The 66,886-nt window shown below is 40.3% G+C and overlaps 1 protein-coding gene and 1 non-coding gene across 3 annotated transcripts; both read right to left on the bottom strand.

The window, feature by feature from the left end:
• Positions 1-9,566: 9,566 nt before the first annotated feature.
• On the bottom strand, positions 9,567-66,054 carry CCDC81 (coiled-coil domain containing 81). 2 transcript variants are annotated; one of them, XM_066360710.1, is made up of 15 exons: positions 65,976-66,054; positions 60,408-60,469; positions 58,486-58,642; positions 38,902-39,158; positions 36,478-36,557; positions 34,561-34,682; positions 32,377-32,503; positions 29,019-29,112; positions 28,467-28,613; positions 26,718-26,822; positions 22,859-23,031; positions 21,298-21,376; positions 20,861-21,081; positions 12,315-12,440; positions 9,567-9,724 (listed from the first exon to the last, which is right to left on the bottom strand). In XM_066360710.1, the coding sequence occupies exons 1-15, from the start codon at positions 66,052-66,054 to the stop codon at positions 9,583-9,585; spliced, it is 1,971 nt and encodes a 656-aa protein (XP_066216807.1). In that variant the 3' UTR covers positions 9,567-9,582. The 2 variants fall into 2 exon arrangements, with proteins under 2 accessions (XP_066216807.1, XP_066216808.1); XM_066360711.1 differs by lacking the exon at positions 38,902-39,158 and having other exon boundaries at positions 58,499-58,642.
• On the bottom strand, positions 31,146-31,252 carry LOC136390238 (U6 spliceosomal RNA). Its single transcript, XR_010748669.1, has one exon. It is a non-coding gene; the product is annotated as a U6 spliceosomal RNA (small nuclear RNA).
• Positions 66,055-66,886: the final 832 nt, after the last annotated feature.

Genomic DNA, 66,886 nt, shown 5'->3' with positions numbered 1-66,886 from the left:
CAATATACAAAATAGGGAAGTCTCTAATACAAAGTCACTTTTCTGGGGCATGATGGGATTGTACCACCCCACATCAAAAAGGGTGGGAAAGGCTTAGTCCGAAAACCAAGCCCCAGGCTACAAGCATCTTGCCTGCCCACAGCCCGTCCCCAACACACATTAATATCACCTGGGTGATGGGCTTCCATGTGGGCAGCACCATCTTTAACAGAGTGAGCATAATATATTTTATCTGCCCAACAGGTGGAGTGCTAAGTGAGAAGCCAGTTTGTGCAGAGTCTGTGCAAGAAGAAGGAAGGAGATGGGGAACAGCGGTGAATAAGTGGTGAGCTAGAAACCTTTGATTCTAGGAAACTTGTATAAGTCAGTAGCTTTGTGAGCACTGAATGAGTGGGTTTTGGAGCCCAGTGTGTGTTTTTACTTGCCCGCCGGGTGCAAGCTAGGATTAAAGATGATGTCTCACCAGTTTTTGACTCTGTTGTTTCTTTACCAACTGTCCGAATTCAATGCGAACCTGAATGGCCAGGCAGCTGTAGTGGTGGCCGTGGATACTGGCTTTACACTCAACATATAAAAAAAATGAAAATAAAAATCAACAAAAAAGAGAACAAATACTAACCCAAGATGACCTTGTGTCATGGAGACAGTGACTACTCAGAGACCACATGGAGTATGCCAAGGGATCTAGGGGAGACTGCCTCACAATCCCTTATACACGTTTCATGAGACAGCCCTGACCCCCAGTCCTTACAGATATTTATTGATACACACAAATAGAAGCAGGGACAAGAATAAAGAAGTCAGGAAGGGGAACTTCTTTAGAGCAGATTAAAGGGCAAGTGAGGTAGCTCAAATGTCCCCACCTACTGATTAATCAGAATTGCTAATTCTATTCCTATTGTGCTTCTTTCAGCACAGTACTGTGTTCAGCACTTTCGTTAGGAAAGCCACTGTGGCTCTGCCTCAGAGCCCTGAACTCTGTCCCAGTTCTATGTTCCTATTCAGGGCCTCTACAACCTTAACATTAGAATTCTCAGATAAAGACCTTAAAGCAAATAGAATAACCATACAGCTAGTGCTCAACTTACGACCACAATTGGTTCTGACAGACTGGTCGTAACACGATTTGGTCGTAAGTTGAGTAGGCTATATGTACAGTACTGTGAAATGATGTTATAAAAATCTTTAAGTCATATTTTATCATAATTTTCTTTTATTATTGTTATATATCATAATTTTCTTTGTTCATTTTATGCCATTTGTATCATCTCTACACCATTTTGTTTCTTATTTTTACATTTGTCAGGTTTAAGTAAAACACTGCATTACCAGTACAACTGGTTTAATATTGGCAAAACATACAAAATTACAAAATACAGGTGCATACAAAAATACAAAATACAGGTGTAAAAATACCATAGGAAACATTTTCTCAATTGCAAAACATATCAAAGTATATAAACATGTCCGAAACATTTTATTGGCCGCTGGTGTTTGGCTGTGGATTGTTGATATCGTCATCTGAGGCAGTAGTTGGGGTTACTGGAGTTGGTTTTTTCATAAACATGTGCAATCACATTCACATTCTTTCCTCCTTTGTACTTGTTCATTGATTGCTTTTTCATATGTGCCTTGACCAGGGGGTTACAGCAGAGTGAGTGATCCTTTTCTCCATGATCTATGCTCTGTTATTCAACTCACCCAATAAATTTTGAAAAAATTTTATTTTTTCAGTTCTAAAATTTTCATTTACTTTGTTGATCAAGCCAGTGACCTTGGGCGCAAACCAGCGACCATGGGGTCATGTCTATGATCCCATGCTTAAGCCAGCACCCCTGCACTCAAGCTGGTGAACCCATGCTCAAGTCAGATGAGCCTGCACTCATTTTCATGTCAAGATCGATGGCCTTTCTTTCCTTCTTGGCAGGCTGAGGCATAGACAAAGACAATTTCCTCTTGGTAGACATCTTGGGAAGGATTTGATGAAAAATACCCAAGACACAAAACACAAATTGCTGTACTGAGTCTGGGATAACAGTTGAAATGGTGCACGCGGAGATGGTAGTGCTGCCGGAAGCTGGTCCACACTGTCATACGCCCAGCTGGGCAACGCTTGCGCTGCCAGATGCGGAGCAGTTGTAGCTAGTGATTGCGGTCATAAAGTGGAATGGTCATAAGTTGCAAAGGTCATAAGTAGATCAATATCTGTATTCCACAGGGTAAAAGTAAACTATTAAATGAATTACAAGATAGACATTCTCAGAAGAGAAATAGAAACTATTAAAACAAAGTAAATGAAAATTTTAGAACTGAAAAAATAAAATTTTTTCAAAATTTATTGGATGAGTTGAATAACAGAGCATAGATCATGGAGAAAAGGATCAGTATATTTGAAAATAGATAACAAAAATTATCTTATCTGAAAAACGAAGAAAAAAGGTGAATATAATAATGAATAAAGCCTCAGAGATCTGTGGGACTATGTCAAAAGATTTAACATGCATTTTATTGGAGTCCCAAAAGGAGAGGAGAAAGATATTTTTGCAGAACAAATATTTGAATAATGGCCAAAATCTTCTCAAATTTGATGAAACACATAAATTTAAAGATTCAAGAAATGCAGTAAACCCTAAAAATAATAAGCCAAAACAAACCACACTAAAGATACATCATATTCAAACTGCTGAAAACTAAAAATAAGAAGTAAATCTTGAAAGCAGCCAGATAAAACCAGTACATTACATATAGGGAAACTTTGTTTCAAATGACTGAATTTTTTTACCAGAAACTGTGGAACCAGAAAAATAAAACTAAACAAAACCAAAAGAGAAAGCATGGAACCAGAAACAATGAAATAATACCTTTAAAGTGCTAAGAGATAAGAACTGTCCATTCAGAATGCTATTTCCAGTAAAAAATGCCTTTCAAGAATAAAAGCAAAATAGACATCCTCGGATAAATGAATACTGAAAAGGATTATGTTGCCGCTATTATGGGCCAAATTGTGGCTTCCTCAAAATTCAGATGTTGCAGTCCTAAACCCCAATACCTAAAAGTATGACTAAAGGTCTTTAAAGAAGTACTGAAGTTAAAATAAGGTCATATGATGGGTCCTAATCCAATATAAATGGTGTCTTTATAAAAGAAGGAAATTAGGACACAGACATAAACTTCAAGCAAAAGAAAAATAATAAAATCAATCACATTGAGGGGAAAAAAGAATAGGAAAAAAATAACCAAAAGCTGGTTCTTTGAAAAGACCAGTAAGTATTTTTTAAATGTCTAGCCAGACACAAGAGAAAAAAGAAAACAAAAATTACTAATATTGAGAATCAAAGAGGGGATTTCACTGTGACCCCACAGACATTGAAGGGATAAAAAGGGAAGTTCTGGCCCAGTAGCTCAGTTGGTTAGAGCATTGTGCTGATATATGAAGGTTGCAGGTTTGATCCTTGGTCAGGGCAGATACAAGAATCAACCAATGAACGCACAAGCAAGTAGAACAACAAATCCATGTTTCTCTCTTTCTCTCTCCCTTCCTCTCTAAAATCAATAAATTAAAAAATGTTTTTAAAAGAATAAAAAAGGAATACTACTAACAACTGTAGGCCCATAAATTCAACAGTAGCTGAAATTCCTTAATACAACCTACCAAAATTGAATCTATCCTTTGAAACCTCCCAACAAAGAGGACTCCAGGCATATTCAGGAAGGAACTAATAACAATTCTCCACAATCACTTCCAAACAATGGAAAAAAGGGAATGTTTCTCATTTTATGAGGCCTTGATGAGCGCCTACAAAAAATAACATTGCAAAACATCTCAAGAACATCACAAGAAAATCATAATAAGGCTCTAATACTTGAATTGTCAAATGTCCTTCCTTTTCCGCCTCATATCTCTCCATAACCCTGAAAAATAAACCCCTGTTGGTCAAATAAGTTTGCAAATATGATATATATGTTTGCTTGCTTATAGTTTGCATTGGGTGTGGGGGACAGGCTGTAAGCAGGCAGGGTCATTATAGCCTAAGACTTAGTTTTAAGACTAAGCCTTTCCCACCCTAAGTGACTTTGTATCAGAGACTTCCTTGTTTGTGTATTGGATTAAAGGTTTTGATTTCTACACTATAAAATGGGGCAGACCGGGAGCTTGCTCTCTCTTGGTTCCTGAGATTAGCATTAGAGAGGAGATCAGAGAAAGGCCACGTGGAGGATATTAGAAGCAGCCAAGATGGCAAAGTGCTGAAGGAGATGGGGAACAGAGGTGAATAGGGCTGGTGAGCTAGAAACCTTTGATCCTAGGAAACTCAGATAAGTCAGTGGTTTGGGGAGCCCTGAATTGGAAAGAGAAGTGTTTTCCCACTCTGTGTATTTCTTGCCCGCCGGGTGCAAGCTAGGATTAAAGCTAATGGTCCACCAGTTCTTGGCTCCATTGTTTCATTACTGTCTCTCCGAATCAAATGCAAACCTGCATGGGCCAGGTGGCTGTGATGATGGCCGTGGCTACTGGCTTTACAACCCCCTTCCACAAACACGCGTATACACACAAGGGCACGTGCCCTCAGAGACATGTATGCCATTGAGATCCAAAGGAACAAAGCCAGCAGCTTCAGGTCTCACATTATATGCCCTCTGAAGCAGGGCCTGATGACTGGAGTAGAGCATGGGCTGAATTTTAGATTCTGTTCACTCTATGGTTGCTGAATTATAGTCCAGATCCTAATCCCTAGATCCTGTGAATGTTATCTTATATCATAAATAGTATTCTGCAAATGTGATTAAGGATCTTGAGATGAGAAAGTGATCCTGGAGTACCCAGTAGCCCTTGAAGGAAATTACAACTGATCTTATAAAAGAGAGGCAAAGGGAGATTTGATTGGAATAGAAGAGAAGGAAGATTAACAACAGAAGCAGAAAGAGGTTTGAAGATGCTACCCTGCTAGCTTTATGATAGAGGAAGGGGCCATGAGTCAAAGAATATAAAGAATGGCTCTAGTCTGACCTGTGGGGGTGTAGTGGATAAAATGTTGACCTGGAACACTGAGGTCTCTGATTTGAAACCTGGGCTTGCCTGGTCAAGGCACATATGGGTGTTAATGTTTCCTGCTCCTTCCCCTTTCTCAATCTCTCTCTCTTTCTCTCTCTCTCTTGCTCCCTCCTTTCCCTCTAAAAAATGAATAAATAAAGTCTTTTAAAAATAAAAAAGAATGGCTGTAGATGCTGGGAAAGACAAAGAAAGGGATTCTTCCCTCAGAGACTTCAGAAGAAACCCATCCTGTCAACAGCTTGACTTTAGTTGGTCAAATTTCAGATTTCTGTCAAGAACTATAAGAAAGCCTGACCAGGTGGTGGCGCAGTGAATAGAGCGTCGGACTGGGATGCAGAGGACCCAGGTTCGAGATCCCGAGGTCACCAGCTTGAGCGCAGGCTCATCTGGGTTGAGCAAAGCTCACCAGCTTGGACCCAAGGTCGCTGGCTTGAGCAAGGGGTTACTCGGTCTGCTGTAGCCCCCACGGTCAAGGCACATATGTGAACAACTAAAGTGTCACAACGAAAAAAAAAAAAGAACTGTAAGAAAATTAATTCATTTTGTTTTAAGCAGCTATAGATGTGCAGTAATTTATTACAGAAGCAATAGGAAACTGGGAGCTGGGAGCCTCTGTACAGGGCCGATCTGCACAGTGTTCTCGAGGGCCCTGCATATAATCCACTTCTTCCTCTGCTACCCACAACGAAGAAGTTACGACAGAGGCTGCACCTACTTAGTATTTCTTCTTTGGATTTCCAAGGCTTCTTCCAGCCTGCAGCCTCAGCATTTGGGCATATGTTTTCACCTGTTCTATCTCTGGCTCTTTTCTGTCAGGTCCTCACATGAACTGGAAGAAGTTCTGGGACTTAGTTGTGGGAGTTGCTTTTCTTGGGGTACCTTAAAAGGAGGAGGTCTGGTTATAACAAGGCAGGCACTTGTCAGTTGCTTAGCTGAATACCATGACAATATAATCTTAACCTCTAATGAATTCCAGCAAACTACAAATGAGAGTTTAGCAGAGGGGAGAGTAAAATTATATTTCTAAACCTGAAAATTATCTACTTACATTTGTGGCTTATTAATTTTGTTCAGTCTAATCTCAATTTTTAATGAAATAAAATAAAATAGGAATATCAGAATGCGCTACATATGGATGAATAAATATGAATGCAATTCTTTTTCTCAATTATATGTGTGGGCTCTGTGTTACAATATAAAATATATTTCTTTTACTGAGTCTTTAAAAAGATTGAAAAATACCGGAGTATATTCTTTAATAGCCATTCCAATTCTCATCTGACTACCCTAACGAAGATTCAAAGGGGAAAGCAAAATGGATATAGCTCTCCAGAACTGAAAAGGTATTTTCAAAAGCAAAGTCATTGATTTTGCTCACTTTTGATAACTTAAGCTTGTAATGTAGTAAAGGAAATCTACATAAAGCAAGCATTCTTAGCCTGGGCCCAGAGTAGTCTAGTATACTTCTATTTGCTTGTAAAATGTTGCATACCAAAACATATTTTTAGAAAGGGCCTATATTTTTCATCAAATTCCCCAAAGAGCCCAGGACTGTCCAAAACATTAAAAACCACTGACATAGAAAATTTTTTGACATATTAAGCCGGTCTGCAGTGCTATAGTTCTGGGAATGACAGACTTGATAATTCAGATTGATTTAGAAAAAGACATTCTAATTTGAGTCTGGCTTAATAATAATGTTAGTAGAGACTAATCCAACATTAGCAGTTATCAGTTAAGATCAGTGAAGAAGCCTGACCAGGTGGTGGCACAGTGGATACAGCACCAACCTGGGATGCTGAGGACCCAAGGTTCCAAGCCCTGAGGTCATCAGTTTGAGTTCAGGCTCACCAGCTTGTGCGTGGGGTTGCTGGCTTGAGTGTGGGATCATAGACATGACCCCACGGTTGCTAGCTTGAGCCAAAAAAGTTTTTAGCTTGAAGCCCAAGGTCACTGCTCAGTTGGAACCCCTCGGTCAAGGCACATAAGAGAAAGCAACCAATAAACAATTTAAGTGCTGCAACTACAAGTTGATGCTCCTCATCTCTCTCCTTCCTGTCTGTCTCTCTCTCTTGCTAAAAAAAATAATAATAATAAATAAATAAGATTAGTAAAGAAGATACCAAATTATAAAGACTTATTTTTTAAAAAGTTCATTCTTTATTTATTGTATGAAATCAGCTCTTTAATGAAGGGCTATAATGAAGTTTGAATCTTAAAATGGTTATGTGCCAAAAACCATATTAGGTTTCATAACCTAACTCACATAACCATGTCTCCATCTTAGCCTTGACAGAAGCACAGAGCCTTGACATCTGTTGCCATGACCCTTGGTTACTCTTCACCTAACAATTTCCTATTTATCCTCAAAATTCAGCTGAGGTCTCATCTCCTCCAAAAGCTTTCCTTCTCCATGCCAGGCAAATCTAACTAGAAGAACACCACTTTGCTCTTCAATAATATCAAATGCACAGCACTATTAGGTATTTACCTTGTTACTTGGCAAGCCTCTAGTCACTTATGCACTATACTACACAGTAAGTGCCCTGAAATCAGATGGGGACTGATGATGTCTTAAATATCCAGGTCACCAAAAATCAGCTTGGTGTTTGGCACACAGTAAGAGTCAGCACCACTACCAATGATGATGAATTATAAGTGCAGGTCCTACAGTTAAAAAATGTCTATGAAGTTAAATCTGTTCACCTGAACATATCAGAATTGCCTGAAGTATTTTTTCTTTATGAAGGAGCTCTAGCCTGACCAGGTGGTGGCAGAGTGGAAAGAGCATCAGCCTGGGATACAGAGGACCCAGGTTAGAAATGCCAAGGTCACCGGCTTGAGCATGGGCTCATCAGCTTGAGTGCGAGGTGACTGGCTTGAGCATGGAATCCTAGACATGACCCCACGGTCACTGGCTTGAGCCCAAAGGTTGCTGGCTTGAAGCCCAAGATCCTTGGCTTGAGTCTAAGGTCGCTGGCTTGAGAAAGGGGTCACTCGTTCTGCTGTAGCCCCCTGGTCAAAGCACATATGAGAAAGCAATCAATGAATAAGTAAAGTGCCACAATGAAGAATTAATGATTCTCATCTCTCTCCCTTCCTGCCTGTCTGTCCCTGCCTGTCCCACCCCACCCTACCCCACCCCCCCCATCTCTCTTGCTTAAAAAAGAAAAAGCTCTATTTTAAAAAATAATTAATGTAACACTATTTCAGTAATTTATTATATATGAAAGACAAAGAAATACTCCAAGGGTGTAGCAGGTATGTATTTCAGGAAAGTCAGGCAGTCCTGGAGGAAGGCTGTTGTTTTAAATATTAGTTGGTGATGACGGGACCCTCAAGATGGAGTGATCTTCTGAGGAAATGGAAGGAAGTGGCAATGTTGTTGGAAGCTTGGGGGAAGAGGTTCCAGACAATTCCAGTCATCAGCAAGCATACTTACATAGAAAAAGATAACAAGAGCAATTAATTCTGTCCAACATTAACTAGAGGAATACTTTCTCCTTAATGTCTGAGGGCTCAAAACATTCCTATTTGAACTTGAAGTTGGGAAAAACAATGTTTCGAAGACTCCCCACATATACTTCCCCTCATTTTCTAAGAAAGACATGGCAGACAGAGCTCGAGGCAAAGGGACTTCCTAGCGGTTGTATTCCACAAATCTAGACTTCACTCTGCTTGGCTCATTGTTTTACCTGCAGTGGTAACACAGGGCAGAGAGAGGAAAGATAAAGAGTGAGGAAAAAACTTCTTCTGAAGAAAGCTTTTGGTTGACAACTCTCGTGCCTTCACTGAAAATCAGTCCTTCAACGGGAAGATGTTCCTCTTCCGCCGCGGACAGTTTAAGAATGGAGGTGAGTGAGGCAGAGAGAGGGCGGCACAGGGCAGGCCCACCGGACACTCCCGCGGTGCACACTCAGCCCAACAGCAAACCTATAGCTGTGGTGCAGAAATGGCTGGACAATGGAATGTTAACCAGAAGGTCCAAGGGAATAATATCCCCTGAGGTCCCAACGAAGTCCCAGTTGTGTCATCAACCAGAAAACTCAGGAGGCATTACTCCCATCACCTGAGGGACACTGCCTAACTTACCTCTGGGGCGTTCACACACACAGCCCTCTGGAAAAATCTAGGGCAGGGAGGTGGGATGGTAAGCTTTACCAGTATGAATTGTTATACACAGTCGGTCAGGCATGAAGAAAATATTTATTAGGATATTATACATTACAGATGAAGAAAGATTCCATTTTTTTACACAAAGTCATAGAAAGTGTTACAGGCTTGGGTCAGCAGCACCCCCACAGCCAGAATGAAGCAGGTCCCCTCCCCAGCTCCAATGGCAGTGGGTCCTGTGGAGACAGAAGGAAGACAGGAGGGGAGAAACTGTAATACGTGGACTCAATAAGCCATTAAAATCATGCTGCTACTGAAAGCACAAAATCCACAAAATGCATTTTTAAACATTAAAAAAAAAAAAAAAAACAAAAAACAAAAAAAACTTCTGCCAGGAAATGCAGGTCCAAGCTTGGGTTTTACACAAACAACCGGGAGCCATGCAGGTGCTTGTTCAGGGGCCACAGGTTGCTGCTGCCCGTGTTGCACATGCTCCGCTGGCACTGCTTGCAGCGCTGGTACTTGTCACACTGGTCCAGGAGGAAGACTTTGTCTGAGGCCCTGAGGAGAGGTGAGGAAAAGCAGCCGTTAGCAGGCATTCCCTGAGTCCTAGCAGGGGCCCAGCTGGGAAGGCAGTGCGGTGGAGGGGTTAGAAAAGGAGAGGAACACCTGGTCCCTGCCCTGCAGGAGCGTATACCCTCCTGGCATCTCCCACCAATAGTCCCGCCCCCCCGCACACTGCTACCTGCAGCTCATCCCAGCTCAGCATCTCCCGCTTCCAAACCTCTGCTAGCTCCTCATTCCCCAGCAAATAAAAGGCCTGACCCGGTGCCTTCACAGTCCTGCCCCAGTCCTCCTCCCCAGCCACAGCCACCAACACCCTCAGACTACACGTAACTTGTCCAAGGTCACACAGCTGACTGAATGGTGGCTCCATCTCCTGTGTCTGCTTCTCTGCGTGTGGATGCACCATTACCTGGCAAGCTCCCAAGAGACAGAGTTTGAGGGGGACCAGGCCATCAAACGGCCGGCTAACAGCCCCAGCAGACAGTCAAGAGTACACTTGCGGCCCTGGCCGGTTGGCTCAGCGGTAGAGCGTCGGCCTGGTGTGCGGGGGACCCGGGTTCGATTCCCGGCCAGGGCACATAGGAGAAGCGCCCATTTACTTCTCCACCCCCCCCCCTCCTTCCTCTCTGTCTCTCTCTTCCCCTCCCGCAGCCATGGCTCCATTGGAGCAAAGATGGCCCGGGCGCTGGGGATGGCTCCTTGGCCTCTGCCCCAGGCGCTGGAGTGGCTCTGGTCGCGGCAGAGCGACACCCGCCCCGGAGGGGCAGAGCATCGCCCCTGGTGGGCGTGCCGGGTGGATCCCGGTGGGGCGCATGCAGGAGTCTGTCTGACTGTCTCTCCCTGTTTCCAGCTTCAGAAAAATACAAAAAAAAAAAAAAAAGAGTACACTTGCAGTGAAAAGCCACAGGAGGCCAGAGCCCTCTGCAGAGGTAAGAGCAGGAGAGTGGAATGGAGACAAAGAGGAAGAGGACGAAAGAGGCTGGAAACAGAGACGAAGGGATGGAAGTGACTAATTTTCCACTTCAATTATTTTTCTTGATATTGCAGGACAGTGCCTGGTGTGTTCTGCTACCCTATCAAAATTTCTACCTTGGTGGAATTCTGTCAAAAGCAGCATCAAGGACAGCCCTAAAATGAAAAGGAACAGTCTTGGCAGTAGGCGGGGCTACCTACCAGAGTTACCTTGGAGTATCAGGCGCTAACTGCAGACGTCTGAACCTTATTTTTGCATTTGCTTTGTTTTCTCTTTAAAACCAACCAATTCCTTCACCCTGCCCGCTGCCTGCTGGAGTCCCTGCCCACAGTTTGGCCTAAGTCTTCAGGGAATCATAGGTCTGCTCTGCCATGTCCTTGGAGCAGCTGTGTCATCCTGTCACTCAAGGCTATTTCCTGTGTTTCCCCTATCTTTGGTCACCATGTTGGCCCAGCATTCTTCCAAAATCCAACTAAAATCCCCCGTCATTAATCTCATTGCCTTTTACCGGCTTCCTCCCAACAGGGAGGAAATAGCTTGAAATCCGCAGTTCCCCTTCCGCCTCTTCCTCCCCACTTTCTCTGTGGAACCTGTTTTCCACGTCATCCCTCATACTTTCACTGTCACCCAGTATGGGTTCTACCCACTACGAAAACAGGCAAAACAAAAAATGCTCTCAAAGAACATCTAAAAGGAAAAGCAGAGTTACAGATCAATATCCATCATAACAAATTTTACCCATGACACAAATTAGTTGATAATGGGCAATTTATTATTTTGTTACATTAAGGGTTTTCATAACGTTGGACTGTAGAGGCCTGATGTTTTTTCAAGTTTTTAACATTCTATGAAATCATAGCTTACATTTGTAAAGTGTTTACATATTTTTAAGAGGAGTACTTTCCCACCTCCTTATTTGATCCGCAGAACTCCTGTGTTAACCAAGTCAGACAGACAAGTGTTTACTTTCCTCATCTTACAAATTAAAAAAATATTAGCTGCCTCTCCAAAGTTGGTGTTAATTTTCAAAACGATACGTAGAGTCCCTGGCTCTAGACTGTAAAAAGATAGCTGCAGAGGATATGAAAATATATTTCAGGAAGATGTTTTCAGTTGGTTCCATAATGGGTTTCTCACTTTTTCAGCTGTCAATCTTACCACAACCCTTTGACTCTGCTCTTAAATGATAATTCTGTAAGCCTTGCAAGTGTTCAGATGGAAACGCAGTCTCCCTATTCCCAACTAATAGTTCTTTCCAGAGAGAATTCCTGCCCTCTTGCCTCCATGCCTCCCCACCCTTCACAAAGAAAAAGAAAAGAAAAGAAAAAGCCACCCTATGCAGAGGCAAAGATTAGGGCAGGGATGGCACCTATATGACATACAACACAATATTCTCTAACCCCTTATTCATAACAGACATTTCTAATACATCACAGCAGTTTTTCCCACTGAGCCCAGAATCCTTTCCTCCGCAAAGTTCTCTAGGCAGCCACTTCTGGTCACCTGGAGTTGCCACTTGAAACCTATTTGCCATCCCACAATTAGAGGAAAGTAAACAAGGAGCAGGGAGATTTTCTCTGCAAAGAACTTCTAGTTCCAATCAGGTATTACCTCTGGAAAGCCTTCTCCTCCAGCTCCCGCCGCCTCTTCATTTCAACACTCCGTCTCCAGTCCTCCTGTAAGCTTCGGTTTATTCTGTTCACGTGCTTCGCTTCTGCACGTTTATCTGCCAAGTACCTAGAGACAACAGAATAGTCAGATTCCATTCACAATACTGGGAAAGGCATGCAACCTTGAGAGCCCCATTCCTTTTATGATAAATTAAACAAAAACTTTCTGGTTTTGTTCACTGCTCTTTGAAATATACTAAAAGGTCTGAACACTGTAAACAAACAAACAAAAAAGTGAAACTCCTCGTTCTCAATTTATGGCTTTAGGACTTTCATCTTCAATTCTGGTTTAAATTAGCAGGATTGAAACCTTTTTCCAATTAGCAAAATCAGCCTTTAAAGCTATTAATTTCCTTTGAAGCCAATTTAACTGCTCTGAAGAATCATCTCAACTGGATTTCCAGTAGTTTGTTTATTTCATATTATTACAACCTTACAGGTGTCAGTTTTAGCCTACCAGTTGCTATAGGCATTTTACAAGACAACATAGACAGGTGTACAAAGGTGAAAAAGAGAATCAAGAAAATATTTAACATTGTAAAAAGGGTAAAACAACAACAACAACAACGAAAGAGTGTTTTATAAAGGTCATATCTTCAAAGAAGAAGTGACTACTGTATATCTCTTCAAGTACAACGTTCCAGTGTTCCCAATGTTAAGTGCTTCTATTACTGGTATCCAAATGCGTAGTCACTGCTGTTGGGAATCACCTTAAACCTGGCTCAAATTACTTATATGTATCTATTTCTTGCCAAACTGATACTCTTACCACCAGTTCTCAATAGTCTAGAAGGGACTCTGTGTGACAGTTGATTCAGCCTGCTTTGAAAGTCTTTCTGTTACAGGTAGCCACCAGCACTGTCAGGACCCTCCAATAAAAATCAATAATGCCCTCTGTGCTGGTTCACTTTTCCTAACAGCATGGCCACATTTTCCTCTAATAAGCATTGGTTCAAGCAGTCATTATATAAACAAAATACTATACAGAAAGTATCAATGCCTATCACACAATGGGAACTCAATGACTGAATGATACCTATTACATGTTTTTTTATAACTTTTTTTTTCTTTCCATGGTTTTTTAATTGTAGTAACACATAACATAAAATTGAACAATAACAATTTAACCACTTTTAATTGTACAGATAGTGTTAAGTACATTAATATTGTTGTATAACCAATATTCAGAACTCTTCGCACATTGTAAAAATGCAACTATACTTTTTAAACAACTCCCCGTTTCTCCCTCCCTCTGACCCCTGGCAATCACCATGCTGCTTTGTTTCCATGAACTTGACTATTCTAAATACCGTATTTAAGTGAAATCACCTAGTATTTGTCTTTCTGTAACTAGCTTATTTCACTTAGCATAATGTCCTCAAAGTTCATCCGTATTGTAGCATATGTCAGAATTTCCTTCCTTTTAAGGCTGAATAATATTCCATTGTACATAAATAGCACATTTTGTTTATCCATTCATCTGTAGTTGAACATCTGGGTCACGGCCATTGCTCAGCTATTGTGAATAATGCTGATATGAACATGGGTGTGCAAATATCTCTTCGAGATCCTGTTTTCAATTTTTTAAATATATATCCAGAATTGAAATTATTAAATCATATTGTAATTTAATTTTTTAATTTTTTGAAGAACCATCATACTGTTCTCAATAGGGGCTGCACCATTTTCAATTCCCACGACAGTGCATAGGTTCCTATGTTTCCCTTGCTAACACCATTTTCTGGTTTCTCAAAGTAGCCATCTTAATGCATGTGAGGTAGTGTCTTTCTCTCTCTCTCTCTCTCTCTCTCTCTCACATTCTCTCTCTCCCCCCACTCCTGCCATTTGTCTTAGTTTTCTTTATTTTCTTCCCTTTACATCATATTTGCATTTAATAGCTTTGTCTACAACTAATGAGGAAATTTTCTTCCTCTCTCATCTTTTGAATAGTTTTTTAAGTACTTGTTCAATGTTTCATGATGTGTGTGCTTGTAAGAAAAAAATATACTGATATATATATAATTGTTCTTCATTTGTATATTTCACAAGGCAATCAAACCACAGAAATTATAATTCAAGACAAACAATAGCACATTTTGTCTTTGCATTTGTGAAAAATTATTATACTGTTCGGCAAATGTATAAATTTTTTCATAAAACCCTAAAAATAATAAGATAGCCATCATATATGTATACATTACACTGATATACATCTTAAATAGTAAAAGACTTTGTCCTGTATCTATGTAAGTGAATTGTGGGGGGTGGGGGACAGACCTTAACAATTTACTAATTGCTTAATCCATTCACACTGCCATAGAGGTGGCACTCCAGGATATATAGACTAGTGCAATTAAAATTTTTAATTGTATAATATAAAACACTTTTTTTTTTGACAGAGACAGAGAGAGTCAGAAAGAGGGACAGACAGGAAGGGAGAGAGATAAGAAGCATCAGTTCTTCATATTGTCACCTTAGTTGTTCATTGATTGCTTTCTCATATATGCCTCGACCAGGGGGCTACAGCAGAGCTAGTGACCCCTTGTTCAAGCCAGCAACCTTTGGGCTCAAGCCAGCGATCATGGGGTCATGTCTATGATCCCACGCTCAAGCCAGCAACTCAGCGCGCAAGTTGATGAGCCCATGATCAAGCCGGATGAGCCCATGCTCGAACCAGTGACCTCAGAGTGCAAACCTGGGTCATCCGCTTCCCAATCCTATGCTCTATCCAGTGTGCACTGCCTGGTCAGGCAAAACACATATTTTAAATCTCACCTTCCTACCTTGTCATCTTTATTCACTGGGGTGGAGAATCACTCTATCTCAGGTTCACATAAATAAATATTCAATAAAACACAAAATATCTCTTATCTTGGAAAGGCAAAAATATAGTTAAATGCTCAATGACTTCTACTTCAAGCAGAGCAAACGATGGCAGCTGATGGTTGAATAAGGCTTATTAAACACACCTTTCACAGAATATGGAAAACATTTGTTAATAAGCAGCTATCTTATTGTGGTTTTGATTTGTATTTCCCTAATGACTGCTGATATGAACACCTTTTCATATGTTTTTAAGCCCTTATAATATTTGAAAAGATAAGATAAATGTTTAATTTAAATGCCTACAAAGTAAGAAAATAAAATAGGGTTAAAGGAGAGGCAAATAATATTCTCAGCAGACTGCTGGTGGAAGCAGATTGTTATACCTTTTTAGAAAGCAAACTGACAGTATCTGTTAATATTTAAAATGCTCCATGTGCTTGATCTAGCAACCTCATTTTTAGGAATTTATCCAATAGAAAAGTATAAATTATATATAAAACCTGTATATATTTAAAATGTTTAATGCAAAATTGTTACAGCAAACTATCTAGAAACAAATTGAATGTTCATTAATAGTACAAATGTAAAATTATGACAATCCATATTATTAATTTAATGAAGAATGAATTCCACATATATGCACTGACAAATATAAATTAATAACACATTGTAAGATTAAAGAAAAGTTGGGTTGTAATGTATAAAAGCTCATGGTCTCATTTTTCATTTACAAAACTGGAGAGAAAATATAAGTGCATATTTTTTAATAGATTTGTAAGGGATAGGAAAAGATAGGAGTTTTCTTGTTTGTTTTTTTAAGTGAGAGGAGGGGAAATACAGACTCCCACATGTGCCCTGACCGGTATCAACCCAGCAACTCCCGTCTGGGGCCAATGCTCAAATCAACCAAGCTATCCTCAGCACCTGGGGGCCACACTCAGACCAATTAAACCACTGGTTGCAGAAGAGAAGAGAGAGAGAAGGGGGAGGGGAGGAGGAAAGAAGCAAATGGTTGCTTCTTCTTGTACTCTGACTGGGGATTGAACCTGGGATGTCCACATACCAGGCCAATGCTCTACCCACTGAGCAAACCAGCCAGGGCCAAAATATAGAAGTTTACACATTAATCTTAAAACTGACTACTTGGTTAAATTGGGGGAGATATATATATATTTTTTGACAGAGACAGAGAAAGAGTCAGAGAGAGGGAATATAGGGACAGACAGGAAAGGAGAGAGATGAGAAGCATCAATTCTTTGTTGCGGCTCTTTAGTTGTTCATTGATTGCTTTTTCATATGTGCCTTGACCAGGGGGCTACAGCAGAGTGAGTGACCCCTTGTTCAAGCCAGCAACCTTGGGCTTCATGTCAGCGACCTTTGGACTCAAGCCAGCAACCATGGGGTCATGTCTGTGATCCCACGCTCAAGCCAGCAACCCCACGCTCAAACTGGTGAGCCCGTGCTCAGGCTGGTAACCTCGGGGTTTCGAACCTGATCTTCTGGATCCCAGTCCAATGCTCCAACCACTGCACCACTTCCTGATCAGGCAGATTGGGGGCGATTATTAATTTGTTTTTTAATCTCTCCACCAATTGGCATTTTAATTAGCATGAATTGTTATATTTTTTAAATAACAACTTTTTAAAAAAAAAATAAAAAATAAAAAAATGTTTTAGCAGTCCTGTTTGAATTACACAGACTAAATTATTCCCTCTGAAAGAAAATGACCTTCTCTTTACCACACAAAGACCTAAGAGCACATTTTGAGACGGACCAGAGGGCAGGTAGTAAGAATAGATGAGAGAAGTGGGAGACTCTGGAATAATCAGGAAAGGATATAGCAACAGAAAACCAGGACCTGACCTATACAGAAAATGAGGTCTATGACCACAAAATAAAGACCACAGTTTGTATTTGTTCAAAGTTTTGTAGTTTCCAAAAATGCTCCCACATACATAATCTCATTGAGTTCTCTCTCATAGTAAGGTTAGGTAGGGCAGGTGTGATTCTCCTGCTTTTTCATATAATCATATGAAATCATATGAGCCCTTTGAGAGGGCTCAAAGAGCTCATCTGCACTTTTTAGTTCAGATCACACAGCTTGGAAGTGGCAAGTTTTACCCTCCTAACTCCAAGTTTCAGAGACCAAGTAGAGAAGCCAAGGGCTAGAAGCAGAAGAGGAAACTGTAATAATCTCTGCTACAAACACAAAGGGTCCCAGAACTGGCTGTGACAGGCTACGTGGAAGGGCAGAGCTACCAAGGGACAAGAGAAGGAAGGCTGTTTGCTGCAAAACAGAAGCTATTTACAAGAATTCTTTCCTTTAACCTTCAGCCACTCTGGAGGTAGATAACAGCATTACCCCTATAAACTGATAAGGAAACCAGTGCCCTCAGAGTTATGTAACATGCCCAATATCACACTAGTAAAATGGCAGAAGCACACCAATCTATCTGAATGGATCCTGGAAGTGGTCTTGGAGACCCAAGGTATTCATCCAGGAGGGGAAGATAATTTAACAACCAGTTCTCTGCCCTAATTACCATTTTAAGTATAAAGAAACAATATACCAAAAGGTAGTTTATTATTTCATGCATTTAATACTTAAATAAGAATAAAAGAAGCACATGAAACTAAATTATAAGAAAGAGTTTTAAAATATTAATGAAAAAATATTAGATAATACCTGACAAAAAACAATAAAACTGTTATTTAAGATATTACCAATGACAGCTTGTCACTCCCTGGTTGTTTGGCATTTTTTCTCTTTACGTTATATGTCTGTTTACAGAACTAACAAATGAGAAGAAATTAAAATGTACTTATAGTATTGCAGCCTTGGCCGGTTGGCTCAGCAGTAGAGTGTCGGCCCAGTATGTGGAAGTCCCAGGTTCAATTCCCAGCCAAGGCACACAAGAGAAGCACCCATTTGCTTCTCCACCCTTCCCCCTCTCCTTCCTCTCTGTCTCTCTCTTCCCTCCCACAGCCAAAGCTCCACTGGAGCAAAGTTGGCCCAGCTGCTGAGGATGGCTCCATAGTCTCCGCCTCAGGCACTAGAATGTCTCTGGTTGCAACAGAGCAACAGCCCAGATGGGCAGAGCATCACCCCCTGGTGGGCATGCCGAGTGGATCCCAATCCGGCACATGTGGGAATCTGTCTTTCTTCCTCCCTGCTTCCATTTCAGAGAAATACAAAAATAAATAAATAAAATGTAGTGTTTCATCAACGGTATAATGAGTTTTATGAAATGAATAAATAAATAATACAAGTATAGTTTCATCAAATTTTTTTCACCTATGGAAGGATTGAACATTACTATGGGTGCTTAGAATATGCTGTTGTGCAGATGAACGTAAAAAAAAAAATAAGGAATGTAAATTTATGATTTCCACATTGGGTGGCTGCCCAGGCACCCATCTTAGAAAGAACCCTAATTTCAAATGCCATTTTATGGCCAACAGATATATGAAAAGATGCTCAGCTTCATTAGTTATTAGAGAAATGCAAATCAAAACTACAATGAGATACCACCTCACCCCTGTTAGATTAGCTATTATCAACAAGATGGGTAATAGCAAATGTTGGAGAGGCTGCGGAGAAAAGGGAACTCTCATCCACTGTTGGTGGGACTGTAAAGTAGTACAACCATTATGGAGGAAAGTATGGTGGTTCCTCAAAAAACTGAAAATAGAACTACCTTATGACCCAGCAATCCCTCTACTGGGTATATACCCCCAAAACTCAGAAACATTGATACATAAAGACACATGTAGCCCCATGTTCATTGCAGCACTGTTCACAGTGGCCAAGACATGGAAACAACCAAAAAGCCCTTCAATAGAAGACTGGATAAAGAAGATGTGGCACATATACACTATGGAATACTACTCAGCCATAAGAAATGATGACATCAGATCATTTACAGCAAAATGGTGGGATCTTGATAACATTATACAGAGTGAAATAAGTAAATCAGAAAAAAACAAGAACTACATGATTCCATACATTGGTGGAACATAAAAACGAGACTAAGAGACATGGACAAAAGTGTGGTTACCAGGGGTGGGGGGAGGGAGGACGCAGGAGGGAAGGAGGGAGAGAGTTAGGGGGAGGGGGAGGGGCACAGAGAAAACTAGATAGAGGGTGACGGAGGACAATCTGACTCTGGGCGAGGGGTATGCAACATAATTTAATGACAAGATAACCTAGACATGTTTTCTTTGAATATATGTACCCTGATTTATTAATGTCATCCCATTAACATTAATAAAAATTTATTTAAAAAATAAAAAAATTAAAAAAAATTTTTTAAATGCCATTTTAACAACCATTCACTAAACTCAGCAAAAAATTAGGTATCGGTTCTGCTGAACAGGTGTGAACTGGCTGAATCCTGCCACTGCTCTTATCTCTCTCTACTAACAATCCAACCCCACCCTTATCACAACATACTCCTTTTCAACCTACTATTGTACTCACATTTTCATGTCTGAGCCTATTTGGTATAGAACATAACAGATCTTTGAACTATCCCAGTGACCATTTATAAAATTTTAATAAAATAACTTTTTCTAAGTAGAACTGCCTTCTAAAAAGAGGAGGTTCCTTTGAAGAAAAGCCCTTTTGGAACTCCTGAGTGCTTTGATGATTTTATCATTCTAATCAAAGATCTGAGAATTGCTAATCATCTACAAAGAAGAAACTGGAGTTCTCTGTGGCAATCTGGGCTGGAGGAGGGAGAGGAGATAATGCAAAATGGGAAGGCAAGAAGGAGCCCAGGAGATGTTGTGAGGCTGAGAGCTGACCAGGCCTTTTAAAAATTCCCCATTGGCGGGGTGCCTCAATTGGCCCTTTTAGAAACTAGGCGTCTGGTGTTTGAATGTAAAGACATTTACATTGATAGGTATGAAGTCCTCCTCTGCCTGCTGTTACCCTCCCCACCACCTCCCCAGCAATCATCAGTACAGCTTATGACATGCACAGGTGTTTGAAGAAAGGGGTGTAGTGGATGTTGGGAAAGGGCCTGAGTTCCACGTCTGTGTCTATTTGAGCACAACACACATTTGTGGCTCACATTGTATTTTCAATGGCTAGTGCTGGTATGGAAAACTCTTTTAAGAAGTGGTACTGGAAAAGGAAGGAAAAATATGGAGGGGTAACTGGAGAGAGAAATGAGATCAAGAGAGTTTAAGGGTTTTTTTGTTTTTTTAATGTGATAACTTTTCTTCATAGGGTGAATTGCGAGGATGAAACAAGAGGAAGCATATACCGTAGTTCTCCCTGTATAAGACGCTCCCATGTATAAGATGCACCTTAATTTTGGGGCCCAAAATTTGGAAAAAAATGTATTATATAAAGTTATTGAACTCAAGTTTTATTCATCTACAATGAGTGCAAAAACAAGTGTGAAAAAGCAGAAAATGCAAGTAAGAATATCTGCAACCACTGTATAAGATGCACCCAGTTTTTAGACCTCAAATTTTTCAATAAAGGGTGCATCTTATACATGGGGAAATGTGGCAATAAGCTTAGCATGATATTTTGCACATAGTAATTCCTCAGTATGTTCACTAATCTTGACTGTTCTATGAGAAAGAGAGAAGGGGAAATAGGGGAGAGACGGTGGGGAGGAGGAGGAAGAATGATCCATGGTCTCTTACTCTTTTCTTGTCTCCTGAAGCACCTGCAAATCCCACTCTCGGTCTGCCAGCTGGCTCAGGATGGCTTTCCTCTTGCGGTTCACAGACTCCTCCAGCTGGTGCTTCATGCAATTCTGTTCCCACAGTCGCCTCTCCATCATCAGCGCACGTTCATCTTTACCAAAGACGGGCTCAGAAGACACTGACTCAAATGCGGGCAGCTGGGAGGATTTGTTCTTGATCTGAAACAGGGACACACATAATGCAGATTACAATTATACCAAGGAATACACTTGATGTACAAAGCTGTAGCACAAAACCTACAGGAAGAAACAGGGGCCTCAAAACCACCAAATGGATAACACAAAAGGGTATTCACAGCCTTATGGTATTTGTACATATATTTAGACTGCCACTGAAGCACTGCACAATCTTTAACTTAATCACTGTTCCCTTACCTGTGCATCCAAATCTCGCTTGTAACACTCTGTTTCTTCCCTCTTATCTTGTATATATTTGGCTCTTTGGGCGGCAAGTCTGACAGTTAAGAATAAGAAAAGGTGGGGCCAACGTTTGCTACCGAGTCTTTAGTAGTACAGATTAACATCATCAAAACATGTCTAATAAGTATTCATAGGAACAAGAGTCTGATAAATAAAAAGTGAAATTTCCTTCCAGGAGCCTTCATTTTAAGAACGAAAATAGGAATTCAAACCCATAGGCTAGTGGACAATGTATTGAACACAGGACAGACCAGACAGGTAGAAGAGGTGACCAATCAGATCAGACAAATGCACTGCTCCTGAGACAGGCACTCTTCCTTTCCCCATGCTTTGAAAACATCTAGGTGGGAAAGCAGGAAGTGTCTAGTATTACTATAAAACGATTCATCATAAGATTCCTTTTAAAGAAAAGTGGTCTTTCCTGTTATAAATTATAATTCTGTTATATGTAATCTCCAGGGAACCCACCTGATCTGTACAATGGGTATAACAGAACATATACATATTATAGAAATATGGTTTTTTGGTGCCAAAAACTAGTATTATTTGTTTTAAGAGTCGCTCTCACACCGGAGTGAGCTTCTTTATTGCTCTCCTAACCTCAGTATCAGAAGAGTAGCCCCATTAGGAATGTTTGAACTCTGTGGCCCTGATCCTATCCTGGGCCCCAGATGATCCAACAGGACCAATCAGATGCCTCTCCTTGAAAATTTAGAATTGAGACTAACATTCATCCATGTTTGAGCTGAAATAAAGACAATGACATTTAAGGAACTGTGGGCATTAGCAGAGGGAAAGCTTTTATAACATGGCTTTTTATTTCCCAAACATTCCTGCCCTCGGGTTCCAGAGGACAGCCCTACACACTAATAAAACCTCAGCTTCGCCTTGAGATCACCTGGGAATAGCTAGGAACGATGCCCTGCTCAAGACAAGTCTCTTCCTCCATCTACCGGGATTAGTAATCACACAATAATGCAAAATGAGACTCTATAATTAAAGTAATTGTAGACTGGCAATCATTACTGTGATGATAATTATAATACAATGGCTTTTTCATTTTTCTAATGATATGTATACTATGGTATTGGCCACTAGCTGGGTTAGTTTGCTCAATTGGTTACAGTTGTGCTAAACCAGTGGTCCCCAACCTTTTTTGGGCCACAGACCGGTTTAATGTCAGAAAATATTTTCACAGACCGGCCTTTAGGGTAGGATGGATAAATGTATTACGTGACCGAGACAAGCGGCAAGAGTGAGTCTTAGACGATGTAACAGAGGGAATCTGGTCATTTTTTAAAAATAAAACATCGTTCAGACTTAAATATAAATAAAATGGAAATAATGTAAGTTATTTATTCTTTCTCTTCAGACCGGTACCAAATGAGTACAGTCCATAGCCCAGGGTTTGGGGACCACTGTGCTAAACGACCAATACTGAGTCAATCCCACAGGGAAATAAGCTTCACATGAAAACCCCGAATCCGTTTTCCTGAACATGTCCAGCTAGACTCACTCCTCTGCGAGCTGCACTTGTTCTAGGTGTTCCATCAACTTTTGATTTTTTCTTTCGTTTAGCTCCTTTTCCCGTTTATTAACCATTTGTTTCCGGAGACTTTTAAAATGTTCCTCTTCCTTTAAAGCATTATTCTCATGACTGAATGGCCGTTTATCAAGTAGGAAGGATTTCTAGAGTGAAAGAGAAGCAATTTATTTATTTTAGAATACCAAAAAAACAACAAAGAATAAAGGTAATAATTCAGAGACTAAAATCAATCAGGAAGTATTAATTATTTTTTTAATTTATTCACTTTAGAGAGGAGAGAGAGAGAGAGAGAAGAGGGGAGAGGAAGAGCAGGAAGCACCAACTCCCATATGTGCCTTGACCAGGCAAGCCCATGGTTTCAAACCAGCAACCTCAGCATTCCAGGTCGAAGCTTTATCCACTGTGCCGCCACAGGCCAGGCAAGTATTTATTAATTTATAATATTTATAAATCTTCAACACACTGACCAGTTAGTATTGAGATAACTCACAGAATAATATGATTGTGCTCAAGGATAAATCTGAGCAGAACTGACCACAGCCCAATATTTGAGCAAGATTAATGAAAAAGAACTCCATGGAGTAGGTCCTGAGCTAGTACATACAAAACAGAGAAGAAAGAAGAAGGAATTCTGAGTGAGTGCAAAAGCATGAGCAAGGATAGAGCAGAGGTGAGGAGAGAGAGAACCGAACACTGGCTCTGGGCCTGGCCATTCTAGACACTGATGATGCAACAGTGAGCAACAACGGAGATCCACAGCCTTGCTCTCATCAAGCCTGTATTCTGGCGCAGGAGACAGACAGTGAACAAATAGACAATACATTAGTAACTTAAGGTCGTGATAAGCGTGATGAAGCTCTTATCCTAGACAGTGATTGGGTTGGAACAGGATTAAATTGATTAGTCATCAGAGAAAGCTTTTCAGCGAAGATGACAGAATCACCTCCATTGTAAATACCAGGAAACCTGTGTCTCATCCAGGAGGAACAACAAATGCAAATACACTAGATGAAAACAAGCAAGGCATGTTTAGTAAGTAGAAAGGAGGTCTCTGTGGTGAGGCATAGTGAGCTAGGGGAAAGTAGTAGATGAACTCAATGAGGGTGGTAGGGGCTGCATCATGTAGGTAAGTGGTCCCCAAACCTCCGGGCCGCGGACCAGTACTGGTCCGTGGGCCATTTGGTACCGGTCCGCAGAGAAAGAATAAATAACTTACATTACTTCCGTTTTATTTATATTTAAATCTGAATGATGTTTTATTTTTAAAAAATGACCAGATTCCCTCTGTTACATCCATCTAAGACTCACTCTTGACGCTTGTCTCGGTCACATGATAGAATTATCCGTCCCACCCTAAAGGCAGGTCCATGAAAATATTTTCTGACATTAGACCGGTCCGTGGCCCAAAAAAGTTTGGGGACTGCTGATGTAGGGCATGATAGGTCAAGATAAGCTTTACATTTTAATTTAATGGGAGGCTATTAGCTATGTTTTAGTTAATCATTTTGAAAGGCTGCTGTGTGGACAATAGATGGTAGAACAAGTAGACTAACAACAAGCCTAATTAGGGAGGCTATTGCACAAGTTCAGCCTTATAATGGGGCTTGGAATAGGCTGGTAGCATTGAAGATGAAGAGATAATAGGTACGTTTTAGAAGTAAAAGGCAACTGGACTTGCAAATGGTTGGATGTGGAGGACAGAGAGGAATTGAAATCAGGTGTGTGCAACTGTCTGCCTGGTGATGCCACTAACTGAAATGGGAAAGCTGAGAGAACAGGTTGAGAAAGGGAATCAAAAGCCCTGTTTTGGTCTTTTTCCATTTAAGATGTCTACAGATATATCAAAGAGGAGCTACTAAGTGGGCAGTAACAAATATAATCAGAAACATATCTAAGAGGAAAGAGAGATCATGCCTAAATCTCAAAAGCACTGTGCTCTACCTTCATCCCCCCCGCCACCCATGCCTGGAAGGCTCTTCCTCTACTCAGGTCTTTTTCTGATTCCTTTATATAAGGATGTCTTCCCAGATTTCTGGCCTGGGTTGACTCTCCTCTTTGTTCACATAGTGCCGTATTCAAAGACTTAGCATAGCATTCAGTATACCACACTCTTGTCTCTTAAATCTGTCTCCCCCACTATCTTCTTTAGGTCTCTTAATAAAGGAAGCTCATCTTATTCATCTTTGTATTCCTAGCTACCAGCACAGTGGAAAACATATAGAAATTCATTAATAAATGTTTGATGATAAATCAAGAAGATATATTTTATCAGATTATTGTCCAGAGTATCAGACTACCACCTAGAGAGTGGGTGGAAGGAGAAAGATTCGGGCAGATAGATGTAAAGGTAGGCCCGTGATGACTGAAAACATTATATCAATGACAGAGCAGGTAGGTGGCTCACCTCCATCTGAAGCTGGGCTTCTCAAACTTCAATGCATCTACATATCATCTAAGTATTTTATTCAAAATGCAGATTCCTATTCTGAGGTCTGGGATGAGACCCTAGATTCTGCATTTTCAGCAAGCTCTCAGGTGAGATGCTGGTTCTCTCTTCAGATCAGCTGGTCCTGGGACAGGAATTTAATATACTGTCCCTTACCACCCACCCCAGCTCTTGGTTAAGAATTGCTATCATTAACAAGCACTGTAGTGACTAATAGGAACTGTATTGTGAATGTGAATGGTGTAGAAGCAGACACCAGGCCACTCCAGTCCTAAAAGGGAGCTTCAACCTTGCATAAAAAAGTGGGTTACACTTTTCCCTCTGCCAGTTAAAAAACCAGCACAATCTGCAACATAGTATGAAAGAAAAAGGGGCCATATACTAAACCTGACAAGCTCAGGAGAGCCACGTGGCAAGCCGTACAAACTTGGTGACCAAAAAGGTCTACACAGGATGGTCTGATCATAAGTTCCTAACTGGGCAGGTCATAGCTGGTAGTCACGTCCCAGGCCTACGGCTTCCTTAGCAAAGGGCAACCTTTACCTGAAGTGAGCTCTGTCCATTGTTCTTATGCACCTACGATACCATACCTTTATTATTATTATTATTCATTTTAGAGAGGAGAGAGAGGCAGAGAAAGGGAGAGAGAAGGGGAGAGGAGCAGGAAGCTTCAACTCCCATATGTGCCTTGATCAGACAAGCCCATGGTTTCGAACCGGCGACCTCAGTGTTCCAGGCCGAAGCTTTATTCACTGTGCCACCACAGGTCAGGCCTAGGATAACATATTCTTTGAAATGTCAGAGTAATTTTCTTTTCTTACCCTTCAAAGGCACACCCACTTGTACCAGAACACAAAACAACCAGAGCAAGAGACCACAGAACCCTTCACTGTTATCTTGTTCCCTGCGCACCATCTTTATGTGCTATAAATATTCGGCTCACAAAAATTAGGGTAGTATATCGCTTCATATTGATTTTGAAATATCCCCTAATTTTTGTAAGCAGTATATTAATTCTTTTCTATCCTGTATCCCCAATGTAAAAATATGTTTCTCCACTTTGCTTTTTATCCAATCTTAGTGATTTCCCCCACTGCTTTCTCCTGCCTCCTTAATCTACCACCAATGGATTTCACGTCCCTTCCTTGTGTTCTCTCCTCTGATTCTAATGTTTAAAATAAGCTGCTAAGTTGCCAGACTCTGGAGCATTTTCTCTATCTTTTGAGACTTTGCTCCCACGTATATCCTCAAAATTCTGGCTCAAATAAACTCTTAAAAACCTTTTCTATAAGCTTGCATGTTCTTTTGTTGACAACAGAGAACAGACCCAAAATTCACAGATGGGGCAGGTATTCACAATAGAAATTCTGAAATGACCCTTACATGAAATTCAGATTTCTTATTTTTGTAGATTTTCATAGCTTCAGCCACTCCAAGGTTAAAGGCAGCATTTTCTTGATTCTGTCTTCTAAGAGCCAAATTTCTCATCTTTTGTGGGGGGGAGGGGAGAGAAAACACATTAAAATACAGCCTTTAAAATATATAATTCTATTACATTAAAATAATTCTACCACCTGACCTGTAGTGGTGCAGTAGATAAAGCATCGACCTGGAACACTGAGGGCGCCAGTTCGAATCCCCGGGCTTGCCTGGTCAAGGCACATATGGGAGTTGATGCTTCTTGTTCCTCCCCCCCTTTCTCTCTCTCTCTCTCTCTCTCTTTCCTCTCTCTAAAAAATGAATAAATAAAATCTAAAAAACAAAATTAAAAAATTATAACAATAATTCTACCGAGGTAAAAACCTGCCTGGTCGGTTGGCTCAGTGGTAGAGCGTTGGCCTGGCGTGCAGAAGTCCAGGGTTCAATTCCCGGCCAGGGCACACAGGAGAAGCGCCCATCTGCTTCTCCATCCCCCCCCCTCCTTCCTCTCTGTCTCTCTCTTCCCCTCCCGCAGCCAAGGCTCCATTGGAGCAAAGATGGCCCGGGCGCTGGGGATGGCTCTGTGGCCTCTGCCCCAGGCGCTAGAGTGGCTCTGGTCACAACAGAGCGACTCCCCAGAGGAGCAGAGCATCGCCCCCTGGTGGGCAGAGCGTCGCCCCCTGGTGGGCGCATGCGGGAGTCTGTCTGACTGTCTCTCCCCGTTTCTAGCTTCAGAAAAATACCAAAAAAACAAAAACCTGCCTTTTGGAGGCAATGGTATTATACTTTCTGATGTCTTCATAGATTTATAAAAGTGGGTTTGGAAAGGCTTTTTATTTCCTGTTCTTGGGCTTTAGGCAACACCTTTGCAGGGACTATAAGAAGGAATGGAAGATTTTCTAATAGTTACATGATATCACAAACGCAGGAAAGGGAAGTAGGGTCAATTATTGGAAACCACAGACCAATTATTGATAGTGCAAATGCAAAGGTGCCATTTTGTCTTTGCTTCTTGAGATAGGCCATGAATTCGAAGAAAAATGCCTTGACTGGTATTGTATTTTACCAGAAATAAAAAAATATAGTCATATAAATCCAGGAATTCTATCTTTAAAACTCAGTCTTTATGGGTTGAGGGAGGAAATCAGCAGCATGAGCAAGCATTCAACTGCTTGAATATTCATCCCAGTGTTGTTTATTATTAGTGAGAACTCAGACACAACCTAAGTTTTAGGTTATCCTGAACCATATAAATTATTAAATAGGTTACAGTAGTACAGCCACATGATAGAACATTTTATATGGCATTTTGTAATTATGATCTACTACTATCTCATGTGAAATATTCTTTAATCGAGGTGTTGAATTACCTGGTGTTTTGTTGTTGTTGTTTTTAGCAAGAGAGACAGAGACAGAAAGAGGGACAGACGGACAGACAGACAGGAGGGGAGAGAGAGGAGAAGCATCAGTTCTTCATATTGTCACCTTAGTTGTTCCTTGATTGCTTTCTCATATGTGCCTTGACTGGAGGACTGCAGTTGAGCCAGTGACCGCCTGCTCAAGCCAGCCATGATCCCATGCTCAAGCCAGCAACCCCGCGCTCAAGCTGGTGAGCCTGCCCTCAAGCCGGCGACCTCGGGGTTTTGAACCTGAGTCCTCTGCATCCCAGGATGACACTCTATCCACTGCTCCATTTCCTGGTCAGGGAAATACCTGTTGTTCTAAGAAACTCTCTTGATCTCGCAACATCTGATACTGCTGTAAGAGTTGCTCATCTTCTTTCTCTCTCCTCTGTCGCTCTTCGCTGTAGTAAACTGGAAAATTCTGTTGTGCTCGTTGCAAACATACGTAACACATCTCCTACAATACCAAGTTTTAAGACAAATTAAGTTTTACCTTTCATTTTTCTGCCTTCACAAGCTATCCAAAAGCTGGGTGCATCAAAAAGCATATGTTATAAAAGGATCTGTTAATAATAATTAGCAAAGTGAGATATGCAAAGTGGGCTCCACAAATATTCAAGAGGATTTACTGAACTCTCATTTGATCTGAATTATAGCAGCTGCAAATTAGTAGGAGATTTCCCAACTCCATTTCTATTAACCAGTCAATTTTGACTAAGAGACAGATTTATCACAGTCCAAGTTTGGGTCCTGAGTACTGGAGCCATACCCATATATTAAAGAGTGATTCTCAGAACTCTCATTGAGAAACAGAGTCAGAGGAAGGTTCTGATTAAAGTTTGCTTGTTTGAAGACACTTTACCTGTCCTGCTTTATCATGATCCTGGCAAGATGTGGCGGAAAAAAATTCAGGTTTCATTTTATTATCATTTTTCAAACATCTTGGCGATGGTAAGCTATAAAAACAATGCAATGTTAATTAATGTTTAATACAGTGTGGCATCTAGAGCAATGATAATTTTAGAGGCAAGTATAAATATAAAAGAAATAATAGGTCCTGGCCTGGAAGCTCAGTGGATAAAGCAACATCCCGGTGTACCGAGGTTGTATATTTGACCCTGGTCAGGACACAAACAAGAAGCCATCAATGAGTACACAACTAAAATGGAACAACTAAGTGAAAGAAGTTAATGCCTCTCTTTCTCTCTCTGTTCCTCTTTCTCTCTCAAATCAATGAAAAAAATTAAAAAATAAAAATACCCTGACCAGGCAGTGATGTAGTGGAAAGAGCATCGACCTGGGACACTGAGGACCCAGGTTCAAGACCCCAAGGTCACCAGCTTGAACATGGGCCCATCTGGCTTGAGCCTGGGCTCACCAGCTTGAGCCCAAAGTCACTGGCTTGAACAAAGGGTCACTGGCTCAGTGGGAGCCTCCTGGTCAGGGCATGTATAAGAAAGCAATCAATGAACAACTAAGGTGCGCAACTATGAGTTGATGCTTTTCATCTCTCTCCCTGTCTTTCTATCCCTGTCTCTCTCTCTCAAATAAGTAAGTAGATAGATAGATAGATAAATAAATAAATAAATAATTTTAAGAATAAATATCTTAGTGGTTTTTTCAAAGCATTTGTATGTACAGAGTTTAAGAGCCTATACTTTGTACCAGATAAATGTGGGTTTGACCTGATTTTTTGTTTACAAGCTGACTAGCATCAGACAAGCTAGGTAGCCTTGCAAAGTCTCAGTTAACAATTCTGTGGAATGGGAAAAAAAGTTATTTATTCTACACAAATGTATTGAGTGCTTGCAATGTACTTTGTTCTCGGCATAGGAGATGCAGTGAAGAACAACACACACACACACACACACATCCCTGTCCTCATGAATTCATATTCTGATGGGGCTAGACAGACAGCCAGTAACCAAATAAATAAATAAATAAGTGACCTAGAGAGTATTTTTGAAGGTGATAAGTGCTACACAACGCTGAAGAAATGGAGTATTAAGCCATAAGCAGAAGGACCTAGGAAGTTCTCACCAAGAAAAAAACATTGAGTAAATAACAAGAAGGAAATGAGAAAAAGATAATCCAGATATCTGATGACAAGGGAATTGTAGGCAGGATGAATGAGTTCAAAGTCCTTGAAGTGGGAGCACACCTGTGTTCAGTGTGGCTAGAGGGAGACCCGAGACCAGGCAGGCTCTCGCAGGCCATAAGAATATGTATGTCTTGGGCCACGGGTGACAATGGGAAGCCACTGAGGGTAAGATGTCCAGTATTAGCAGGGTACAATGTCCAGGATTAGCAAAGCTGTGGAGAACACAGCAGTCCCTCATGTTATTGCTACTAGAAAGGTAACTCAGTACAATCTTTTTGAGGATAATTGGTAATGTGCAGCAAAGGCATAAAAAATGGTCTCATCCTTTATCTCTAAATTTTTACTTTAAAGTTTTTATCCTGTACAAATATTCAAGTGTGTGCAAGAAATTATGTGTAATTATATTTATCACAACATCATTTTTAAAAACTAGTACTCATCTAAATATCCAATAGGAGATTGGCTAAACAAAAGGTTTAATCAATGACATGACATGCAATCACTTGTTCATGTTTTGGAATACTTAAGGCCATGGGAATTTTTACCACTTATACTTAAGTGTAACAAAGATTCTGATGATCTCAGTTTTATTTAAAATGTGCGTATATGTTGCAAATATAAATATATGTATTTATATATATTGTATATGCATTAGAGTGAAGAATAGAAATATAACAAAATTTCCTCTATATCTTTTTTTGCTTTTCTAATTTTTCAAAAATCTTGTGATAAACATGTATCACTTTAGTAATCAGCACAAAAAACATTTATTAGTCAATTTCTGTAGGAAACCTTCACTGACAATCCCTGACAATCACTCTCCCCTCTGCAGCCTCTGTGCTTTCTTTTGTTGTCTTCACACGTGTGTTATTTCTTTTTTTCTTTTTATTTAATATGGAGTGCTTCACAGATTTGTGTGTCATCCTTGCACAGGGGCCATGCTAATCTTCTCTGTATCATTCCTGTGTTAGTATATGCGCTGCCGAAGCAAGCACGTGCATTATTTCTTGAGCATCAGTCTCCCAACAAGGCTATAAATCTTATTAAAGTAGGTTTAGATGTCTTTTATATGCCTTCTAGCTCTGTGTATTCATTCTAGGTCAAGAAACTGCTTGGCACACAATGATGCTCAATATTTGTTGAATTGAACTAAACTACAAAACACTAGACACTCAACTCTCAATTATATTTCCTAACTGACATTAAACACAAGCATGCTTGGGGTTTTGAACATGACTTTAGTAATTTTAGCAATTGCTTTTTTTTTATTATTCATTTTAGAGAGGAGAGGGAGAGACAGAGAGAGAGAGAGAGAGGAGAGACAGAGAGAGAGGAGCTGGAAGCATCAACTCCCATATGTGCCTTGACCAGGCAAGCCCAGGGTTTCGAACCGACGACCTCAGCATTTTCAGGTCGACGCTTTATCCACTGCACCACCACAGGTCAGGCCGACTTTAGTAATTTTAAAAGTACATGAATTGCACACATGATAGCTAATATATTGTGACACATTAATAAATTGAAACTTGACAGCACAGTACAAGGTACATAAAGATACTCAATAAATACTTGAGTGTGGTCGCCTGATATGGGGTCTTAAAAAGTATCCTACTCAAAGGGAGAAGGGAAAAATAAAAAATTTTTGACCTAACATAACAAGAAGACATGGCCATTATAAATCACTATACATTCATTTACTCAAAGAACATTTAGTGAGTGCCAGCCATGTATATAGCAAACCTCCTTTCAGTTTGATCTAAATATGAAACTGTCTCACGCCATAATATCCAAGCACTCAGAAAAGAACAAGGGAAGTTTTCCCAAATCCACAAGGAGAGTTGGGTGTTCCCTCCTTTGTGCTATTGTTTCCATCTGTGTCACGGCATTTAACCTACTGAATTGATTGTTCTATGTATATGTCTTTCCCACTAGATCATGAGCTCTGATTGTCTCTCTTACCCCCATCACCTAGCACAGAGAATATACTCAAGACTACTGGATAAAGGAATAAATGAACACTTACTTATATTTCCTGCATCAAGAATGACTCAAACATTTATAAATGTAAATGTAAACAAAAGATGTAAGTAAAGTGTAACAAAAGATACCAATACGTTACCTTGCAGGGTGGTGCATATCCTTCTTGCATCTCCCACTCTGCTCTAACTTGTTTGCCAAGTCTACACCTTTCACTTTACCAGGGGAAATAGATTTTCTATCTTGAAGTTTCTTGAGTGATAAGAGCTCTGTAGAATGAATGAAAGTGAGTTTCTTTTCAATTTTAAATAGGTGGTTTGTGCTTAACATAGATTTTTAAAACTCATAATTTTACCAGGGAAAATTTTCACGTTAGATCATTTTCTTATCTTTAAATTATTGTTCCTTGCCCTACTGTGGTTTATAAATACAGGGTGCACAGACAACAGCATGGTGACTACCAGAGGGAAAGGGGGATGAGGGAGGCAGATGAGGCTATATATGGTGATGGAAGGAGGCTTGACTTGGAGTGGTGAACATACAATACAATATACAGATGATGTTTTATAGAATTGTACATCTGAAATCTATATCACCTTATTAACAAATGTCACCCCAATAAGTTCAAATATAAATAAATAAAAAGAATGTTAAAGAAATAAAAAATACTATGTATTTTTGCTGTATACTTATTAAATGCAAATCACTGACTGGGCACGTTAGAAAATACTAAGAGGCAAGCCTGACCAGGTGGTAGCACAGTGGATAGAGCATCAGACTGGGACACAGCAGACCCAGGTTCGAAACCCCGAGGTCACCAGCTTGAGTGCAGGTTCATCCAGCTTGAGCGCAGGGTCACTGGCTTGAGCCCAAAGGTCGCTGGCTTGAAGACCAAGGTCACCAGCTTGAACAAGGGGTCACTCATTCTGCTGTAGCGCCCCCCCCTCAGTCAAGACACATATGAGAAAGTAACCAATGAACAACTAAGATGCCACAATGAAGAACTGATGCTTCTCATCTCTCCCCTTCCTGTCTGTCCCTATCTGTCCCTCTCTCTGTGTGTGTCTGTCACACACACAAAAGAAGTACTAAGAGGCAAGTCTTTTCCCTTAAAGATCTTTCAATTGATATAGTTGGAGAAATAAGATATAAACAAAAGACATGAAAAGTCCCATTTTTGTGGAGGTCTCACTACATGCCAATGATGTTGAGGGCTTTATATATGTTGCATAAATAGCAACTCAGAACAATGATGCAAAATGTCCAAATCCCTAACAAATAGTGCAATCTTTAAGGGTCTGACATGTTCAGGGAAGAGAGAAGCTATTTCAGAATGCAGTGATGAGAGAAGTGTTCACGGAAGACATGAGACGTGGAAAGGGTACTAAGAGGTGAGTGGGATTGGGATAAATTGTAAGAAAAGGAAGAGCAAGCTAGGCAGAAGGCAAAAAGTGGACAAAAGCATGAGGTCAGGGAAGGGTAAGGCGTGTTAGAAGAACATAAACAGACAATTTTGCTCATAGAAGGAGTCTATAGTGACAGTGACAGAGAGGCTAAGGAAGTGAAAGCATGTGAATTTTGTTTGTATGTAAAGTTTGTATGTAATCCTGTAGGCCACATTACAAAACCAACATCTTTAAGTCAATGTTTACCCATTGATATGTTTTCTTTGGTTCAATCGCCTTTTCTGTTTCAATGTCAATTAGTTGCCAACATTTAAAATCAATAGATTTCAGGATCTCGGCTTCTCTTGAAAAATCAGAAAATATAATACCACTTGGCTCACATTTCAACAAATCAACAATCTGATAGAGGAACAGTTCTCAACAGATAATCTGGCAACCCCTGCCATCCCTGGGACCCTCTTTAAAAGTCTTTAAAGTTCTAGTTCTTCTCATATGCTTCAACCAAAACAATATATCACAACAGATTAAATGAAGACACGGATATGAGAATCCACTATTTTCTATTGAGCCAGATATCAGAAATGTAAAATTACCACACTTCATTTTTCATAAAAATAATTATTTATACTAGCATGTCTTCCTATTGTGCTATATCCATCCCACTTTATGTGTTTGTGTTACCTGCCTGGACCCTGTAGGCATCTGAGTTTTGACCCCTTTAAGCAATGGGGAGTCAGCAAAGAGATCATACTCTAAGAGACTGAGAGTCATAGTGATTAAGGTAAGATAAAGATTCTAGGAATAGCAGACGTTTTAGAGAAGAATACAGTATTATTCATGAGTCTAACTTTATTTGCTTCTAAGTGATATGGCTAGGTTCATTTAGCAGTAAAGAATGACAGATTACACCACTGGCATACCTGTGACAGCTGCTTCTTTGTCTGTCCCTTCTTTTAACTTGCACTCCTTTGATTTATTCTTTCCCTGTTCTTCTACAATGGTCTCCATAAGTGGTTTATTCTTCATCTCCTTGCTTTCAATCCTGGGAACAAGCCAAGCTGTTTGTGAATCTGGACCTGAATAAGTGACTATGTGAACTCTCAATTCTGAAAAGCAACTCAACTAGCTTGCTGATTCTGAAATAAGCCCACTTCTCTCAAGGGGGCTGAGAGCTTTGGTTTGCTGAGTACAAATCACCGACTCACTCTCTTTGAGGCTAAGTCTGGGAGCAGACCAAAACCTTCCCCCTTTATATGAAAGGCGCAAAAGCAGCTCTTACATAAATTGCTTTGAAGGACTGAAATTAAGTTTTCAGTTTTGGTTTCAGTTTGAATTTGTCTTTTCCAGTTCTGTATCCAGATGCCATAGGGATGATACAGTGGAAGCTGGTGGTTGGATAGCTTAGAGGCAAGGATTCACAGCCTGGTAGACAGTCTGCCCAGAAATAACCATTAACCCCTCAGGCTTTCTCCTCCCCACTTCTCCATCCTTTCCCCAGGCAGAACTTGCAAAGGCACAATGGGAAAAAGGGTTTGTTCCATTTGTGTGTGTAGTTGTAGATTTTTTTTGGTCTTGGGTATGGAGTGTTAGTGGGTTAAAGTTTGGGGTGGGGGACTTACAGTAAATTCAAAAGTCAAACTTCAAATCAATAAAAGATCTACAATTGTTTTGAGTATTTGAGTCCTCACGTTCATTTCTAATTTTCCTTGACTCACCGCAATTATTTCACTCCTGTAATGCTTAAACTAACATATGTCCAAGGGGACATCCAAATTTGCCTTACAAAGTATAATCATAAAACTATTTCAAATTCACTCATTCATTTTTAATGAGTAAGGCAATGGCCATGGCAGGACCATGGGAACAGTCAGGAGCCATGGTTTTATCTCCGGCTCGGCCGCTAGTTAGCTATGTGGTCATTTCAGCTGCAACATGAGGGGGTTAGACTAACTAATCTCTAAGGCTTATTCTGGCCTTCATACTGATTTTGCTGAGGTGTGTGTCATACAGTCCTTTATAAGAGGGAGGTGTTCAAAACCAACAAACACAAGATGTCACTGACTCACAAAAACATGAGAAACTAATACTCTTGGAATTCTAGTTGTTATTCCCCAAACTTCCTCCACCTGAAATGCATAGGAGTGAATGGCACAGAAATTAAGAGTGTGATTAGCCTGACCTGTGGTGGCGCAGTGGATAAAGCGTCGACCTGGAAATGCTGAGGTCGCCGGATCAAAACCCTGGGCTTGCCTGGTCAAGGCACATATGGGAGTTGATGCTTCCAGCTCCTCCCCCCTTCTCTCTCTCTGTCTCTCCTCTCTATCCCTCTCTGTCTCTCTTTCTCTCCTCTCTAAAAATGAATAAATAAAATAAAATAATTAAAAAAAAAAAAAAATTAAGAGTGTGATTAAGAATGCACAATGAGTGTGTGATGGCCAAAATGGAAATAAAACCCGAGTCTCCCAATTCTCACTCCAATGTCTTCATATCACACCATGTTGCTACACTTGTTAAACAAAATGAAAATTTTATAATTAACTTTGCACCTCTATAAAACGGATAACATTTTCATACCTATCTGAAATAACTATAGAGGAGATTAAATACAGTAATATTTAGAAAGTGCTTAATAGTATCTGGCATTTAGTAAGAGCTTCATAGATGATAACTAGTATTATTAATCATTATCGTTATAACAACCGTCATCAGCAGCAGCCCCCAGTGACGCCCACCCCACTGCACTCTTGGGGGGAGGCTATTCCTAAAAGGAGCACCAGCTGCCAAAGGCTGAGCAACACTGATGGTGCCTGGAGGAGCCTGTGGCCCGCATCACTGACCTTGGAAATGTAAGCACGTTGTCAGTCGGCTTCTTGAGTGCCTCTCTGCTAGACAACACTGAGTCCTCAGTGCCAGGCCTCTGAGGGACAGGGACAGAGAAGGATTACACCTGAGCTGTGGTCCGGGGCACAGACAAAAATCCAAGCTATGGGATATCTCAGAGCCAAAGCTACCATGAGCATCTTAACTGTTATTTTTATTCCGTGCTTAACGTTGAGAGCTAAGAATCCAATAAGGAGTGATCTCAGTTCTGAAAATAGTCATCCTGTCTACGGCCATACAAACTGAACTCGCTCAATCTCATCTGATCTCAAAAGAAAAGAGTCACCCTGGGTAGTAACCTAACAATTCCAGTGATGCTGCCTTTTCTCAAACCATTTCCCCTTTGGAAATTGCCTTCAAAGCTGACGGCCTCTTTCACGCGTCTTTGAGAGGATAGCAGACTTACCAACACTACCTGGAAGAGAGCACACTGGTGAATTCCTCCCTTGACACAGATAACTCTAAAATTGGGCTCTAGGTTTTAAAAGAAGGGTTTGGATTCAGGTGGCCTCGTGTTCAAATCCCTACAGTTAACAACTATGTAGCCTTAGACCCCAGGTACCTGGGGATGATAATAGGGTCTCATTTATAGGAGTTTTATGAGGTACTCTGTTGAAGAGCCAGCACTTTACTAAGCATGCAACAAATAGCAGCTATTGTAATTATCCTTGCACTATAAAATAATCACATTATTACAACTTACTAGTACAAAATAATATATAAAAATTACTCCTTTTGGATTAATGATACAACTCACTCAAGACTTTGGAGGGAATTCCCCAAAAGAGATTTTAAAAATGTTTTGAGCTAAAGGCAGCCTCACTGAAATAAGCAGACAGCTTCCCAAGGAACTCTTCTGCAGAGGGGCACTCAGGTTTAAGTAATGGGACATTTGGGAGAAAAACAATCACTCTCATCACTTTATAGCAGTTTCCCAAAATATGTTTTAGAGATGTTAACGATCTCGTCTGATCTCAGAAGCTAAGCTGGGTCAGGCCTGGTTAGTATTTGGATGGGAGATGTTAGCAAGTATTGGATTAGCCTAAAGTTTATGTTAAATACATTCAGGCAGATAAAGTGGCTTCTCTCTAGCCACACTTCCCAGATCCTTCCGCATGCTCTGTCCGTGAGGGGGAGACATGCAGCAGCTCCCATCTGCTCTGGCCCCCAAACCCTTCTTGCAGAGAATGTCTCTCAGCACTAGTTCTTTTAGAAAATGCCCCTTAAAAAAGATGTCTTAGAGAGCAGCAGGCCATTAAAACATTATCTTCTCTTAAACACGTATCTAAGCTATAAAGTTCTGTAGATTCCCTGAAAGTTAGAGATGGGCCAGGGCTTTGGCCTTGCCTCTGGTTTTACAGATCTTGCCTTGTGTTTTTATGGAAGAGAGGGGGTTATAGCTGTGCGTGTTTCCACTTTCCACACTCAGGCTTGGCATACCTCTTAACAATCCTGTATGAAGCCAGATTGTGGAGAAAACACTAACGCCTGACTCTGCGCAACTCCATCTCCTAAATCTGCACCCCAGAGCTCCATAAAAGGAGAATTAAAGGGTAGAATGAGACCATATTTATAGACTTTCATTTTAGAGATTTTTCACTTAAAAGTCAGGCTTTTGCTCTAGGGGACACAGGATTACTACATTTGTGATCATCCAATTCATTCACACCAAATATGTTAGTTCCCAGAGGTGCACCCAAAGCACATTAAGTATTCAATTAGTGCTGTTGGTTGACTATTTCATTGCCTCCTTAAACTCTAGGTACAACTTAATATAAAGGCCACTACTTAGTGGTTAACAATGATGGGGCCAATTACAGTGTTTCTTCTATAACATGGCAAATTAAAAGCTAAAGATCCATCTCCATGACTTGAATTAGATTTTATTGTAGACTTTTCATTAAAATAAAATAGTATAGCCAGAAAATAAAAAGGGTGATTAGAAATTCTGGGCTTGAAGTTCAGTTCTGTCGCTTGTTGGCACCCCACCCTCAGACTCTCCATGCAACCTCGTTGAGCTCCCATTTTCCTCATTTGTAAAATCAGGATGATGATAATTCTGGTTTTATAACATTTTGAGACTCAAATGAAATAATATATTGTGGAAGAATTTTTTATAAGCTATAAGGTACTACAAAATATTCAGAATTATGAGTTTTATAATTTATTTTTCAGTTGGTATTGACTCAAAACTTAGTTTAAAGCTCCTTTGCCCTTCTAATCTTTTGCGAAAGAGTTGTCATCTATAAATAAGTGCGTCTTTGCACTTGGGGTTACTGCCATTTAAAATATATCAACCTGAATTTTACTTAATCATGTCACACAGATGATTCAGAGCTATGATGGGGAGAGGGGTTAGGAGAAGAAAAGCATTAATTTACATTTGCTAGGGCTTTTGCCAAAGTCCCACTTCCATCCACTGTACAAAGGAAGTCCTTAAAAAATCTCATCTTCACCCTGCCATCTCTGATCACGAGGACCCCAACTCCTTTGAACGTGAACTCCACATTTTGTTTGATGGAGATGGATCGTGATAAAAAAAGCAACGTCTCCTTCACACATCCTTCCACTGTATCCCTGTTAAATGAACTCGCCAGGGATATCATGGCAAAATTAAGTGGAATAATTGGGATATCACCTAGAGGAGAAAGACAGTTGGGATGAGGGGAAAGGAAGTAGAAATTACAACAAGAACATATCACATACATTTACAAATAATCATCTGATTTTTAATACTTGAAAGTAGAATTATAAATGTGAAGCCTTTAGTTGTACCCAATGTAACATTATTCCTATAGACAACTAACAACTAGCTATTAATAGATATTAATCAGTACAATTTTCCTAAAAAGTGTAATGTTTTTTGCTCAAAATAAAAACCATTAGCTTTCTAAAAAGTACTCCAGACAAGCTTTAGATTTTCTCTTGGAGAGACAGTAATAAGTGCTTCCCTTCATCAGAGGGTTTTCTGAATGTTTCAGCCCCCTTACCTTTTAGAACATGCTGCAGCAATATCTGTCACTCTCTTCCAGTTCGCATATGATTTTTAAATGATTATAAATATTTACCAACATTAAGTGTTTTTTGTTTGTTTGTTTGTTTTCAGGGACAGAGAGAGAGTCAGAGAGAGGGATAGATAGGGACAGACAGACAGGAACGGAGAGAGATGAGAAGCATCAATCATCATTTTTTTTTGTTGCGACACGTTAGTTGTTCACTGACTGCTTTCTCATATGTGCCTTGACCGTCAGGCCTTCAGCAGACCGCGTAACCCCTTGCTCGAGCCAGTAACCTTGGGTCCAAGCTGGTGAGCTTTTTACTCAAGCCAGATGAGCCCGTGCGACCTCGGGGTCTCGAACCTGGGTCCTCTGCATCCCATTCCGACACTCTATCCACTACGCCACCACCTGGTCAGGCAACATTAAGTGTTTTGATAAGATAGTCATTTCACTAAAGTTACCTTTCAAATGAAATTAGGTCTTATCAAAGGATAACTTGTAGAATCTATCCTCTCTAATGAGTCCACGGATGGTATTGCAAAGGAAAATGACTATATCTAGCTTAGAGCAATGCAAGGTCCACAAGTCAGAAATGGGATAAATAGCAATGATCAACATGACAAATCCCAACAAGGACAATAAACAAAATCCACTGGTAAAGGAACAGAATAGAGAGAAGATACCATTCTAAACAATCATTCAACAAGCATTAATGTCCAATTCTCCTGGGTGATGAGGATTAACAACTCTGTAAAACACAAGCTTCCCTATATTAGACTGCTGTCTCCTGTACAATTTACTGGTGATTCTATGCCATCTCCCTCCATTTCATTTTTTAAAATAAAAATCTTAAAAAGGAAAACTATATTGCCTGCCTCTAGCTTCTCCCCGCCCATGGATCTAATGCCCCTCTGTAAGGGCACTGTCATCTCATGATGAACAAACCAATGGATACATTGCACATCTTATTGTCATGACCTCTCTTTAACTTCTGTTTAGCACATCCTCTCTTCTTTCATACCTGTGGTGCCACTGTTTATTCTCCAGTTTCCTCCTCCTTGGTCTCCTTTGCTGGCTTTCTTACTCTTCTATTTCTTATAAGATGGTATTTGTTTCTTTTACAGGATTTTTCCCTTTGCTATCTCCTCTTCCTTATTGTCTCAGCTGGGTAGATGTATCCAAATCTTGACCTCTAGTCTCCACCCCTCTTCTGAGTTCTAGAATCATCTCTACATAAATATTCCTACAGAAATCTCAAATTCAACATGTCCAAAAGCAAACTCACTATTATATTTGCCACCAGAACCTGCCTTTACCCCTTCACTCCTTATGGCAGTTAATGGTATGAATATTAATCTATTCTCCAAGAAAGCTGAGTTACCCTAAATATTTTTCCTTCTTGCTGCCCAATACTTCAACTGGTAACTGAATTCAATCAGTTCTTCACCTGAAATGTCTCATGAATAGATTCCTTCATTTCCCCCCAATGGCCACTGCCCTCACACAGGCTTTTATCATATATTACCAAACTGTTGTAATTAAAAGAGGTATCTTCCTAAATGAAAAACTAGACCAGTACAGATAATCCCCTGCTCAAAAACTTTCTTTTTTTTTTTTTTTTTTTTTTTTTTTTTTTTATAGTTTTATTTTTTTAATGGGGTGACATCAATAAATCAGGATACATATATTCAAAGATAACAGGTCCAGGTTATCTTGTCGTTCAATTATGTTGCATACCCACCACCCAAAGTCAGATTGTCCTCTGTCACCTTCTATCTTGTTTTCTTTGTGCCCCTCCCCACCCCCTATCCCTCTCCCATTACCCCTCCCCCCCCGTAACCACCACACTCTTATAAATGTCTCTTAGTTTCACTATTATGTCCCACCTACGTATGGAATAATACAGTTCCTGGTTTTTTCTGATTTACTTATTTCGCTTCGTATCATGTTATCAAGATCCCACCATTTTGCTGTAAATGTTCCGATGTCATCATTTCTTATGGCTGAGTAGTATTCCATAGTGTATATGTGCCACATCTTCTTTATCCAGTCATCTATTGATGGGCTTTTTGGTTGTTTCCATGTCCTGGCCACTGTGAACAATGCTGCAATAAACATGGGGCTGCATGTGTCTTTACGTATCAATGTTTCTGAGTTTTTGGGATATATACCCAGTAGAGGGATTGCTGGGTCATAAGGTAGTTCTATTTTCAGTTTTTTGAGGAACCACCATACTTTCTTCCATAATGGTTGTACTACTTTACATTCCCACCAACAGTGTATGAGGGTTCCTTTTTCTCCACAGCCTCTCCAACATTTGCTGTTACCTGACTTGCTAATAACAGCTAATCGAACAGGTGTGAGGTGGTATCTCATTGCCGTTTTGATTTGCATTTCTCTAATAGCTAAAGAAGATGAGCATCTTTTCATATATCTGTTGGCCATTTGTATTTCTTCCTGGGAGAAGTGTCTATTCATATCCTCTTCCCATTTTTTTATTGGATTGTTTGTTTGTTTGTTGTTGAGTTTTATGAGTTCTTTGTATATTTTGGATATTAGGCCCTTATCTGAGCTGTCGTTTGAAAAAATCATTTCCCATTTAGTTGGCTTTCTGTTTATTTTGTTATCAGTTTCTCTTGCTGAGCAAAAACTTCTTAGTCTGATGTAGTCCCATTCATTAATTTTTGCCTTCACTTCTCTTGCCATTGGAGTCAAATTCATAAAATGCTCTTTAAAACCCAGGTCCCTGAGTTGAGTACCTATGTCTTCTTCTATGTACTTAATTGTTTCAGGTCTTATGTTTAGATCTTTGATCCATTTTGAGTTAATTTTTGTACAGGGGGAGAGACTGTAGTCCAGTTTCATTCTTTTGCATGTGGCTTTCCAGTTTTCCCAGCACCATTTATTGAAGAGGCTTTCTTTTCTCCATTGTGTGTTGTTGGCCCCTTTATCAAAAATTATTTGACTATATATATGTGGTTTTATTTCTGGACTTTCTATTCTGTTCCATTGGTCTGAGTGTCTATTTTTCTGCCAATACCATGCTGTTTTGATTGTCGTGGCCCTATAATAGAGTTTGAAGTCAGGTATTGAAATGCCCCCAGCTTCATTCTTTTTCTTTAGGATTGCTTTGGCTATTCGGGGTTTTTTATAGTTCCATATAAATCTGATGATTTTTTGCTCTATTTCTTTAAAAAATGTCATTGGAAGTTTGATGGGAATTGCATTAAATTTGTATATTGCTTTGGGTAATATAGCCATCTTGATTATATTTATTCTTCCTAGCCAAGAACAAGGTATATTCTTCCATCTCATTATATCTTTTTCGATTTCCCTTAACAATGGTTTATAGTTTTCATTATATAAGTCCTTTACATTCTTTGTTATGTTTATTCCTAAGTATTTTATTTTTTTTGTTGCAATCGTGAAGGGGATTGTTCTTTTGAGTTCCTTCTCAGTTGTTTCATTGTTGGCATATAGAAAGGCTATTGACTTCTGTATGTTAATTTTGTATCCTGCGACCTTACTGTATTGGCTTATTGTTTCTAGTAGTCTTTTTGTGGATTCTTTGGGGTTTTCGATGTATAGTATCATATCATCTGCAAAAAGTGATACCTTTACTTCTTCTTTTCCGATATGGATGCCTTTTATTTCTTTGTCTTGTCTGATTGCTCTGGCTAGAACCTCTAGTACCACATTAAATAAGAGTGGAGAGAGTGGACAACCCTGTCTTGTTCCTGATTTAAGGGGGAAAGCCTTCAGTTTAGTGCCATTTAATATGATGTTAGCTGATGGTTTATCATATATGGCCTTTATCATGTTAAGATATTTTCCTTCTATACCCATTTTGTTGAGAGTCTTAAACATAAAATTGTGTTGTATTTTATCGAAAGCCTTTTCTGCGTCTATTGATAAGATCATGTGGTTTTTGTTCTTTGTTTTGTTGATATGGTGTATTACATTAACCGTTTTACGTATGTTGAACCATCCTTGAGATTCTGGGATGAATCCCACTTGATCATGATGTATTATTTTTTTAATATGTTGTTGTATTCGATTTGCTAGTATTTTGTTTAGTATTTTAGCATCTGTATTCATTAGAGATATTGGTCTGTAGTTTTCTTTTTTTGTGCCATCCTTGCCTGGTTTTGGTATGAGGGTTATGTTGGCTTCGTAAAATGTGTTTGGAAGTATTGCTTCTTCTTCAATTTTTTGGAAGACTTTGAGTAGAATAGGAACCAAGTCTTCTTTGAATGTTTGATAAAATTCGCTGGTATAGCCGTCAGGGCCTGGACTTTTATTTTTGGGGAGGTTTTTAATGGTTTTTTCTATTTCTTCTCTACTGATAGGTCTGTTTAGGCTTTCTGCTTCTTCTTGACTCAGTCTAGGAAGGTTGTATTGTTCTAGGAATTTATCCATTTCTTCTAGGTTGTTGAATTTAGTAGCATAAAGTTTTTCATAGTATTCTACAATAATTCTTTGTATATCTACAGTGTCCGTGGTGATTTCTCCTCTTTCATTTTGGATTTTGTTTATATGAGTTCTTTCTCTTTTTTCCTTGGTAAGTCTTGCCAAGGGTTTGTCAATTTTGTTGATCTTTTCAAAGAACCAGCTCCTTGTTCTATTAATTTTTTCTATAGTTTTTCTGTTCTCTAATTCATTTATTTCTGCTCTGATTTTTATTATCTCCTTTCTTCGGCTGGTTTTGGGTTGTCTTTGTTCTTCTTTTTCTAGTTCCTTAAGGTGGGAAGTTAAGTGGTTCACTTGGGCTCTCTCTTGTTTGTTCATATATGCCTGAAGTGATATGAACTTCCCTCTTATCACTGCTTTTGCTGCATCCCATAGATTCTGATATGTCGTATTGTCATTTTCATTAGTCTGTATATATCTTTTGATCTCTGCACTTATTTCTTCTTTGACCCATTCATTTTTTAAAAGTATGTTGTTTAGTTTCCACATTTTTATGGGATTTTTTTCCTCTTTTTTGCAGTTGAATTCTAGTTTCAAGGCTTTATGATCAGAAAATATGCTTGGTACAACTTCAATTTTTCTGAATTTGCTGATGTTGTTTTTGTGGCCCAACATATGGTCAATTCTTGAGAATGATCCATGTACACTGGAGAAAAATGTATACTCAGTCACTTTGGGATGAAATGTCCTGTAGATGTCTATCATATCCAGGTGCTCTAGTGTTTTGTTTAAGGCCACTATGTCTTTGTTGATTCTCTGTTTGGATGACCGATCTAGAGCCGTCAGCGGTGTATTGAGGTCTCCAAGTATGATTGTGTTTTTGTCAGTTTTTGTTTTAAGATCAATAAGTAGCTGTCTTATATATTTTGGTGCTCCTTGGTTTGGTGCATATATATTAAGAATTGTTATGTCTTCTTGATTCAGTGTCCCCTTAGCCATTATGAAATGGCCATTTTTGTCTCTGAGTACTTTTCCTGTCTTGTAGTCAGCATTATCCGATATGAGTATTGCTACACCTGCTTTTTTTTGGATGTTATTTGCTTGGAGTATTGTTTTCCAGCCTTTCACTTTGAATTTGTTTTTATCCTTGTTACTTAGATGAGTTTCCTGTAGGCAGCATACAGTTGGATTTTCTTTTTTAATCCATTCTGCTACTCTGTGCCTTTTTATTGGTGAGTTTAATCCGTTTACATTTAGTGTAATTATTGATACTTGTGGGTTCCCTATTGCCATTTTATATCTTGCTTTCTGTTAGTTTTGTGTCTTGTTTGATCCTTCTCTTTTGTTTTTCTATCTTTTGTTTTTATTTGGTTGTATTCCATACATCTTTCCACTGTTGCTATCTTTTTTATCTCATGTGCTTCTGTGGTGGTTTTTTCAATGGTGGTTACCTTTGAATAATGAAAAGGGTCCCTACCCTGTTCATTGTAGCGAACTATTTTGTGAGTACTTTTGCACTCCATCGTCCTTTGCTACTGTTAATCTCCATCTTCTCCCCCTCTTTCTTTTTGTTGTTGTCACAGTTTAAATTTGGTTTTATTGTGTTCTTCTTGGAGCTTTTACTTGTGGCTCTGTTTTTTTTTGTTCTTTGTATCTGATTGGAGAATCCCCTTTAGTAATTCCTGGAGTGGGGGTTTTCTGATGATAAATTCCCTCATCTTTTCTGTATCTGTGAATGTTTTTATTTCTCCTTCATATTTGAAGGATAGCTTTGATGGGTATAGTATTCGTGGCTGAAAGTTCCTCTCTTTCAGGACTTTAAATATTGGGGTCCACTCTCTTCTAGCTTGTAGAGTTTCTGCTGAGAAATCTGATGATAATCTAATGGGCCTTCCTTTATATGTTGTATTCTTCTTTTCCCTGGCTGCCTTGAGAATTTTTTCTTTGCTGTTGGTTTGTGTCAATTTCATTATGATATGCCTTGGAGTAGGTTTGTTGGGGTTAAGAAAACTTGGAGTTCTGTTTGCTTCTTGAACTTGAGGCTTTAGTTCTTTCCACAGGCTTGGGAAGTTCTCATCTATTATTTGTTTGAGTATGTTCTCCATTCCATTTTCTCTCTCTTCTCCCTCTGATATACCTATTATTCTTATGTTATTCTTTTTGATGGAGTCAGATAATTCTTGTAGGGCTATCTCATTTTTTTTAATTTTTGAGTCTCTTTCTTCTTCTCTCTGTTGTGCCTCAAGTTGCTTGTCTTCTATTTCACTAATCCTCTCTTCTATCTGACCTGTTCTATTAGCTAAGCTTGTTACTTCGTTTTTCAGCTCGTGAATTGAGTTTTTCATCTCTGTTTGATTTGTTTTTATAGTTTCAATTTCCTTGGACATATATTCTTTGTGTTCATTGAGTTGTTTTCTGAGCTCCCTAAATTGCCTTTCTGTGTTTTCTTGTATATCTCGGAGGATTTTTAGGATTTCTATCTTGAATTCTCTGTCATTTAGCTCCAAGGTTTCCAATATATTAAATTTTTTCTCCATAGATTTTTCCTCATCTAGCTGTGTTACCTCTCTTTCTTTTGTATCCATGATATTCGATTTTCTCTTCCTTAATGGCATCTGAAGGTGGTTTTGTTGATAGTATTAATGAGATTTAATAAAGAATAAAAAGTTTAAAAAAATAATAAAAAAAAATCGAAAAAAGTTTTTTTTTAAAAAAATTAATAATGTAATAAAGAAAAATAAAATAAAATAAAAATTTAAAAAAAAAAAAGGAAATTATTCCCCCCCCTCCTTTTTTCCTCTCCTCTCCTCTCCCCTCTTTCTTGATAAAATCTTGTGGTGGACTGTGAATTATAACAAACAATGCCTGTGATGGAGGGCCTGAATTGGGGAAAAGTAATAAAGGGGCAAAAAAAAAAAAAAAAAAAAAAAAAGAGCATATGGACCCACAAAAAGCAAATAAGGAAAAAATTTGGGTCAAGAATAAAATGATTTGCTTTTAGGTGTTGGTTGTCTAAGAGTTATGATGAGAGGATTAAGAGGAAAACGGAAAAATGGGGGGACAAATTAAAAAATTACTATTGTATTTAGTGGAACAAGAACTAGATAATATGGATAGCCAGGGATGGGAGCACTGCTAGTGAGTTAAAAAGGTGAAGTAAAAACCCCCCAGAATGCCACAAACATAAGTTTGAGTCCCAGATAAGATAATTTGTTTGTTATTGAGGTTTGAGTGAGAGGAGATATAAAGGAGAAAGGAAGAAACTAATATAGAGGGAGAAAAGAAAGAGAGAGAGAGAAAAAAAAAGAGGGAACCACTAAAAGAAGAAAAAAGAAAGGAGAGAGAGAGAGAGAGTTAAGGGTTTTGGAGTGCAACCCTCATAGAGAGAAAGGAAGAGAAGAGAAAAGATAATGGGAGATGTAACACTTATGGGTAGTGTAGTTTAAGGAGAGGAGAGAGTAAGACCGGTAGAGAGTTAATCGGCCAAATTGGAGGAGGAAAAAAAAAGTATCAAGAATGAAGATAAGAGAAACAAACGAACAAATATAATAAAATGGGATAGGTTATAAAGTCTGCAGATTATTCTTGATTTTGAGAGGTTATCTTCTTGCTTTTTCTTTTCTCTCCCTCTTCCTGGTCGGTGACTCTGTACCCCGGGTTTTGCCCCTTTGCCACGCTCAGGTGGAGGTTTGCAGTTGATAAGTCTCTATGGCAATGTCATGTATTGTGCTTTAGTCTCGTTGGCAGTCTAGGCTATTAGCATTTATAGGCTCCGACAGTGAGAGAGTCCGTGTTCCTAGAGCCTTTCTCCTAGTCTTTCCTTCCTCAATTAGCAGCCTGATAATCCAGCTATGGGGTTGCTGCTGCCTCTGCCTGGAAAGTAAGAGGCTCAAAGAGCTGGCAACTCCCCACTCTATTTCCACTCAGCACAGGGCTCTGGGTAAGGCTCAGTCAGTCAGAGCTGCTAGCATAATCAGGTGGGCTTTCCGGCCATTCAAAGACCTCTGGCTCTGCCACTCTGTCCGGTAACACAAGCGGGTGCCCACTTCCGGGGCGCTTGGAGGAAACTCTCACTCACTGGCTGCGTGCGCAGACCAGGATATCCGGCCAGCAGTCTCACGCTCTGAGTGAAACCCCCAACCGCAGGGAAAAGTTGCAGCGTTGGAATTGAGTCTCGCTCCGTCCCCGTGCGCGGCTTTTGCAAGGCGCTGGGGCGGCCCGAGATTCCGCTTTGGCCCACACAAAGGCCCCTGACTCTGCCCCTCTGTGCGATGACACGGGCGCGCACTGCCGAGGCACTCGGAGGAATCGCTCACTCCTTATCTGCGCGCGCAAACCAGGATATGAGGCCGGCCGCTTTCCCTCTGAGTGAAATACCCTCCGGCACGGAAAATCTCCACCGTTGGAATTAGTTCTCACTCCCTCCTGTGCGTGGCTTTCCCAGGGCGCTGGGGCTGCCCAGAGACTCTGCCCTCAGCCCACAGAAAGGCCTCTGACCCTGCCTCTCCGTGGGGCAACACGGGCACTGACTCCCGGGGCCTAGGAAGAAATCTCTCGCCCACTAACTGCGCACCAACCAGGAGACCGGGTAAAATGGCCGCGCCGCTTGTCTTTCTTTGTTTGGGTTTGGCGCGAGTGTTAGCTTGTATTGCCCGGGTTGCCACAGGATCAGATTTTCCTCGGCTTGGATCTCCGTGCCACAGCCTGGTTCGGCCGTTTGTATTCACCCCCTTTGCCCGCCTCAGTTTCTATATTCACAGTTACCAGAGAAAGCCGCCCTGTTTAGGTTAGTGAGGAAGGCGGAGCATTTCTTACTCCCTAATTCCTTCGGGGTTTGGTTATATATTTAGCCAATTTTTCACTCAATCATACCTTTGGGTGTATTGCGAAGCATCTGGAAGCTCCAAGTATAGGTTTTTCTGTTTCTGGTTGAAGATCTTGTTGAGTTTTGGGGGAGATTTATCGGTATTGCTTCCTACCCCGCCATTACTCTGACGTCATCTCAAAAACTTTCAATAGCTCCTCAGTGCCTGTACGATGAATTCCAAAGTCTCTATAACCCCTGAAGGTCCCTCACAATTTAACCCCTACCAACCATTTTTGTTCTAACTCCCTCACTTGCCTCCACAACCATATGCCCAGGTCACACAGACACCCTTACCAGGCTTTACTTGTTTCCTTACTCTTGAACTGTCCATACTTTTCCTGAACATCTTTTACAGCCTCTCTAACAACAAAGTCCTGTCATCCTTTAAGACCTGCTCATATGTCATCGTCCTAAACCTCCCCAAGCAGAGTTAGGTGATCCAGCATGTGATCCAAATCTGATCAATGCTGCTCTTACAGCCTTTACCTATTTTTGCATCATTTGCTTATATAGCTATCTCTCATGCTAGATTCTGAGTTATTCAAAGCATGAAGCATGTATTAATAATGTTTAAGAATCAAGTGTTTGACCAGAAGCCTAGTTAGCAGCAAGATGGTGATGGAGTAGACAGACATACAAACTTCCACCTCCCATTTTAAGAACCATCATTTGGAAAAACCAACTTTGGACTAAACTAAGAGGACTCTTTAACCAAGGATCACTGAAGAAGCCACAACTGAGACTGGTAGGAAAAGCTAAAACAGGGAGAGGGCTGCCCAGCTCCTGGGAGTGAATGACAGCCCAGAGGGACATGCATGGTGGGAAGTGAGTTTAGCAAAGAGGGGAGAATCCTGGACCCCAGGAACAAAGCCCCAGCCTGCAGCCCCAGAGCCTAGAAGAGGCGTGCAGACAGTATTTAGCTATGAAACAAGCCAGGATACTGTTTGCAAGAAAGAGACAGATTTCTCAGACCAAGGATTCTTCTTAAAAGGACCATGCAGAAAACCTTTTTCACAACCACACACCAGGGACTCTTGGAGACAGGGAGAGGGGAGAGGACCAGAGTAGCAGTAAGAGAGTGTAATCTAGGAGGCACAGGGAGAAACACTTTGAGGGACAGCCACCCTAACCCCTGGGCTGAGTCACTCCCAAATCTAAAGTGAATATTTCTCCTGGAACCAGCAAAACCAGCAAATAGAAGTAGGTCACTAGCCAAACAGAAGCTCTCCTTCTGCACTCAGAGCAGAGTCGCTTAGAAGGGGGGAGCCATGAGGGTTACAGTATTGAGTGCTAAGGTCCAAGCTGCATCACCACCACCCACACTGCTGAGTTCTCACCAGAGGGAGAGAGGCAGCTGGACACAGAAGCGCAGTCTCATCAGCAGGGGCAGAAACTGGGCCACCATGACAGAGGCCTGGCGTGAGCTCAGTGAAACCCAGTGGGGGTGGAAGCTGAGAGCAGCTGTGGTGGTGGAAGGGACACACAAAAGCAGTCCAACCGCTTGACCAGGCGGTGGCGCAGTGGATAGAGCATCAGACTGGGATGCAGAGGACCCAGGTTCGAGACCCCAAGGTCGCCAGCTTGAGCGCGGGCTCATCTGGTTTGAGCAAAGCTCACCAGCTTGGACCCAAGGTCACTGGCTCGAGCAAGGGGTTACTTGGTCTGCTGAAGGCCCACGGTCAAGGCACATATGAGAAAGCAATCAATGAACAACTAAAGTGCCACAACGAGAAACTGATGATTGATGCCTCTCATCTCCGTTCCTGTCTGTCTGTCTGTCCCTATCTATCCTCTCTCTGACTCTCTCTCTCTGTCTCTGTTAAAAAAAAAAAAAAAAGCGGTCCAACCCACAACTATAGGCCAGGTGAGCAAGAGTGGTCCTGCTTGCAGTCCCACCTGTGGGGCAAGGTGAAAGCTGGGAACCATGAGTGCAGGTGTGGAGGTTTGTGGCCCTGGTGCGTGAGCAAAGCCCAGCCGGTGGGGACAGGGCGAAAGCTGGGGAACCAGTGAAGACCAGCGGCAGAGTGGGGTGTGCAGCCTTCCCCATGGCCGAGGCGTGTGGCTAGCCTGTGGCTAACCGATGCTGGCGAAGGTTTGTATTCTGAGCACATGAACACAGTCCCACTGGGGAAGGAGAGCGCAGTGGGCCAGTGCCGGCAATGCCCATACCCAAATGCCCAAGGCAGCAACAGTGGGGGTGGTAGGTCTCCAGACAGACCACACTTAGGGAACACAGAGGCCACACCCATAGGACTCCTGTGGCCACACCCTTCTTATACACAGACAAAATGAGAAGGCAGAGATATGCAACTCAAATGAATCAGTAGAAATGCCCAGAAAAGGACTTGAATGAGTCAGATATAACAAATTACCAGATGCAGAGTTTAAAATAATAATTGTTAGGATACTCAAAGATCTTAGAGCAACAATGGATGGACATAACAAGCACCTAAATAAAGAGATAGCAAATATAAAAAAAGGACATTGAAATAATAAAAAAGAATCAGTCAGAAATGACAAATACAATATCAGAAATGAAGACCATGCTGGAAGGAATTAAAAGCAGGACGGATGAAACTGAGGATCAAATCAGCGAGTTAGAGGACAAGATAAATGAAGGCATGAAAGCAGAGCAGCAAAAAGAAAACAGACTCAAAAAGTCTGAGGAAACTCTAAGGAAGCTCTGTGACAACATGAAGAGAAATATCATCCGCATCATAGAGGTTCCTAAAGGAGAAGAGAAAGAACAAGGGATAGAGACCTTGTTTGAAGAAATCAGCTTTAAACTTCCCTAAATTGATGCAAGAAAAAGTCACACAAGAAGCACAGAGAATTCCATTAAAGAGAAACCCAAAGAAATCTACAAGACACATTATAATTAAAATACCAAAGGTAAGAGATAAAGAAAGAATACTAAAAGCTGTAAGAGAAAAACAGTCTACAGAGGAGCCCCCATAAGGATGACATCTGACTTCTCAACAGAAACACTTGAGGCCAGAAGGGAATGGCAAGAAATATTCAAAGTAATGCAGAACATGAGCCTACAACCAAGACTTCTTTATCTAGCAAGGCTATTGTTTAAAATTGAAGGAGAAATAAAAAGCTTCCCAGACCAAAAAAAAAAAAACTCAAGGAATTCATTACAACCAAACCAATGCTGCAAGAAATGTTAAGGGGTTTATTGTAAACATAACAAAGGGGGAAAAGAATATAGTAAAAAAGGAATGTAGCTTTAAAGAATAAAATGGCAATAAACAACTACATATCAATAGTAATCTTAAATGTAAATGGATTAAATGATCCAATCAAAAGACACAGGGTAGCTGCATGGATAAGACAACAGTACCCATATATATACTGTCTACAAGAGACACACCTCAAAACAAGATGCACACAGACTGAAAGTAAAAGGTTGAAAATAAATATTTCATGCAAATGGAAATGAAAATAAAAACTGAGGTAGCAATACTTATATCTGACAAAATGCACTTTAAAACAAAGGCTATAGTAAGAGATAAAGAAGGTCACTACATAATGATAAAGGGAGCAATCCAACAGGAAAATATAACCATTATAAATATCTACGCACCTAATATAGGAGCATCTAAATATATAAAGCAGACTTTGATGGATATAACGAGCGAGGTCAACATCAATACTATAATCCTAGGTGATGTCAATTTCCCACTAACATCACTAGATAGATCCTCAATAAAGAAAATTAACAAAGAAACTGCAGACTTAAAGGTCACACTAGATCAACTGGATTTAATAGATATCTTCAGAACCGTTCACCCTAAATCAGCAGAATATACATTCTTTTCAAGTGCTCATGGTACATTCTCTAGGACAGACCACATGTTAAGGCACAAAAGGAGTCTCAACAAATTTAAGAAGATTGAAATCATATCAAGCACTTTCTCTGATCACAGTGGCATGAAACTAGAAATCAACCACAGAAAAACTAAAAAATACTCAAACATTTGGAAACTAAATAGCATGTTATTAAATAATTAATGGGTTAACAATAAGATCAAAGAAGAAATAAAAAAAATTCCTAAAAATGAATGATAATGAGCATACAACAACTCAAAATTTATGGGACACAGCAAAAGCAGTCCTGAGAGGAAAGTTCATAGCATTACAGGCATGCCTTAAGAAGCTAGAAAAAGCTCAAATAAACAACTTAACCCTGCAACTAAAAGAACTAGAAAAAGGACAGCAAGTAAAGCCCAGAGGTAGTAGAGGGAAGGAAATAATAAAGATCAGAGTGGAAATAAATGATATAGAGGCTAAAAAAACAATACAGAGAATCAATGAAACCAAGAGCTGGTTCTTTAAAAAGCTAAACAAGATCGATGAACCTTTAATCAGACTCACCAAGAAAAAAGAGGACTCAAATAAATAAAATTAGAAATGAAAGTGGAGAATTAACAACTGGCACCACTGAAATACAAAAGATTGTAAGAAAATATTATGAAGAACTGTATACCAAAAAATTAGACAACCTAGGTGAAATGGAAAAATTCTTTGAAACATATAATCTTTCAAAAATCAATCTGGAAAAATCAGAAAACCTAAACAGACCGATTACAACAAATGAGATCAAAACAGTTATCAAAAATCTCCCAACAAACAAAAGCCATGGGCCAGATGACTTCACTGGTGAATTCTACCAAACATTCAAAGAACTAACTCCTATCCTTCTCAAGCTATTTCAAAAAATTCAAGAGGAGGGAAAACTTCCAAGCTCCTTTTATGAGATGAACATAATTCTGATTCCAAAACCAGGTAAAGACAACACAAAGAAAGAAAATTATAGGCCAATATACCTGATGAATTCAGATATTAAGATACACAACAAAATATTAGCACACCAGAATATAGCAATATATGAAAAAATCATACACCAGGATCAAGTGGGATTTATTCTGGGGAGGGAAAGCTGGCACAACATTCACAAATTAATCAATGTGATTCATCACATAAACAATAGGAAAGAGAAAAACCACATGATAATTTCAATAGATGCAGAAAAAGCATTTGATAAAATCCAGCACCCATTTATGATCAAAACTCTCAGCAAAGTGGGAATACAGGGAATACACCCCAACATGATAAAGGCCATCTATGACAAACCCACAGCCAACATCATACTCAATGGGCAAAAATTAAAAGCAATCTCCTTAAGCTCAGAAACAAGGCAGGGGTGCCCCTTTTCACCACTCTTATTCAACATAGTTCTAGAAGTCCTAGCCACAACAATCAGACAAAAAGAAGAAATAAAAAGCATCCAAATTGGAAAAGAAGTAAAACTATCATTATTTGCATATGATATGATACTGTATATAAAAAACCCTAAAGTCTTAGTCAAAGAACTACTGGACATGATAAATTAATTCAGCAAGGTGGCAGGATATAAAATTAATACTCATAAATCACAGGCATTTTTTTTCCCCATTTTTCCAAAGCTGGAAACAGGGAGGCAGTCAGACAGACTCCCGCATGCGCCTGACCGGGATCTACCCGGCATGCCCACCAGGGGGCGGTGCTCTGCCCATCTGGGGCGTCGCTCTGTTGCATCCACAGCCATGTAGCGCCTGAGGCAGAGGCCACAGAGCCATCCTCAGCGCCCGGGCCATCTTTGCTCCAGTGGAGCCTCAGCTGCTGGAAGGGAAGAGAGAGACAGAGAGGAAGGAGAGGGGGAGGGGTGGAGAAGCAGATGGGCACTTCTCCTGTGTGCCCTAGCCAGAAATCGAACCCAAGACTCCTGCATGCCAGGCCGACACTCTACCACTGAGGCAACCGGCCAGGGCCTCACAGGCATTTTTATACACCCACAATGAACTGTCAGAAAGAGAAATTTCGTTGGCCTAGCGTGCGGAGGACGCGGGTTCGATTCCCGGCCAGGGCACATAGGAGAAGCGCCCATTTGCTTCTCCACCCCTCCGCCGCACCTTCCTCTCTGTCTCTCTCTTCCCCTCCCGCAGCCAAGGCTCCATTGGAGCAAAGATGGCCCGGGCGCTGGGGATGGCTCTGTGGCCTCTGCCCCAGGCACTAGAGTGGCTCTGGTCACAACATGGTGACGCCCAGGAGGGTCGCAACATGGCGACACCCAGGATGGGCAGAGCATCGCCCCCTGGTGGGCAGAGCGCCGCCCCATGGTGGGCGTGCCGGGTGAATCCTGGTCGGGCGCATGCGGGAGTCTGTCTGACTGTCTCTCCCTGTTTCCAGCTTCAGAAAAATGCAAAAAAAAAAAAAAAAGAAAGAGAAATTTAGGAAACAATCCACTTCTCTACTGCAACAACAAAAAAATAAAGTACCTAGGAGTAATTTAAACCAAGGAGATTAAAGACTTGTACTCAGAATATTATAAAACATTGATAAAAGATATCAAGGAAGATATAAACAAGTGGAAGCATATACCTTGTTCATGGATAGGAAGAATAAACATCATTAAAATGTCTATATTACCCAAAGAAATTTATAAATTCAATGCAATATCAATTAAAATACCAATGATATACTTCAAAGATATAGAACACACATTCCAAACATTTATATGGACCAAAAAAGAACACGAATAGCCTCAGCAATTTTGAAAAAGAAGAATAAAGTGGGAGGTATCACACTTCCTGATATCAAGTTATACTACAAGGCCATTGTACTCAAAACAGCTTGGTACTGGCATAAGAACAGGCATATAGATCAATGGAACAGAATAGAGAATCCAGAATTAAACCCTCACCTTCATGGACAATTGATATTTGACAAAGGAGGTAAGAGCATACAATGGAGTAAAGACAGCCTCTTCAACAAATGGTGTTGGGAAAATTGGACAGCTACCTGCAAAAAAATGAAACTAGACCATCAACTTACACCATTCACAAAAATATACTCAAAGTGGATAAAAGACTTAAATGTAAGTCATGAAACCATAAGCATTTTAGAAGAAAACATAGGCAGTAAGCTCTCTGACATCTTTTGCAGCAATATATTTGCTGATTTATCTCCACGGGATAGTGAAATAAAAGACAGGATAAACAAATGGGACTATATTAAACTAAAAAGCTTTTGCACAGCAAAAGACACCATAAACAAAATAAAAAGACAACCCACTCTATGGGAGAACATATTCGTCAATACATCTGAAAAGGGGTTAATAACCAAAATTTATAAAGAACTTCTAAAACTCAACATCAGTAAGGTAAACAATCCAATCAAAAATGGGCAAAAGAGCCTAACCAAGTGGTGGCGCAGTGGATAGAGCGTCGGACTGGGATGCGGAAAGACCCAGGTTCGAGACCCTGAGGTCGCCAGTTTGAGTGCAGGCTCATCTGGTTTGAGCAAAAAGCTCACCAGCATGGAGCCAAGGTCGCTGGCTTGAGCAAGGGGTCACTCGGTCTGCCGAAGGCCCACGGTCAGGGCACATATGAGAGGGCAATCAATGAACAGCTAAGGTGTCGCAATGAAAAACTGATGATTGATGCTTCTCGTCTCTCTCTGTTCCTGTCTTTCTGTCCCTATCTATCCCTCTCGCTGACTCTGTCTGTCTCTGTAAAAAAAAAAAAAAAAAAAGGGCAAAAGAAATGAATAGACACTTCTCCAAAGAGGACATACAGATGGCCAATAGATAGATTAAAAAATGTTCAACATCACTAATCATTAGAGAAATGCAAATTAAAACCACAATGAGATACCCTCACTCCAGTCAGAATGGCGCTCATTAACAAAACAACACATAATAAGTGCTGGCGAGGCTGTAGAGAAAAGGGAACCCTCCTGCACTGCTGGTGGGAATGCAGACTGGTGCAGCCACTGTGGAAAACAGTATGGAGATTCCTCAAAGAATTAAAAATGGAACTGCCTTTTGACCCGGCCATCCCACTTTTAGGAATATATCCCAAGAACACCATAGCACTGATTCAAAAGGAGAAATCCACCCCCATGTTTATGGCAGCATTGTTCACAATAGTGAGGATCTGGAAACAGCCCAAGTGTCTGTCAGTGGACAAGATTAAAAAGCAGTGGTACATATACACAATGGAATACTATGGGGCCATGAAAAAGAAGGAAATCTTACCTTTTGTGACAACATGGATGGACCTGGAAACTATCATGTTAAGTGAAATAAGCCAGTCAGAGAAAGAAAAATATTGTATGACCTCACTCATTTGAGGAATCCAATGAACAGTGTAAACTGAGGAACGGAATTGAGACAGAGGAGAGATCAAAGGGACCAGAGGAAAAGAAGACAGAGGGAAAGAGGATGACCGGATGGGATAAACCTGAAGGGAAGGGGGGAGGGTGGTATGAAGAGGCAGCAAGGGAGATGTTGAGGGAAATACGGGGGATTGGGGGAAGGCATTCAGGGTGACACTAGAATCTATGTAAACACAATAAATTAAAATCAAGAAAAATTAAAATTAAAAAAAAGAAGCCTAGTTAATCGATGGTGAAGAAGCATAACCCCAAAGCTAAACTGTGGACAGAATTGTTTTTTGTGAACTAATTCAGTCATACGTTTAATTCTGAAATTTCCTCAACCTTGTGAAAAAAATAATTATAGACTTAAACTACTTTTTTAGACTATATTAAAAATACAAAACAGAAAATAAGCTCTAATTCTAAGGTACAATGTTTTTGCAAAATAATAATAATAACTATTTTGTTTTGTCTTATTTTGTAGCCTTTTGATAAATTAGGATATTTATGTCATGAAACTGTAGGTAGAAATGTGAAAAGGCCATCAAACTCATCATACTAAGTATATGCAGAATGAATTCTAATTTTTTCAATACATAATATTTTGGGGGAAAAGTTACACTGAAAATTATTAGGAAACTTAACCCACAGGTAAGTTTTGTTGTTTGCACCTGCTGCCTCTGCAAGTAGACTGCTCTCTTCATCCCTATGAGTCTGACACAGAACGGGACGATAAGAAAGGTCAAAAGAAACACAGCCAGAAATCCGGAAGGAAACCCCTGCAGGCCTCTAAGTAACTAGAGCAGGGGTTACAAGGCCACACACCAAAGCAGGAATGTGAGTGTCCGGTGACAGGCACTGCACCTGTTTTGTTTACCACTATATCTCAAGCACGTGGGATCAGGCCTGACACATAGGTAGCCCTCCATAAATATTAGCAGAAGGAAGAGAGAACAAAAGAAAGAAGGGAAAGAAGAAAGGGAGGGAGAGAGAAAGGGAAAGAAGGAAGGTTTTAGGGAGTGAGAAGTATATAAGGTATTCATTTTTATGGAGTTATTAACCTTTTAACTTTAAAATTTTAATAATTTAGATTATAAATATGATAGATACAGAGTTAGTGATCTTTTTACAACTGATACTGACTGTAATTCTCCCAATCAGATATTCTATGTAATTAATTTACTTTATAAACCATTTTTAATGTATTGGGGTCTGAAATGTGAATAAAGTCTGTACAACACTGCACCATGGCCTTTATATAAATCTGCCTTAATGTCACACCATGCTTCCTCAAGCCTCCCTCTTAGCTACTGAAGTTTAAAATGTTCTTCAGCAAGACTGCACCCTATGTTTCTACCTTAGCCCCACCTGCTGCCAGAGGTACCACGTGAGAAATGAACTCCAGCAGGCCAAGTTTTGTCCTTTCATTTGCACCCCCAGGCCAGACATCCTCTGGGAAAATCGTGAATATTAAGCGCATTTACCAGGAGTGTGTACTTTCTTTTGCTGGAGTCCATGGAGCTGCAGGAGCTTCTCCGCCATGATAAATGTGGGTCTCTGAAACAGAATGAACTTGTTGCTTCCCACATCAAGTTTTTGTCTCATAAAAGTGAAAGCTCCCAGTCCTGGAATGTGAGCCCCCTGAAAGGAAAAAGAAGGGGAAAAAATAGCAACAAAGTTACTGAAGGGGTGAAGAAAAAAAAAATGCTTAGTACTGGTATCCAGAAACCATGAAGAGAATTCTCTAAAGCACTTAAAATTTCAATGATCCTACTACCCGTGACAGCCATAGCATTTAATGACTCAGTTTTCAAATAAGTTTTGTATAAAATGCAATACATTAGTCCATGATGCTTTTCTGACATCGGATCCCTCATCTCCGTATCATCCCAAGGCTGTGAGAACTGAAGAAGCGTGTTTGGATGCCAGAACTGCTTGTAATCTATGTCTGAGATTCCTCTTGTCCTAAATTGTGGGGCATTTTAAATTTTAGTCATTTGCCATTAAAGGAAGAGAATTTAAGGGGTCATGAGAATTTCTGCTTTCCCGTTCCTTCTTTTCAATTTGATGCCTCTTAAATAAAATCAGACAACCCAGACCCAAGGTATATATATATATGGTGCAGTGTGGTGATCTTGGCTGATGGATAGGAAGAAATGTTTCTGGCTCTCAGACTGGGACTCTGTCTCTCTGGAAATCAAGGTTTACAAAGTCAAGTGCCTACAGGGGCCAAGAAAGGATGAGCGTGAGAGGTGAATGTGTGCAGTCCGAGAAGGCAGTGGGCTGGGAGCGCACGCCCAGCCAAAAGGGAAAGCCCACTGCCGGCTCCAGCCAAGTGTCAGATGCAGAAATGAAAAACTGGTAGTACTATGGAATACTACTCAGCCATAAGAAATGATGACATCGGATCATTTACAGCAAAATGGTGGGATCTTGATAAGTGAAAGAGTGAAATAAGTAAATCAGAAAATAAGTAAAATACGAAGTGAAATAAGTAAATCAGAAAAAAACAGGAACTGCATTATTCCATACGTAGGTGGGACATAAAAGTGAAACTAAGAGACATTGATAAGATTGTGGTGGTTACAGGGGTAGGGGGGAGAGGGAGAGGGAAAGAGGGAGGGGGAGGGGCACAAAGAAAACTAGATAGAAGATGACAGAGGACAATCTGACTTTGGGTGATGGGTATGCAACATAATTGAAAGACAAGATAACCTGGACTTGTTATCTTTGAATATATGTATCCTGATTTATTGATGTTGCCCCATTAAAAAAATAAAATTATAAAAAAAAAGAAAAGAAAAACTGGTAGTATTAAATCTGATATTTTGGGGGGAAAATATTCAAAACTTTATATAAACTCTCCCAATTGTAAGTGGTGATGACTAATTCAAATTATCAGACCAAACAAAATTAGTTCGAAGGATGAACTCAGCCCAAGGACTGTCACATTGGGGCTTCTGAGTAGGATATAAAAGTTTCACAACCTCCCAGCTCCCTCCAAACTCCCCAAATCTCTGTCAGGAAAAAATTTCTCATTTTTGGCAAGTTGAGTTCAGTCCTTGTCATCTTATATTTCATTTGAAACCCATTCCTGGCAAGGGAACAAGACAAGAAGCATTATATCCTTCTACAGCTAAGCCAGGAACTATCAGATCACAGATAAACAGACTTCATCTACTTCCTCTCCATAAGCACAGGATGCTCAGTGGTATACTTTGTATCAGTAGAAGAGCAGAACTTAGAAATATCCAAAAGTCCTAAGTGTGAGCATCATAAAATCACAGGACCAAAAGTTAAACTGGGTGGCTCTAAAGTCCACTACCCTGCCCCCAACAAAATTATATGAGACCAAGGTGGAAAAATTCTCTGGACTCTTACATTAAAATTAAAGTATAAATCCTACCTTATATTGGGATAGTTGCTGTCCCACAAATTCTGAAACATGTTCCCAAATAGTAGAGACTTCTGTAATTCAAAAGAAACCAAGAATAATTTATATAAGTACCCATGTATTAGTATGTTAGTGCTAATAAATTAAAATGTAAATATTAAATGCAGAATCAAATAATAGTGATTCCTGATTAATTTAGAATTAATAGAAAATAGGGTCATTTCACAAAATTAATTTTCTGGGTAACTAATGCTTATCTCTTTAAGTTCAAAAACTGTGATTAAAAATATAATAATTTTTGAAGAATATATTTCTAGAACAAAAGGAACTCTGTCATATATTTCCCTTTGTGCTATAAAGTTAACCAAATATAATCTACCTTTTTCTTAATCACCCACTCAATGAACAATTGCCTAATCTGTGCCATCTGATTAAGGTGAACATTCATTCTTTATAACATTCTATAGCACAGGAATAAAGTCAAGAGCCACTAGGCATGAAAGGTTGTTGTCTGAACATTAACTGTCTCTATACTTTCATTTAGTTCTTTTAAATTTTTATTTATTGATTTTAGAAAGAGGAAGAGAGAGGGAGACACATCAATTTGTTGTTCCACTCATTTTATGTATTCATTGGTTGACCCTTGTCCAATGGATTTCACTGTGGTAGAAAAATAAGTTGTTGCCAATAACTAAAGTGTTGATGCGTGATATGAAGGTATACCCTAGGTAAAACTAATATTAGAATATAGAAAATTATGTGTGTATTGATGTCTCCATTCCGAATATAATCGCGTGTATGAAAAATACTTTTCAGTCAGGAACTCTTTGGAAATCAAAACAGTATGCTTTAATTCTCAAATTAAAGATCAAGAAGTGATATTTACCAGATTGCCCCTGTGGGACATAAATGCAGTTGGTAACAAAAGACCAATTCTTTCCCCTACTTCGAAATTGCTTCATTTATTGGTATGATTTTTTTTCTAAAGGTTTAAACCACTACCTAAAACAGGGAAATTATAATCTTTTAATTTCAGAATATCAGGGTTATAAATATTTTTATTAAATGCCAAGGAAGGAGAGGGTTAGGCAATGAGAAGTAGCTGTGACTCTCATGAGCATCTGAGAACAGCTTGGGTGATGGAAACTCATTCAAAAAAACAAGGGTGACATGCCCTTTGCTCTAAATCATGGATGTACAGTTTACTACAGTCAAGGGTTTTCTCTATTCTTCCCATCCTACTGTCCTCAACTCCTCCCCACCCCCTTAGACCAAAGAATTCTACTGTTAGCTGCTAAGGACCGGGGTTCTTTCACTCAGTCCCAACTATATACTGAATAAAAATCATTAATTCGGCCCTGGCCGGTTGGCTCAGCGGTGGAGCGTCGGCCTGGCGTGCGGGGGGACCCGGGTTCGATTCCCGACCGGGGCACATAGGAGAAGCGCTCATCTGCTTCTCCACCCCTCTCCCCCTCCTTCCTCTCTGTCTCTCTCTTCCTCTCCTGCAGCCAGGGCTCCATTGGAGCGGAGATGGCCTCTGACCCCGGCGCTGGAGTGGCTCTGGTCGCGGTGGGGCGATGCCCCGGAGGGGCAGAGCATCGCTCCCTGGTGGGCAGAGCGTCGCCCCTGGTGGGTATGCCGGGTGGATCCCGGTCGGGCGCATGCGGGAGTCTGTCTGACTGTCTCTCCCTGTTTCCAGCTTTAAAAAAAAAAAAAAAAAAAAAATCATTAATTCATCAATAATACAGAATCTCAGTATCCAGATTTACATGGAGACCTTTCAAAGTTATTAGGTCAAAACTGTTAAGGTCTGGCCAGATAGCTCAGTTGGTTGGAGTGTTGTCCCAAAGCACAGAGGTTGCCGGTTTGATCCCCGGTCAGGGCACATACAGCAACAGACCAATGTTCCTCTCTCTCTCTCTTCCTTCCTCTCTCTCTAAAATCAACAAATAAATGTTAAAATTTTTAAAAAAACAAAACAAAACTGTTACGTCTTTTACCTAGACTCCTAATATGCAGCTCAAATTTCAGGAAAACAATCTACACTAAAAGGAAATGATTTAATTAAGGTTAGGAGAAACTATATAGCCTGCAAGCAAACCCTAGTGAAAAGAGTTGACTGAGCTTAATTGGAAATTTGAGGATAGCCTTTCTTCATTAGGATGATATAATCAAGTCCACCGTGTTATTTTACTCTATAAATCTAATAGGCGCCTGACCAGGTGGTGGCGCAGTGGATAGAGCGTCGGACTGGGATGCGGAAGGACCCAGGTTCGAGACCCCGAGGTCGCCAGCTTGAGCGCGGGCTCATCTGGCTTGAGCAAAGAGCTCACCAGCTTGGACCCAAGGTCGCTGGCTCCAGCAGGGGGTTACTTGGTCTGCTGAAGGCCCACGGTCAAGGCACATGTGAGAAAGCAATCAATGAACAACTAAGAAGTCGCAACGCACAACGAGAAACTGATGATTGATGCTTCTCATCTCTCTCCGTTCCTGTCTGTCTGTCCCTGTCTATCTCTGCCTCTGTAAAATAAATAAATAAATTTAAAAAAAATAATAAAATAATAAATAAATAAATAAATCTAATAGGCAAGGTTATATAAGAACAGAGTTTATTATTGTAGGCTGAAATTTGCTATTTCTCACTGAAGAAAAAGGAAAACATGCATGCAAATTATCCCCCTTAAGTAGTTTTCAACCCACGCAATTCCATTGGAATAGATTGGGAAATTTTACAGACTTTGAGTTCTCTGATTTTTCTGACATCCCAATGTATCAGAGAGGGTGTCACTAAATCTCAAAAAGAATTTTAATCCGGTTTAAAAAATAAATTAAATAATATACTTTATTGTTTTAAGGAGAGTTGGTGTTATTTTCATCAAATATTAAAATACCAAGAATGAGTATTATAGAAAAATAATGCCTATTTTCAGTTCAACCTTCATTTGACTTCAAATTCTAAAGTTTGTACATTCAAACTGTATTTTAAACACAGTACCAAGTAACAGGAATACTGTATTTCATATATGATCATTAAAGTGCCTATTGTGTAAATTATAGAATAATATATATGTTTGAAATAGATGTTAATATAAAAAATGAAAAAATAAGCTCCCTGACTTTATACAAATACTCTAAAGTTAAAATACTGGTACCCAGCCTGGCCTGTGGTGGCACAGTGGCTAGAGAGCCAATCTGGAACACTGAGGTGCCAGGCCCAGAACACTGGGCTTGCCAGGTCAAGGCACATACGACAAGCAACAAGCAAGCAATGAACAACTGAAGTGAAACTACTATGACTTCTTGCTACCTCCCACTCCACCCTGTCCTCTCTCTGTAAAATCAATAAATAAAAAATTTTTTAAAAGAAATTTTAATTCTGGTATACAAACAGAACAAATTTTTACTAAGCAATTTGAACAACAACAAAAACTTTTTCCCAGAGCATAATGCAGTGGAAAGACCAGTGTGCTGCGTGTCTAAAGACCTTCCTGCCTCCGTGGATTTCTAGCTGTGCAGTCTTCAATAGTTTCTCCCAGTACACAATGATGATGGGACCTTCTGAGTACTATAATTACGTAACATCAAACTTTGGTGAAACATACAAAACAGCAAGACTTCACGTGTACAAGGATGAAAGTTAATTTATGTGTTTTACCGAGATAGGAAGTTTATCCTCTATCCTCATCTCCTTTACAAGGGTCACTTGCGAAAGTTACTATAGTGGTGATTTGATTTCTGCTTCTGTCATCCAAGCAATAAAGCTCTTGCTGAAGCCAACAATGGTCTCCTTGTCAATAACTCAATGGGCATGTTTAATTTTCATCTCTCTGACCCCTCAGTCATCTTTGACACTTGTGGCCACTTTACTAAGTGTACACCAATATTTATTTCCGTATTTGGTTAATGTGTATCTTTCCTTAGTAGATTATAAATTCCAAGGTTTTTGTTCACCATTGGTTCTCTAGTGCCCAAGCAAGCACCTAGTACGTTCTAAAAATTACTTGAACTAATGAACTACATGTAAACTTATAAATATGGCAAATATTTTTTAAAGAACTTTTTTATTGATTGATTTTTAAAGAAAGAGAGGAAGGGGGGGAAGAGAGAGAGAAAGAGAAACCTCGATTTGTTGTTCCAATTACTTATGTATTCTTTAGTTGATTCTTGTAGGTTCCCTGACCAGAGATTGAACCCACAGCCTTGACATATCCCGGCAATGCTAACCAACTGAGCTACCCCACCAGGGTTCATTGGTTGACTCTTCTATGTGCCATGACCAGGGATCAAACCTGCAACGTGGGCATATCAGGATGATGTTCTAAACAACTGAGCTACCTGGCCAAGGTGGCAAATACTTTCTAAATTCATAAAACCATTATCTTTGATCCTTATTTTAGAATTATTTTGACAAGAAAAATAGGAGTGATGCAGGGGAAAGAGAAAAAAAAGATACATCTACTCATTTATTTGTCTCCTTAGGTCATTTGGTTAAAGCCTAGGCAACATCTCCAGGTTACAATGAATTGACAGTAACAATAACTTCCATTTCTGGAGCACCTCTCTTCCCAAGGGCTTCTATCTCTTATATCTCAGTGTCACTTTGGGGTGACATTCCTAAGAAACTATGCTTTTAACCAAGCTTAAGAGGTTTTCTATGAAAAGCTGCTAGGTCTTTCAAATACCCAGTTCTTTATATGATCATCTCACTTTCTTAACACAACCCCAAGATATCAAAAGAAACAAAAGTAGGCCCTGGCCAGTTGGCTCAGTGGTAGACCGTCGGCCTGGTGTGCAGGAGTCCCAGGTTTGATTCCCGGCCAGGGCACACAGGAGAGGCGCCCATCTGCTTCTCCACCCCTCCCCCTCTCCTTCCTCTCTGTCTCTCTCTTCCCCTCCCGCAGCCAAGCCTCCATTGGAGCAAAGTTGGCCCGGGCGCTGGGGGTGGCTCTATGGCCTCTGCCTCAGGCGCTAGAATGGCTCTGGTTGCGGCACAGCATCACCCCCAAGTGGGTGTGCCAGGTGGATCCTGGTCGGGTGCATGCGGGAGTCTGTCTGACTGCCTCCCCGTTTCCAACTTCAGAAAGAAAAAAAAAGAGTAACTGTGTTTTTGCATGAACTCAGAGAAGGAGCCGTTTTGGGGTGGTTGCTATTAGCTAACATTTATTGAGCACTTACTTTATGCTAGTGACGGAACTAAGCGCTGTATATATTATCTCATTTAATTAAAACGTCAGCAGGTCCCTGCCCACATACCCCACCCTTTTTAAAATCGCTTTGAGAGAGAAACATCAATTTGTTGTCCCACTCACCCATTCATCCAACTTGACTCCCGCATGAGCCCTTATGGGGGATGGAACCCACAACATTGGTGCATCCAGAGGACATTCTAACCAACTGAGCTACCCAACCAGGGCCAGCCCCTGGCCTTATTAAAATAATTAATTAAAATTGTCCAGACTAAGCCTGATGTAACTACCAGCTAGTTGCCAAAGTGCCATGACCAGGAGATAGAGAAGATCTTCCACTTGTCCTCAAGCAGATAAAGGCTCAACCCCTGGGCCCCCATCTCAAGTTGCTTACCCTCCTGACTTAGCAAGGGCAGGGTGGGCAACACACTCCTGCCCCGGCCCTGCAGGGAAGGAATGATGGTGTCCAACATCTCCAGTCCCCAGTTGGCTCTTGCTGAGTTCTCAAAGGATCTTTCTTTTTTCTTCCTTCTTTATATGAAGCTTATACAAAAATGATTTTTTTTTAACACCTCCAGTCTCCTCTCCCAGGAGCTCTGGATGATCCTTAAATATGAAAATTACCAAATATTAAAAATTTTGTTTCTTAAACGTTTTTCTCCCTATCTCTTCCCCTGCTCTGGCTCTCCTGGAGCGGCTTCCACCGCAGGAAACCCAAAGCTGAATGGCACCGGAATCAGAGTGTGCAAATCCAAGAGCTCTGCACCACTGAAAGACCCAGTGAAAGAATGAGCCGGCAGGAGTAGAAAGCCGGAGACCCTAGTGGAGGGACCAGCGCGTTGCTAAGACGCAACAAAGGGTTGCTCCGTTGCTAGGACCTTGGCCCCGCCCCCTAAGATGGGCCCCAGGTTGTCCCTGTGATTTTGTGAGCTTCAGACATCAAGGTTGGGAAGTAACTAATATTTTTTCCTTCCCCCTTCCCCTGGTCAGCAAAGATACTTGGTCACTTATGTAATCACCTTGTACAAATCTGGAACTACCTTTAGCGCGGAGTGATGGACTTTGAATCTCCGGTTATGTTTGAGGGTTAAAGTTTGAGCTGGAATTTCTCAGCTTAGGTTTTTCCTGGGCTTCCCTCCTAGGAAGTGGAGGGCTGGAGGACTGGGGAGGAGGTTGACTTTTTAAAAACTACAGTCATTTTTCCCTTCACTATACACTTTATGGGTCTCATCCTGCAGAACTGTTTTCATACTCTCCCTCTGCTGACAAGGAATTATCACAGAGTGACCACAGGTGGAAACTCCA

The sequence above is a fragment of the Saccopteryx leptura genome, chromosome 1 (genome assembly GCF_036850995.1).
Source record: "Saccopteryx leptura isolate mSacLep1 chromosome 1, mSacLep1_pri_phased_curated, whole genome shotgun sequence".
NCBI lineage: Eukaryota > Metazoa > Chordata > Mammalia > Chiroptera > Emballonuridae > Saccopteryx > Saccopteryx leptura.
The sequence above is the reverse complement of the archived record's forward strand: the minus strand, read 5'-3'. Positions and strand labels throughout refer to the sequence as shown.

What these genes read in the sequence shown, in the direction of transcription:
- CCDC81 (XM_066360710.1), bottom strand. Translation starts at nt 66,054, where the DNA reads ATGTTGGACACCATCATTCCTTCCCTGCAGGGCCGGGGCAGGAGTGTG. An exon ending in AGCAACTATCCCAATATAAG is followed by an intron (nt 58,643 to 60,407) that starts GTAGGATTTATA and finishes TTTTCCTTTCAG; the next exon opens with GGGGCTCACATTCCAGGACT. An exon ending in TGGCAAAAGCCCTAGCAAAT is followed by an intron (nt 36,558 to 38,901) that starts GTAAATTAATGC and finishes CCTGTCCCTCAG; the next exon opens with AGGCCTGGCACTGAGGACTC.